Source organism: Chrysemys picta, chromosome 1, assembly GCF_011386835.1.
Source record: "Chrysemys picta bellii isolate R12L10 chromosome 1, ASM1138683v2, whole genome shotgun sequence".
NCBI lineage: Eukaryota > Metazoa > Chordata > Testudines > Emydidae > Chrysemys > Chrysemys picta.
Window position 1 is genome coordinate 52,995,660 of NC_088791.1, and position 72,089 is coordinate 53,067,748.

The window sequence follows — 72,089 nt, forward strand, 5'->3', positions numbered from 1 at the left end:
ATCCATTGAGGTGAGGGATTTTAAAGCCACAGTATAATTAGCTATTAGTATTAGAGTAGCAGTTGACCAACCCTAAAAATAAACTAAATTACCCAGGGGATAGCACACTTCTTAGCTTCTGTAGTCTGAGTGCATTGCACCCATCAGGTGTAATGCTGTATGGAATCGTGAGACACTTTATATTATTATTAATATCAATATTATAAAATTTCAATTAATCTTGCCAGATATACCGTGTAAGGTGTCAGTGAAAATGCTATGATTTGCCAAGTACGGTAATCTTGTTTATATGTTTGTATGACTTTTGTATTGTGAGTTACAGATATATATGATATATTTGTATTTCAAAACTTGTACTGTATTTCTGGGTGACACACCCAGACAGAGTGGCATCAGCATTAAGCTTTCTTGATGGCCCATTAAGGGACATCAGCTGTACAAGGAACCCACTGAAAAAAGCCAGGGGCTACACCTTATGAGTCAGCAAGACATGTAGGGGCATTCCTATGGATAGAACTCTAAGGCTTTTCCATGCCATGTGCTGTGAAGCTTGTGTTTGGGACAAAGGAAGTACAAGCCACATGGCAAAGGATATAAAAAGGTAGCTGCATCATCTCCATTTTGTCTTCAATCTTGCTTCCTACCTCTGGAGCAACTTCTCTACACACTGAAACATTGAACAAAGGACTGAATGATCCATGCAAGGTGTGGATGTGTTCCAGAGGGACTTTCAAGCCAGCAAACTCACCAATACTGCTAAGAACCGGATATATGGACTTTGAAGTCTTATGTATGTATCTGATTGCTGTACCATTTAGCAACTCTTTCTTTTCTTTTGTAATAAACCATTAGTTTAAGATACTAAAGGACTGGCTGGCAGCATGGTATTTTGGGTAAGATCCAAACTAATATTGAGTTGGTAATGTGGCTGGCCTTTGGGGTCAGAAGAACATTATGTATGGTGAGCAGAGTTTTTAAATAACTTCTCACTGTACTGGACCTATGTGCTGATTGGGAACTAGAGAACTGGAATGCAATAAGGGGGCTGTGTGATTTTTTTTTTTTAGCATCTTGATAACCAGAGTGGGGGATCAGGAACACAGCTTGTGACTGGTTGGTGCAGTGATAATCCGCTGGTGGCTGCAAGACAGTTTGTTTACTTTGACCGTCCACTGGCATGGCAGCCCGCAGCTCCCCGTGGCACAGTTCACCATTCCTGGCCAATGGGAGCTGCGGGTGTGGCACATCAGTTGGCAGCTCCCAGGGGGGTTTCTGTGATCCAACCCGTCACAGCGGGAAGCGGCGCGGGCTGCAGGGACGTACTGGCCACTGCTTCCTGCAGCTCCCATTGGCTGGGAATGGCAAACCGTGGCCACTGGGAGCTGCAAGTGGTCATGTCTGTGGCCAGTCAATGTAAACAAACTGTCTTGTGGCATGCGGCCTGCAGGTTGCCCACCACTGGCTTGGTGAGTCTAACTTGAGTGTTAACCACCAGTTTTTGGGAGAATCTGCTTTCCTTTTTGCAGCCTGCCCTCACCTTGGCATTTTCAGTGAGGACTACCCCAAGCACCCTAGGTCACACCAGAGATTCCTTGAATTCCTCCATTTCCCTGACAAGTCCCTATGAGTCACCCTCCTACCCCCTCTCTTTCAGAGACTCTCTGCAACCCCCCCATCTTGTACCTCATGCCACAGGTTCTGGGTACACCGCCATACTCCTGTGCCCCATTCACTCCAGCAGGGGCTCTGTTTGCATCACCATTTGCCCTTTCACCACGTCTGTGTGCCTTCTATTTGCCCCTTTCCCCACCCCATGCCAGGGTCTATATGCCTCCCATTCCCTCCTCTGCATCTCAATTCCCTCCCCCAGGGGCCCATTTCCCCCTTCCTCTCTCCATTCCACATCCCTGCAACTATACCCATGCACCCAGTTTTCCCCTCTGGGTTCCTGTTTGCCTTAGCACCATAATTTCCAATCCTGTGCACGTCCCTGCTTCCTCCACCATCTTTCTCCCTTCCCCCAACTTCTTGCTTCCCCCAGCACTACTGCTCTAGCCCTCCAGTCCCTGCTGATTCTCCCTACCCTCACTCTTGCCCCACTCTGATTCCCACCATGTCCAAGCCTACAGGCACTATCTTTACAGAGCAAGTTTAGCTACTGCCTAAGATATGTTTGCATATCAGCAGCAGAGATTCCTCTGTCTGCAGTCTCAGGTGGTCTATAGCTCTGACTCTTCTGTGAATCAGGCTTTTCTGGTGATTCAGTTTGCACCAAAAATCAATACAGGTGTTCTCATCGATGCCTAGAACATTCCCTGGAATTTTGGAATTGACCAAATGCAGCATTCCAAAGATTATAAATAGATGCTACTGAGTGTCAGACATTGTCATTCTGCGTCAAGTAATTAACAAAGATTAGACCCAGTTCTTGCACTGAGTGGGTAATTACTTACACCTATATAAAGAGAATTCACCAGTGGTAGCATTTTACACAGGTGTGAATACTTAAGTTGCAAGACAGTAAAGAATCAGGCTAGAACATCTTTTAGTGAAAGCTCAGAACTTGCTGCATACAATGAAACCTGTGTCAAGATCCAAAATGAGGACTGATTTTTTTTACCTTTCTCAATTTTCTCCTGTTTGTGATATTAAAACAGTATGTTGTTAAAATATTATGAGGTGCGAAAGTTACACTCTCCTACATGCAGAGTCACCCCAACAGCTGCATTTCCTGTGTTTGCTGACACCTGGCTAAACCAAACTGGTATCAGAGAGCTTCATTCACCTCTGCTTAGAATACTAATCAGGAATGTCTACCAAGCATGCTCAGCAATCTTTTTCAGTTGCTTATAACTTTATGGTTCAATTAAATTTCAGACTTGGTAGAGGCATGGGGCCTGATCAAATGCTCAGTTAAGTCAGCTGAAGTCTCTCTACTGACATTAATAGGGATCGGATCAGGCGCATATTTCTTACATTTAACTATTTACCAGCCAATTTTTTAAATTCAGTCATTCTTGAATCAAAAGTAATAAGATTAACAAAAGTGAAAAAGTACTTTCTCTCAATTTAAACTGAAGTGTGGCTGAAAGATTTTGTATACGGGGGGAAAATAAAATAAAAATTAAATCACGTGGAAAACTACTGCCTAAAAGGTGAACACAAATGATAAGAGACTCTTTTTTCAGTCTTAACTATAATAATAGATTCATAGATATGAGGAGCGGGAAGGGACCGCAAGAGGTTATCTAGTTCTACCCCATGCTGAGACAGGACCAAAGCAACTATTATAGTACTGTTATGCTGAGAGGTACTAGTGGCATGAAACACAAACCCCTTTCAGATTGTGTATGAACACACCCTTTAATTAACATAATTGTGAGGATAAATTATTCACAAAGTGCTCCCTCTCCTGCCCTATGATACAAAAGGATAGTGAACTCACCCAGGACTTTGGACTCAGTGGATGAAGGGGTGTGGCTGAGTATTGTAGGTTGGTAGGATGGCAGAACAGACAGAAACTGAGACCAGACAAGAAGAGGGAGAGGCAGAGGCAAAGGTAAAAGGCAAGAAAGCTAAGCAAAAACTGGTGAGTTCAGTGTGACTCTGGAAAAAGCTAGAGAGTGAGCTTTTGCATGTGTTGGGTAGAGAAGCTTCAGGTAGTAAGCTAAGAAACTGCTGTGACGGGATCCCCAGCCTGGGACTGTGGGATTGCTGTGTCCCTTTAACTCTCTCCAGCCTGGGCTGTCTCTCACAGTGCCTTGCTAGTGACCAGCAGCAAACCCCTTCAGGTGCTGTTATCACGCAGCACAAAAGCATGTGGAGCCCCACACCCAGCTATATTGCATGAATGCTCCTGGAGCCATTCATGAATCACACAGAGAAAGGCACCAGCCAAATCCTCCCAGCACCATACCTCAGGGCTATATCATCTTGCACTGCTTAAAATGGGCAGTGCAGATTTATTAATTGGTTCACCACTTCAACAATGGAAAGTGGCTATACACCAGCCTTTGTCAAACCTGACCAGATTTGCCACACACTTCATACAAACTCACTGGTAAAGATAAACCATTAAACGAATGTATTGACTATAAAAGATTTTAAGTGATAGGCAAAAAGTCAGAGTTAGTTACCAAAAGAAATAAAATATAATCACGCAGTCTTAACTCTCAACCCTATTAGACTGGACAACATCTAGATTAAGTAGTTTTTCTCATCCCACTGGATATTGCAGTCCTTAATATACAGGTTTGGCCCAGGTTTAAGGAACAATCTCCTCTGTTGGAGTTTTGTTTTCCTTTCAGTGTTTTAATTGCTTGCAGAGTAGGTGGGGGCAGAAGAAAAGGCCAAGCCTGGCCCCCATGTTCAGTTTTATACCCTCAGTACATGAGGTTGTAGAACAGAAGTCCAGGCATGTCTGGGGGACGTTGCTGAGTCTCCAGGCAAAGTTGAGCAATCCCCCTGGTGTGGCCTCATGCAGGTGAATCATTGCATTGTAGTTCCCTTGCTGGACAATGGCTGTTAGTGGGTTGTTTCCCACCCCACCCAGGCATTGGTTACTTTCCTTACTGTTGCATCTGGGGAACTAATATCTGGCTGATTCCCCAACTTACAGCATGTTTTAGTGACAACCATACAACGCAATTCTCATAACTTCACATGCATTAATGATATACATATATGGGCAGAGAATATATAAAGCATGCTTTGTAAGGTAATATCACAATTATATACAGATGAGGAATATGGGGGGTTACAGGGTGCTCCCTCAAGATACAGAATGTCACAACTGCTTATTTTGATCATGGTTCTTTCTACATTTGGAGAATGTATGTTCCTTATAAATAAACCAGATTGTATCAAAAGAGATACCAAACTCCAACATTTTCTACTTCTATGTGGAACATCCCCAGACCCCAAACTTTGACTAGCTTATAACAACCAACATATAGCACCTTTCCCCCCTCTGACGAATGCAAGTAGGAAAGGAGGGTAGAACTACTGCAGCATGAAACTGCCACTGTAAGCTACATTCAGAATCTTAACATGTAGGCCCCACCCCTTCCCTACAGTATGTAGGTTGTCCTATTAAAAGGAACTGTCTGTTCCAGTAGCCTGACAACTCTTTTCTTCAGCACTTCACTGAACCACAGGCAATTGCTGATTTTAGTTGCCAGAACTGTATCTCAAATTAATAAGAAAAGATCCAGTTATACAGGCATATTGCATGTCTTGGTTCTGCAGCTCATTATAGTGCATTCATTCTTATTTAGGAATAAGTGTTTCATTATATTGTTGTACAGTGTTTTAGAAACAGTAGTTTCTAAATGGCTGACCTCTCAATTTTCCATCTTTATAGTGTGCAGTTAATGAGGATGGTTGTGGAAGCCCTTACCTAACATCTGCTAGTGGTAATAGAAAATCTTATAGCCACTGTGTTGGCAATTTTTATGGTATCCCTTCATCATTTTAAGTATAAAACTAAATCTCTCCTCTACACTGTGACTGTTTTAAGGAAATGAGTTCCTACAGCAGAATTATGTCCTGGGTGTGTAAAAGAGATCTACAGATTTTGACTCAGTTTACAGATCCACAGGTCAAGATGCAGATGACAGTTTACACTTGCTTCTCCTGGTCTCTGTAATGGAGCCATCTGTGGAGGTTATACCACCTATTAGGCTGGAAACTCTAGCAGGAAGAGAGATGGGGGGCAGATCCAAAGACACCCACACAACATGATGCAAGAGAAACATTGAGACATGACATGAGAATAAGGGGAAGTAGAAGTTAAAAAACAACATATTTAACCAAACAAAATACTTTTACACAGGTCCAAATTAATCAGTGGACCTCACTGCACCAAGATGGGGCAAAGATTGTAGCAGGACATTTTTTAAAAATACTAGTTATTTAGAGGGCTAGGACTATTCACAGTTATGCAAAGCCAAGGTAAAAGGCTCAGGAATATAAACCCTGACACTTCTGGACATTAAGCAACTATTTACTGGCTGGATCAATAAATCGCTTCTTCAGCATGTACCATAGCAGGTCAACATATACAAAAAGGCTTTGACCATGGAATTCTGGAAAAAAAATAAACCCCTCTTCCTCAAGGTTTTGTCCTGCCAAGTGTACCTGCTAAGAATGTAACTTCTTCCCCAAACTGGTAGTGAATCTCACAGCTTATGCCAAAGTTTTCCATCATTTTGGAAAAACCTACCCAAACCCTCTAACTCTCTCCACAGTATTTCCTCTACTGAAGGCAGTTTATATCCTGCCCTCTTTCCCAGGATTCCCTCTGGCTGAGTGAGAGAGAGGAGAGCCTGTCCTTGCTCCTTCTTCAGGGATCTACTTTCAAATCCTAGCTAGAATTAGCAGCCTCAGTCTGCCATCCGCTACCTTGCAACTACTTCCACTGTCTCAGCAGTTGCTTTCCATATTCACATTTGCAGGGAAGCCTCTGGAGACTTTACCCCTTGCTCTTAAAGGGACAGTATATATTTGCAGGCATGTTATTGCATAAGGTTTTCATTAACTTCTGTTGCTCCTTTTAGAGGAGTTTCCCCTTCCCCACCCTGTTTTGCCCATCAGAAGAGGCTCTTTCTCATGGTTTGAAAGAAGAAGGAGCCAAGAGTTGTGTAGAAACCCATTGGCTTCCATGCAACAGAAGGGGCTGAAGGCAGCTGTCCGTCAGGCTGAACAGATTATGGAAAGAAGGATAAATGAATCGTACAGATTATTGTCAGATGGTTCCCTTATGAATTAAGTTCATACAGTTGTGGCCTAATCAGACCACATCCCTTGTGTCTTGTCTTTCTTCCTGCACATCTGGAACAATTTCTGTTATTCCCTTTTCCTTTAGCAACCCTGGCATTTCCACACAGAGAGCTTGTCTCCTGGGAGTTAGCTCACAGCACAGCCCCTATGTGGTCTCCTGGGACTTGTATGCTTCAGAAAGCTCTACATATTTTCAACAGGCTGGACCAATAATGGTGGAAAAAAGCATGCCTTCTTTTGTTGTTCAACCACTTTACTTGTATAATGATGTGAAATGATGAAAAGGGCTTTGGGTATCAGTTTGATTTTTTGTCCACTGAGCTGAATGACTTCATCAGAATACTTTTTAAATGAAGCCCAAAATGGAAAAAAAAAAAAAAAAGGAATATTGAATTCTGAAAAGTAAAAGTTTGAAAACCTGAAAGAAGGTCTCTGACTGTGATTGGGACAGGGTGCACTGATGAGAACAGACGCTCTCAATGACCATGTTCTATGCAATTTCTGACCTCAGACAAGCCCAGCACTGTTATGGAAATAAAGATAAATTATTCTAGCTATCTTTGTTGCAGTCTGATGTGCAACATCAAGGATCATCTTTCATGAGTTTTGATGGCTTTTATGTTTATTACCACTTGATAACTGAGAACTGTAGCACACTAGAACAAGAACATCATAATATTTACAATAATTACCTATATGAAAACGTTTGTTTGAAGCTCAACTTTACTGGGGATTATGACTTTTTGGATTCAGTATTTTATATTGGAGCTAAGTCTATTTCATCTGAAAAATAGCCCAGCTGGCCATCAACTGATGTACAGTAATGTAGAGTAGTAAAGAGCTGAACATTTTACACTGAGAAGAAAACTTGAATATAAGCACTAAAGTAAAATATTGCAAATCTCTGTGGGAGGGAATGTAGTATAGCTGCATCCAAGAATCCCGTAGGGATTGGTGTGACATTGGTATCTGCTATGAAGCAGAGCTGTAGGAGCTTAGAAAAAAACCTTCCTGGTGAGCAAAAGCTCTTTAATAAAATACAATTCTCAAAGCTATTAACTAAAGAGAGTATAATTAAAGATACATGCTGTTAATCTAAAATATATCCAGCCTTTTTATATGCACAGTATGTCAAAGTGGGAACCAGCATATTTTAAAGTGATAGGTTAAAAAAAAAAACACTCAACTTTTCGCCTCATGCACCCCAGCCTAAACTGTAGGATTCCAATACTTAGGCTCACTTTGAAATGTAATAAACACATTTAAAAATGTCTTGCTCTGTCTATGCCCCCTAGCCAGACCTTTTCTCTGTATTCTCCTGTTTGAACCATGGGGATTTGTAAGAGCAAAAATAGTGGGCCTGATTCTCTCTAAATTATACAGCTAAGAATCAAGAGTAACTCTATTGAAACAAGTGTAAAAACAGTGGTAGTGAGAAGAGAAACACGCTCCATCAGATTGTGAATCAATAAATAGTATTTCTAATCATTCAAGTTAAAAGGCAGATGAGCAAAAAAAATGTGTTGACAATTTATTAATGTCAAGTTGATTTGGTGCCAGTGTCCTATCCATATTGCAATTCAGTAGTTATCACTAGAACTACTCCTTTTGTTGTTGTTTACTTTTGAAGTTTATCAGATGTTTGGCAGCAAGGCATATTAACTCTTTAGAGCAGTAAGGAGGAGAGCATGTTGATAAAAACAAAACAGATATGGGGCAAAATTCTCTTCTTGTGTTTACCCAACTCTATTCTACAACCCTCCTATACATGCTCTTTCTGACATACATATGTAGAACCCAACATGTTGCACATTTATGTTAGGGTGCTTAGAGTACTGGAACTGAAATATACTGTGTAGATCTGAGAGAAGAATTTAGCCTGTGGAATGGAAGGCAACACCCATGCTGAAAGAGAATTGTGGAAAGCCACTTGAATAAAAGGGGAAATTGTCCTTGATCACAGGGCCAAGGGTAGACCATTAAGACAGAAAAATTCACCCAGGGGCTCAGCTTTCTATTCTATTCTATTCTACAGAGGTTCTTATGCCATCCTCATCACCATAGTATATGAGCACTTTACAACAGTGCATTAAACAATATGGCTAACATCCATCATATATTTCTCTCACCCTCTCCCTAGGGAGAGAATCGTCTGTGTAGTGGAGTGTTTGGTTTTTGTAGAGATTTTTTGTTTTATTTTGTTATGTCTTGTTTTATTTGCTTGGCAAATGTGTACACTGCTGCATGTTTATGTTAGAGAAGGCAAAACTGAAAAATTGCACTTGGAGTGGAAGGTGGTGAGGTCTGCGGTAATTTTCCATTCTTGTGGGAATTCCACTGTCTTGGGCCAGCCTGTAGATGCCTCTGTCTTCTGCCCACATGAGCTTTATCCTGCTGGTAGAAGGTTCTATTGTGCCAGAGGACTGGAATTGTTGACCACTGACTTCATCCCAAAGCTTTAGTTGATCTTTTTGATATCCTTGGTCCAGGACATTGAGCACTGTTAAGACTGGGACTGAGACCTTGAATTTGACTCAATATTCTATAGGAAGCCAGTGCAGAGAGGGGAGGACAGGTCTGATAGGCTTGGGATAGCCTGCACTGCTGAGAAGAAGCACTGCAACATTCTGTATGAGTTAGAGTTTCCTAAAGGCTTGGATTCATGTCCAGATATACTGTATTGCTGTAGTCCAGCTGGGAGATAACAAAGGTGTGTATAACCAAGGCCATGTCATTGGCCACCAGGATGGGAGACAGTTTGCAAGCAAATCAGAGATGGTAGAAAGTATTACTCATAGATACTGCTGTGTAAGAGCTTAGTGTCAGCAAAGAACCCAAGAGTACTTCTAAACTACAGACAGAATTAACCACTTGTGGGTGTGTACCTTCAACCAAAAGAGACTACACTGTGGGCTGCTTTTTCTTCAAATTCTTCAGAGTGATTTCCTCCGTTCATCAACATAACCTCTATATTGCTTAGATTAAGCATCAAACAGCCATTTTTTTGTCTATGATCTGATCTTTTCCAAGCACTGGGTTATCTGATGGTGGTGATATGGTTTTATGTAATGAAGGATAGGTAGAACTGTGTGACATCTGCATATGACACAACATTCAACTGTGTATCTCATTCTCAACTGATGCAATCATTGTCACTTACTAAAATGTCAGAACACCTACAGGAAATCAGCTGTAGGATGAAGAGCAGCTTGCTCAAGGCAAGACAGAAGGTATGGTGGTTGGAAAAGGGAAACATTTTGAAGTAGTAGCTGCAATGTTAGTTCCATCTTCCATTGAAAGCATACTGTCCCCATTTGTCAGATTGGTGTGTAGCCTCAACGTCCTCTAGGACTCTTTACTAAGCTTTGAGGACCAGGTAGGATCAATATCTAAAAAAATACCTTCTTTCAAATCCAGCTTGCTCGGAAACTTTGTCCCTTCCTCCAAGATCTGGCCAGAGTTATCCATACGTTTTCTTTTCCTAGATGACTACTATCCATCACTGTGTCTAAAGTATATGTGAAGACAATGCATAAGCTCCAGCTGGTTCAGAATGTGGTCGCCCACCTTCTCTATAGCGTAGGCCAGCATGAGCACAATAGGCTCATTCTCAAGTCCACCCACTGACTGTCAGTCAGTTTCTGATGCCAGTGTAAGGCTTTGATCCTCATTTTCAAAGCAATGAATGGATCAAGCCTCATATATGTTCAAGACTGAATTTTGATCTATCAAGCACCATCTGTGCTTCTCTGGGACAACACGGATCTCAAAACCGAAGATAAAGTGTATGGGTGCTGGGAATAGAGCATTCTTGGTCAAGGGAATCCAGCTATAGAAGTAACTTCGAAGAGATTATGTAAATCCAGGGTTGAATCATCTTTAGTAAACACTGCAAAACCTTGCTCTTTGAAAAAGCCTTTCCACCATAAGAATGAGACTCTCAATGTTGACATCCCCGACAATCCAATAAGCTCCTACCAAATAACCCAAAGAGAGAGAGAGAATTAATAGAATTTTAAACATCAAAACCAAAAATTGTACCCAGCAGAGATTTTATTTCTAAAAGGGAGAAGTGTCAGAGACTCTATGAAACCTATTTGTGACTTCGCTATTGCTATTGATTTTACATGGAAGATGCCCAGATACTACGGTGATAGGCAGTAGTATAAAATCATGAAATAGATAAATAGATAGATATTTCTGGCAGCTAAGTCCATGTCATCTTACCATTTTACTTAGTGGCTGCATGTTGATGTTGAATAGGACCAGAGAGAGAATTGATCCTGATGGAGGAGATTCAGTTTTTCATCAATGATCTTTGGGTGCATCCCTGCAGGAAGGACATAAACCATTTTAGCACATTTCCCTGGACACCTTCCACCTTTTCAGACAGGACAGCAGTATATTATGTGCAACAATGTTGAATACTGCAGAGAGGTCCAGGAGGATGAGAATGGATTTTGTTCACTTATTCAGCATAATTTTCTCTGAAAATTTTTGATCAATTTTGCAAACTAAAAAAGAGAAAATGAGTGTGTTGTGGGGTGTACTACTATTTGATACTTATCAGAGTAACCCTACTACGTCCAGACATATGTGGTGATGTCCTCAGTATGTCAGCAAGTATCCATCAATCCCAGTAAAGCCGTTTCCATCCCATGTCCTGGCCTGAATCCTAATTGTGTTGAATCTATGATATTAATTTCAATTACATGAGTTTATATGAGAAATTCTGAGATGCTCTATTCTATTTCCTACGCACAGCACTGAAAATATTGCTTTGCCACCATTAACTGAAAATAGGGGAAGAACTAAAATAAAATGAACTAAATTGGTAAAAACAGGGTGGCAACAGCAGACCTTAACATTAAGATGCATAAATTAACAATTGGATACATATTAAAACAGATGAGGTAATGGTTTATAGTTTAATAGTTTTGGTCATTTGGTATGTGTAAAATGCTGGCACACAGCCAAGGAGAGTGAGCTAGCAGTTTCAGGTTAGCCTATGGCTAGTATGTTGGCAGGCAGACAAATAGACTGGGGCAAAGTAAAGGTCACTCCAACACTGCAGGGAAGGGTCAGTCAGGCATGCTCAGTCCAAAACTAGGTGAGGGTCACCAGACCATAATAGTAAACAGACCATAATACTAAGACTTGTTATGTAATAGCTTTGATTGACAGATTTAGTGGTTGTGATTGGTCTATAAGTATGGACCAATCAGAGAGAGTAATTGGAGGATAGAGTATGCTAATGTCAGGATTAGGAAACATGCCAATCTGAAGGGGTCCAGTGGATGGTAAAACTGAATAAAAGCCAGGCAGTCAGCAGGTAAAGGTCAGTAAGTCAAGAAAATTAGGAGCAGGAGAAGAAGGAGAAGTCAGAAGACAGAATCATAAGAAACAACTCCAGGGTCACAGCAGTAGCAGCAGCGGTGCTGCTGGAACAAAGCATAAAGGGACCCTGTCAAAGCAGAGGGAGAGAAGACTGTGGAGTGTAAGCATGCTAGCTATAGTGCAAAATATAGATAGAAATAGGAGTCTGTGTCTATATTCATGAGTATGTGTATGTATGTTTGGGTTAATAAAGATGTGTGTTTGGGTTGTGAATTTTACATTGCTTCATATGTATAAAGTTTAAAATTTAAGATTGCTGTCAGTGACTGCAAGTGACTGATCAGCGCATAGAGAATACAGCCGCTCAGTATTGCTCGAACTGTATATTTATGGTTTGGGTACTTTTAACCTGTACTCAAGAATTGTGCTAAAGGATTTCTGTTTATGTTTTGATCTATGTTAAAATTAATTGTATCGGAGAAGATTAGTTACACTAACTAAAGAAAATACTTCGTTTTGGAAGAATATGGCCTGGATGTCAATTAATTATGTCGGAGGGCTGTATCTGGGGTCCTCCCAAGGGTGGCAGTTCTAAGTTGTACTGTGAAGTTTTCATGCAAAGCCCTGGCAATTCATCGGGCGGTGGAGGGGGCAGATAAATGAGACAACTGAAGGGAACCGCTGGTAAACCCAAGAAGGCGTAATAGGTGAGTTATTGTGGGGGTGATCTGTTTTGGGGGGTAACATGGCTAGCTTCTCTATGAGCTTGCTAAGGAACAGAAGCTTTGATACCATGTGGCAGCTGGCTAGAACAAACATATCCATACTAATGTATTCTTCAATGTTGGTTGGACTACTTTATGTTTAAAGGAGGAAGGGAAGATTCCTTCCTGAATGAAGCACTGGCTATTTCAGTCATGAGTGGCACCAATTGTTCATGATCATCATCCACCAGTGAGGAAGGACATAGGTTAGATTTACAGGTCTTGAGTGGAGACTCCTGTAGGGTATCCAGTGCTTCCTGAGGAGTGAATGTATTGAACTCTGCGAATACAAAAACTATGTTTGTTGGCCATTGTAGGGGAAACAGATCTATGTTGTTTGAGAAACTTTCATGAATATGCACGATCTTTATAGCAGAGATGATTGATCTTCACAGCATTTGGTGCTTGGTTCAGTTGCAGGCTGTAGATACTCAGGATTGATGTAGTGGTTCATCACCCCAGAAAGCTCCTTAGGGAAAGACTTGGCAGGGCCTCTTCCTCGGGACACCTCCTCCTCCTGGGTTAAAGTGTGGTCAAAGCTTGAGGGTTCCTTCCATGGAGCACCAAATAGTCATATTACTAACAAAAGTTTCAATTTCTCCTTTTTTAGTTTGCAAACTTGCCTGAAAGCTTTTCAGAGTAAAATTCCATCACATTTAATCAAATCTGCAAAATCTGTTATTTTTCCAGTTTTGCAATCAGTTTTTCAGTCAAGTGTAAAAGAAGGCAAAGAAAGGAAACTTTTCCCATCTTTAATGGTGAGACAGTAAGCAGCTGAGTGCTCCTGTTCTCAGTGTAATAGAAAAGAGGATGGCAAACAGCAGAATCTCTAAGAAACACAGATTTTTACTGCAGGGTGAGCCTTGAACCATCACCCTGGAGTGATGAAGTAGGTGGTTTCTTCCTTTATTTTTAATCACATAGAACTTTTAAACAGAGACATGACATTGTAAAAAGGCAGGTGTCAGGCACTGGGAAAAAGAGACAGATTACCAAGTGGAATTGAAAAATGTCGTCCTCAGGCATGGCCAATGAGCAAATGGAATTAAACAATTAATCTTATATCTGCACAACCTGTAGCTGTGCCAGGGGTTGCAAACAAAGTAACATTAACTGACTGGAACAAAAATTGTGGACCCTTCCCCACTCACCATCTGTAACTAACATCCAAAAGGGCCCCCTTCCCCACCCCCAAATACTCAGACAGTTGACACTAAGACTTTAGGTTTTGTTTTGTTGAAAGCACAAAACAGACAGGGCCAAAATGGATCAGATCATCACCTGGTGTAAATAAGAATTGCTCCATTGACTTCAAAGGACAGTGACTAATTGACACCAGCTGAGCTTTGGCACAGTACATTTGCAAGGAGTGGAAATGAGGGCGGAATTTGATCCAGAGATTTTCCTCATACTTCCTTGTCCTTGCCTTGTGATACCTTTCATTTTCTCAGCCACTCTTCCAGAAATCACTGTTTTTTGCAGTTCTGTCAGATACTGCCCAGTCACATAACCACGTCCAAAGTAGTGTATCTGTAAATAATTCATTTCACATTTTCTTTTTAATCTGGGAAATAATGAATAATAAACAATGAATAATGAAACGTGAAAAATACTGAATTGGGCCCACTGTGTACAAGGTTCACTGAATTCATTATATTACATAGTAAGGAGTAGCGCTACAGTTTAAATTTATATAGACAAAATACTGTAAGCTCTAATGGCTTTGATCCTCTAAATAATGATTATGGCTTTTATGAGCCTTCAACTGGGCCCAGTTTTCATGTCTAATCTATATGAATGAGCTGCCATCTCTGTGAATCAGATCATTAGTAGAGATTTATACAGATAATATGATGATTTATTATGGTGCTATATAAGATCTCTAGGTGTAGTTGTTGCCTTGATTTCAGGCATGAGTGGTGTCAATGATTTGGTTGAACTAAATAATTTATCACAAGAAACAAAACAGATTGAGAAGCTGGGAAGTTTATTGTGAGTAAATTAATCTGATAAGAATAGATCAAATAAAGCCTTCATGCAAAGATTCTCCATTGCGGTAAAATAATCTGTTTAAATAAATTCAAGAAATAATACAGAAGATATCATTCAGTATATATGGAAATAAGGCAAGCTTTATCAATGAAAAAAGCTACTAAACATTGCATTGTCAGCTAATATTAAGTATGTTACAGTTGTTTATTGTTACATCAACCTAAGAATAAATACAGACTCAATCCTGCAATTAACTGCACGCGCGTGCATTCCTTTAGCCAATTGCAGGATCACATCCTAAATGCTTACAGTTTGCATCAGTGGTTAGCATCTGTGGGTATAGCTACACTGCATATATACCCAAAATAAAATGACTCAGGCTCACAGTTGTTGTGCTGTGGGGCTATGAAATTGCAGTGTGGATGTTCAGGCTTGGGCTGTAGCCCAGACCCGTGAGTGGGAACGGTGCCAGTGCCCAAGCTCCAGCCCAAGCCCAAATGCCTACATTGCAAATGTATAGTTCCGCAGCCTGAACCCTGCAAGCCCAAGTCAGCTGACATGGACCAGCTGTGGGTGTTTTATTGCAGTGTGGACAAACCTTGAGAGTGCCAGCTGTGGGCCTCAAGCAGTTAATAACGCTGGGCCCAGTACTGCATTACTTCCCAGGCAAAGTTTTCATTGACATCAATGGGAATTGTGTCTGGGTGAGGACAGAAGGACCGAGCCATTGATGCACAAAGGGATTTTCTTCTTTCTACTTTCTTCTTCCTCGAGAGCCCAATGTTGGTACAGGACTGGTCACTTTCCAGTGGGAGCAGGATTCCAGAAATATAAGCCTCATGAATAGAAAAAGCATTAGCACAGCACATTATATACCTTTGTGTTTCTTAAATTATACCTGTGAAATATACCATGGTTTAATGGGGCACATAGTTGGTATGTTACTCATTTTACATTAAAATGGGATGATTTACAGTTCCTGATTATCACTTAAATAATACAAGAGTCTTATAGCTTTGTTTTCTTTAAGCACAAGAATTCTCATGCATATTGGTCACCTAGAGAGAGAGAGAGAGAGAGAGAGAGTGGTAGAACCAGAATTGGTTGAGACTCTGATATACCATGCAGTTTAGGTGGGTAGGGGGCCTGGCTTTGCTTAGGTCAGACAGACATTATTAGTTGCAACTCTACTAAACAAAACAAAGCAAATATTCTGGTTCTGATTTCTTGCATTTCAGCATTATGGCACTACTATACAAAATCCACTTGAGGTATAATTCTCCGCTGTGCAGATGGCCACTGTTGTGATAACTGGGCCGACAAATTTACCCTAATTGTAAACTCAATTGGTGAAAAGTGGCTAAAGGTTCATGAATGGTCATGATAATCTGTTATATAAAACTATTTAAGAAAAAATGCCAGAAGAAGATAGAAAGACCAAATTAAGTTAAGCAGAAAGAGTCTACTGACTCAAGGACTGTGTTACGATTATGACTGGTTAAGAAGAGGAGCACAGTATTGGAAATCAAGCAATCATAATTGGTGTGTTAGAAATTAGGCCTAATTGGTGGACAAAATAACGAGAAGATGGATTATTCCACCCATCACCTGTTTGGGGCCCAAAAAGAGACTTTGGGAAGAACAGTTTAAGAACTATTGCCATCACCATGGCTGCAGGAAGGATTGTTGCCATGACACCAGACCTTGTTGGGGGGCAGATGCTTGACCATCATCACTTAATTGTCCGGGACCCCAAAATGATACATGTGAGATCCTTCCTTCTCCCCCGGGTGCTCATTTCTGCTGCATATCTGCCTCTTGTCCTATCTCTCTCTTTCTCTCGGCTTTTCACCTGACCCTGACATCAACTGTACTGCACAGCACCAGCACAGTGAAATGAGATGACCCGTCCAGCTCTGCACAGCTGGAGAAGGATCAGTGAATAAGAGGTACATGTCCAGACCAATCAGATGATGTCCCTAACCAGGTGAGCTGGGGTCCAGAGCAATAGTTGTTGTGGCCAACCTGCCAGCCCAAAGCATATTTCATGACAGTCCAGCTGTCCTGCATCATGAAAACATCAGCAAAAGCCATATTTCCTCCATCTTTATTATCTTACCACTTGCCTCCCTTTTGTGTTTCTTTGTTTTCTCTAAAGTGGGAAAGTGACTATTGTTTTAGAGTCGTAGACTTTAAGGTCAGAAGGGACCATTATGATCGTCTAGTCTGACCTCCTGCACAATGCAGGACACAGAATCTCATCCATCCACTCCCACAACAAACCCCTAACCTATGTCTGAGCCATTGAAGTCCTCAAATCATGGTTTAAAGACTTCAAGGTGCAGAGAATCGTCCAGCAAGTGACCTGTGCCCCACACTGCAGAGGAAGGCCTTTGTGCATCAAAAAACCCCAGGGCCTCTGCCAATTTGCCCTGGAGGAAAATTCCTTCCTGACCCCAAATATGGCAATCAGCTAAACCCTGAGCATGTGGGCAAGACTCACCATCCAGACACCCAGGAAAGAATTCTCTGTGATAACTCAGATCCCACCCCATCTAACATCCCATCACAGGCCACTGGGCATGTTTACTGCTAATAGTCAAAGATCAATTAATTGCCCAAATTAGCTATCCCATTATACCATCCTCTCCATAAAACTTATCAAGCTTAATCTTGAAGCCAGATATGTCCTTTGCCTTCACTGCTCCCCTTGGAAGAGACTTCAACCAATATTCACTATCTCCAGTAAGGACTTCAATAGATTTTAATTAAGTTTGTTTTGCATAAGCAATCAATTTCAATTGTAATGCTGTTTGCCTCATTTTGATTCCTTTTCTGAATATTAGAAATGTTTCATTGTTTTGTGACCTCTCAGACTAACCTCCTCACCCCCACCATTTTTTTTCCAGCCACACATTTAAAACATTTGCTCATATACAAAGCACTAACATTCTGCATTCCACCAATTTCTGTGTGGTGGGAATATTGGATGAGCTGGTATTCAAATAATCAACATTAAGAAATGGTTTATATCACCTGTAGTAGTGTCCATAAGGATCATTCTAAGCTGAAAGTTGGACAATTGTCCTTCCTGTTTCAATTGGCTCATCTATCATGATAATTACAAAGTACACATTAATCATATCTAACAGATACATTTGGACAAAATACAGTAATAGCTGGCCATATATGCCTTGTTGTAGCAACCTAACTAGATGCTCTATACTCATTCCTTCTCTCACATTCTCATGTCATATTTTAATTTATACTATCACTAATGTAAGCACAAATTTAATTTATATTATCTTTCCAAATGTAGTATACAATAGTATACTACAGTATATAATGTATATACAGTAGTATAATGTAGTATACAATAAAGCATATGTCTTAATATGCCCTATTAAGAAACCTAATAGCCAAATTTATATGCAATATACATTAGACTAACTACAGTGTATATATTCTCTTGCTTGATCTTAATACAGATTTTTTTGTGAAAAACAATACAGAGGTAAAAATAAATGTATTATAGTGATATTTGTTTTAATATATGCATAATTGTTGTGGCATTCAGACAATCAAATGATTACATTAATGAAACCACTTTATTTTAGTGGATGAGAGCATCTGAAAAAAAACATATGGGAATATATGATCAGTGGCAAAAAAGTTACTTCTCTTTGCCTGTATTTAATTGCTGAGTGTGCAGAACTTTATATTTGTCTAAAATCTGCTCCTGTTCAGCAGCTGTGTAATCTTTCATTTTAATTAAATCACTTTGAAAAGGAGCAGAGCAGAAGTCCACAGCACCCACCTGAGTACATGAATCAGGCCCATTATGATGTACAATGTGCTCATACACTCACATGCTCCTTATCTGATTCCATGGGATAACAAGAATTATCTGTAAGCACAAAACTCACTTGGCCCTAAGTCAATATGAATACATGAATTTTTGTAACCATTGCATTTATTTCTAGAGTACTGTGTAGTTTTACATCTCTCCTCAATATAATTATTACATCTATCCAGAGGTGCCTTGTGAAAGCTAAATAGGGCTGTATGGAAAGTGTTATCAAAACCAAATGATTTTTCCTCCACTATTTGTGGAAATATTCTTTAAAAGTACAGAAAGGCTTCTGAAGATCATCTTTTGCTATTAATGGATAAATAATTATGTTCAGGTTTACTGTTTGCTATTTAAAAAAAATGAATTAGCTCATTATGGAAAAAAGAAGTCTTTAAAGTATCACTAGGTAAATGATGCAAACACATTATGGAAATATTCATCTTTATTTTTAAATAAATTTGCTTAGATTGTGATTCCACAATTGTGCACATATTCTAGCAGATACATTTGATGGTAGGAATATTCGTCCAAATAGCCCATTTTAAGCAAATATTATAGAATATTTGCAGAGTGTGAAAAGTGAATTACCAAACCCAAATTACACTCATCCAGACAGGGCAGAGAAATATACCCACATGACCAGCATGTCCAATTAAAACCAACTTACAAAGTCTGATTTTTGACCGTCAAATTCATGTAGAGAAATGCTTATGAACAATCTACAGCCTAAGAATTATTTGGTCAATGATTTCTAATAAAGACTACATTTGAGAAGAATTCAATCTATTCAGGGATGTTTCTCAAAAAGAAAAAGTGGAAAAAATATCAAATTATTCATTTCAAATGACTTTCCCATCACTATTAGAAAGCACATAAAAGGAAGAAAGATATGTGCGCTCTCTTCTGTCTCCTTTTTTTACTAGCAAGCAGTCCACACACTTCTAGACTTCTTGTTTTTTCTTTCGTTACTTGCTATCTTGAATACTTAAAAATAGTCATTAGGTCAGAGAGAGATTGAGAATGGCTCAATAGCCTACTGATTAGCACATTCTCCTGGGAGACCTAGATTCTTCCAGTTCCTGCTTCACTGAATATTTAAGTAATTTATTAAAAAGTGGAACAGCATGAACTGGAGAGATTAAGAGAGCTGTCCTAGAATACCCTATAGCCCAGTGGCACTCACCTAGAAGATAGGAGGCTTCAACTCCCTCCCGCAAATCAGGCAGGGTGAAGATTTGAACCAAGGTCTCCTCCCATCAAGAGTTAATGCACTACCTAGTGCAGTATGGGATGGGTGGGTATGGCCCAGCTACCTCCTCCTGTAATCTATGCAGAACCTGATCTGGTAGGCATGTTCTTAGCTGCCTCCAAACATAGCTGCTGGATTGGTCCCCACAGGGAAAATAAGTGGGAGAACAGCTAGTTTGAGTAAGACTGCACCACACCTTTAAGGGGGTGCGAGGGGGATTTGTCTGCTTGGCCGAATGAAAGTGCTTTATGGCTGGGAGGTGGGAGGATGAGAGGAAAACTGCTGCAAAAAGGAGACTAGGGGCCAGCATGATGACACTGACTCATCCCCAGGGAACTGGATGGGCAGGAGAGTTTAAAAGTGGCACCCCTGTGCCTGATGCCCCCTTTTACATGGTGCAGGCTGAAGCAGCATTCACCCTCCCTCCCTTTAGGTGGTCAAATACCAGATTTGGTCAAGACCTGCTGTGGGCATTGCGCTGGCTGCCCCTTTTGTAGCAGGGTTGTGAAGGAATTTTTCCCTTACCACCAGATTGGCCTAGGTGGAGTTGGGGTATTTTGCCTTCCCCACAGTGTGTTAGGGTAGGGCTTTGTTGAGGTGTGGCATGAAGGGCAGTAGGCTATATGTCACAACTCATTTTGTAAGTTGTGCAGGTACTCCATAGGAAAGGTATATTGTGACCGGATAAACAGTTTGGAAAAGGTCTTTAAAAGGAGGTGTTTGTTAAAGGAACGAATGGGAGGGTGGGGAGATTTGGAGGCTCCTATGAATGGTACATGAGGGAGCCAAACCCCCTTTCTTATAGCCTGTTTTAGCCCTCCTACAATGGGGGGGGGGGGGGGGTGGATGGTAAGGTCCTAGCAATGGATTGGCTGGGGGGACCTGGATGGAAAAAGAGGGGGAGCTGGTGGAATCCTTCCAGGTAATTACGGAATAAACATGGGGTTATCTGCACTGTACACTTTTATCTGCCAGGTAGTCCCAGACATCTAATAATAAAGTTGCAGACTGAGTAAACCCATATCAAATGTCTCCTGTTCTTTCAGTACAGCTGGACAATCATGCCTTGGTTCTGGCACTGAGCAGCTCAGTGGCATTAGGATTTAGGAAGATTTGCACATGACCACTGGAAGAAATATAGGTGCCTAGGGAACTTATACTGGTGTAAATGTAGATGCCTACAGGGTTGGGCGGCAGCTGAGCAGGTGTTTTGAGGATATACATTTTGGACTTAGGTTGCCTAAGGTGGCAGACAGACACCTAAATCCCTTTGTGGATCTAGTCGTAGCAAATTCCATTCTGTAAAAGGAAGAAAAGGTTTAAATCCATAAGAATGTTGCCTTGCATGGAATTGATCCCATGAATATACAGGGTTGCTGCGTCTTTAAAGGTTAGGAGCCAAATCCTTCTATCCTTATACAGGCAAATCATCCACTGATTTCAGTGGGAGTGCTGCCTGAATAAGGACTAATAGGCCCAGTCTGGCTCCTAGCAAAGTCAACAATATACAGGATTAGGGACTAAGTAAAGATTGCACTAACAGGAATGAGATCAGTAATGGTTAATATGTTGTATATTGGGTTTTACATTGGAAAACTTTAAACTTCAAATATAATCAATGTTTTTGGAAAGTTAATTAGCTAGGTAAGGTCATAACTTAAGTGAAAAGGTGTTGCCCACTACACCCTGGCCAAATTCCAAGCTAGATAATTAATTCCTCACTACCAAAATTTTCCCTTGTAGTTTCAGTTGAAGAAGTTATTCTTCTCATCTCTTAATAATGGTAATGTAGCATTGCTGGAATAAAAAGGCTGTTATTTTGCACCCAGAGGTAACCACATTTCAATGATGTGTGAATGATCCCTATATAAAATACAATGTGCAAAGTTCTTTGGTAGCTTTCAAGATAAATGGGGCTATATTAATATGAATTATTTATTGTTATAATTAACTTAGGGTTGTACATTTTGAGATGACATTATAAAATGTTGAGAGATTTTAATAGGATTCTACGTGGATTTGTAGGTGTTTACACTATCTCCAGTAAATTTTCTTCTGGACTAGATTTATGATTTCTTTTTAGATTATCATTTGTAAATCTATAAAATTTATATTAATATTATAATATGCTACACAGTTACAGGAAAATAGTGCTTTAATAAATTACTATTATTTATTCACCATGGGCCAGGCGTTTTGTCTGGGTAAGTACTACAGCCTTTGTCCCTACAAATAAATTAATAATAATAATAATTTATATGTTTTATTTGGGGAAATTATGGCACAGCATCTTTGATGGACTCAAAAGAATGGTATTGGTAAGTAGGGATACCTTTTTTTGTTACTTTTCTTCAGCTTTTTAATTAGTAGTTTCTAAACTTGCCAGATATATTTTAGAGCTATTTGGCCAAATTCTGCCCTCACTATCATTGATAAAACTCCACTGGAGTTGTACAGTCACACAGGTGTAGCAGTGAAAAGTCTCCAATTTTGTCTGTACCTTTCAGATATTTTAAATTTATTGTTATGAGATTCAAACCAAAAACAAACCTGCCATTTCATGCAGTTTATTATACAACTAATTTATTATTTCAGAAAGAACTCAAGATTATTTCACCATCGAGCCTGATCCTGCAGCTCTTATTCAAACAGACATTGATTTCATTAACTGATGTTACTAGGAGATTTGATGGCAAAAACTGACGGGCTTGGAGGTCAACCAGACCTTTTGGTGGCACAGCACAGAATCTCACTCTGTACTAAAAAAGTGGAGTATATTCAGCAAAAGACAATAAAAATAACCAGTGGATTGAAGAGAAAAAATTATGAGGAAAGTACATATCGCTTGTATAAGAAATAGCTAATACTCTTAAAATATTTGAAGATTAATTATTTAATGTGGTATACTGATACATATGGGAGTGATGGTATGAAATTATGGGCTGAAAAAAACCTTATGAAAAATCCTCCTGACTTGTAATGCATTAGGCTAGGGAAAAGTCTCAGTAAGAGAGTGGAGAAAGTCCCCTTGCTTGCGACTTTTGTAAGAATATTGGCCAAAACAATAAACTATGTACTTCCCTGGCCTTGTATATATTTAAGGCACTTATCACCTAAATATATATGTTGAACATTTTATTGTAGTAATAAATAGTGCAGAAGGATGGATTGGATGATCTAAACAGATGTAACCCACACACCTCCTGATGTGGAGTTCTGTCCCATGTAGCGGCACTGAAACCACTTAAAGAGAGAGATAAAATGAGTCTGCTGTACAGCCTTAGCTAACAGCCAGTTGCCTTTTAACTCATTCTGTAAAGAGGCTCATGCATTAGGCTTCAGAGTTCCCAGGTTCAATCCCACCCACTGACAACCGGGGTCTGTCAGTGTTACAAGTGGGGGCTCGCTAGGGATTTCAACTGGGAAGACTCTGAAGCTCGGGACACGCTTCCTCAGCTAGGGAAATTATGTAATCCATACACCTCCTGGGTGTGGTGTTCTGCCCCATCTAATTGCACCCACACCACTTAGAGAGAGAGTTAAATGAGTCTGTTCTACAGCCTTAGCTAGGGTTACCAGATAACAACTGTGAAAAAACAGGACAGGGTTTGGGGGTAATAGGTGCCTCTATAAGAAAAAGTCCCCAAAAACAGGACTGTCTCTTTAAAAACAGGACATCTGGTCACCTACCCTTAGCTAACAGACAGTTGGGTTTTAGCTCATGCTTATGAGGCTCATGCACTAAGGCCCAGAGGTCCCTGGTTTGATCGACTGGGGTCTGTCAGCGTTACATGGGCTTTCCCATGTCTGATACCTATATTTTTCAGATTATTTGCGCTCTTTGCAAGAGCTTTTTGAGATTTTTGCCCAATATCCTGGCAAAATTCCAACTTGGTTAATTACATTGTGTGCACAAATATTCCTCTAATCATGTCAGTTGGAGAAGTTTTTATTTGCTTTCTCTCTTACAATCACTTATTTGTAGCATTTCAAATGCAGGGATGTTATATATCAGGGTAAACTGAAGGTATCCTCATTGACCAACCCTTGACCATTCCTTCATGTACATGGAAGGACATTGACACAGCAGAACTGTCACTGTTTACCTGCAGAGAAAGAGGGTAGATAGGATTTTGGTACTAGTTACATCATAGAGGGGCTTGGAAGCAGGAGTAGTACAGATCCAATGTGTCCATTATTAGATAGGTCCATTGGGCATTTTCCCTTTTGGTGGAGGGATACATTAGCTGTGGAGGATACTGCACTACATCTCCTTCCCTGTCCCCAAACCCTTGAGTAAATCCCCATAACACCCCTCTGCCATTTGGACTATGCTGTAGTTCCAGGATTTAGTCCTGTTTGCACAGTCTGTAGAGAATATTGGTACCATTCTAGGTGAAAGACATTATGTACAAGGGTAGCATTATTATTTTCAAAAGTATTACTTTTTAAAGAAAATGAAACAAAACTCTGAAAATAGAGATCAAGGGGCTGAGGTTATGGGAGAAAATGGAGAACACCATAAAAATAATTTATTTCATTAAAAAAAATATTAGCTGAGCTGTGTAGTGCTGGAGATTGAGCAGCTGTGGGTTGTGTGAAAATAGGATTGCCTGGAATGAAAGTGTAAAATTCAAACCATATCTCTTATTGACATGCAATTCAATCAGTACATATGAAATACAGATGAGTTCTCTGTGGTATCTCCTTTTCTTTTCATATTTCTCAATTTATTTCTTAGTGCCTATTTCTCAAACCTTTCTATCCAAATATGTTTCATACAATATGTCATTGTTTTCTCCATTACCTCTCTTCTATTTCTCATTGGCTTTTTTGATGTTGACTTTTGTTTTCTCTCATCTTAAAAGTGCCTTACTTAAAAAATGCTACTCTAATTTCATGTTTCTCAAAACATTATTATGCTACAAAGGTAAATGAGCATGTGATAGGGAGGGCAAGACAGTACAGTGACCACTTCTATCTGTGGGTACCTAAAATTATTTCTTCTCACTGATAATCTGGCTTGATTATTTGGACCACCAATTGTATTACCTACCAGCTTCTTGGAGTAGCTGGAAGGTTGAAGAGTGAAAGGAGGATGACTCCTGTAAATCTCCACTGGAAAATGCTGACACTTGAATAAAATCAAGTGAATTTTCCTGCTGGCCATAAGCCAAGCTGTAATCTGACCTATTATTCAGGGCTACATCTTATCTCCAAGACTATCCCTGTCTGCCAAATTGCTGAGCTGAGGAGGAATCCTGTAGGTACTGGAGCCTGCTTCTCTCTCTGTCGATGCTCATCTGCCTGCCTGGAATAGCCTGGAGTTTTAAGAGTGTGGAAAGAAGCCTGGTTAGCTGTGTTATCTCACATCACTTGTATTGCTCCCCCACTTGACCTCTATCCCAGGAAAGCAGAGCAAGTATGACCCATTCCCTAAACAACCACCCAGCCACCAGTACAGAGGATATATGCCTCTGAATGACACATAATTTGTGAGGGAGCCCCTGTTAATACCTGAGCAACACGCCACTTTGTGAATCCTGCCTCCATTGGAGTCAATGGGATTTTTGCCATCCACTTCACTGAGGCCAGGATTTCATGGGTTGTCTCCAGCTCTGCTCATCTTGCCACAATTATTCATTTTTGTAGATTAAAATAGCCCTCTTATCTTATCCAAGAGCCATCCCCTGGTTGTCCCTTGCTGCCAGAGGGAGAAGGAGTTCCTACCTTCCCTGCACCTAGGAACCCCAGTCTGGGACCCAGAGTATGGACAACTGACACTCCCAACACCCCTCTACTGCCTTCTCAAGATCACTTTTTCTCCCTCAAGCTCCCTTTCCATTATGCTTTTGCATGTAACATCATTTCATCAGCTTCTCTTTTTAGCAATGCTACTTTAATCTGCAGTACAAACGAAAGGAGACAGAAACTCTTTCCTGAGGCATAGTGTTAGGCGACCTTCCCCTGGAAGAAGCGAGAAGGAAGAATGACATGACCTAAATTACTTTCGTTTTAGATAACGTTGACAACACTTCTGTCCACTGTCTAGCACCTCGTTCTGTCTGGAGTTTGTCACAGGTATCTCTTTTGTTTCCAGTCTCAGATGGGCAAGAAATGTGTTAAAACTCTACACATGGCTGACAAAAATAACTAATATCAAATTGATCAACAGGGCTTGATCCTGCACCACTGAAATCTATAAGAGTTTTTGCTTTTAACTTCCATGGGAACAGGCTAAAGACTTAAATGTCTTTTCTCTTTACTATCATCATACCACATGACAGGATGGTAGGATCTCCTGCCATCCACCTCAGAAAGAGAGGTATTTGATGAGATGGAAGTTAGATTGTCAATCAGGAAGCATGCGAAGGGTGTCCTTTATTTTCTCTAAATGTAGATGGTCACCCTCTCCACCTGCTTCTCTTTAACTGGCAATGGTTGCTTAGTATTCTAGAGTCTTTTAGGCAGGCAACATTACTAGGGACACACAGGTGTGTGTCTGGATCACATATAGTAGTAATCCAAATATTAAAACAGAAGTACCAAAAGAAGTTCACTAAATAATCAGTTAGTTATTTCTATTTACTTATATGGTTCCCATCTTTGTTGCACCTGAGCACCTCACAAGCACTGATTAATTTCTCTTCACCACACTCATCAAGTAGAGTGTAGTAGTATGCCCATTTTACAGATGGGGAACTAAAACACAGAGAGTTTAAATGACTTGTCTAAGGTCACACGGGAATTCTGTGGTCTAAGTGGGCACTGACCTAAGATCTGAGTAGAGCTGGGTGAAAAATTTTCAACAATAATAAATTCACCAGAAAGTCGGAGACACTGAAACTATTTATGAATTTGGGTCATATTCGGTGAATGGTTTTGGCCAAAGGGGAAAAAAATACTCAAAACATACAAAACACTTTGGCCATTTAGAAACATTTTATTTTGACCATTTCAGAATGAAATGTTTCACCTTTTCATTTCAAAATGTTTTGTTTTGAAATTTAGCAATTAAAAACGAAAAGATGAAAAACATCCAAAAGTGATGGGACATGAAGAAAAAACAGAGTTTTGGTTTGAATGAAAAGTTCCAAAATGAAAAGTCAACACTTTTCATTTCAAAATGACTGAAACATTTTGTTCAACCCGATATGACCCTTTTGTTTTGTTTCAGAGATAATTTTTTTTAAAATTCAGTTTTGGTTCAAACTGAACCAATTTTTTTTCTAGATGTTTCACCTCAGCTCTGATTGGAAAAAAATCAATTATTTGCTCAGTTTTAACTGAATCTCAGGCTGCTGTCTTAACCACAAAGCTGTCGACCCTTTCCATTACTTCTTTTAGTTAAAAAAAAAGCCCATATTTTCTGAAGTTAAATTTAGCCTTTCATTCTTAATTTGATTTGTGAATATACAACAAAATACAGTATCCAAACCAGGTCTAAAAGAATAGCAGAACTTTCAGCACTGGTAACATCCATTATATTTTTCACAAATAAAGCTTTTCATAACTGATACGTTCCTTCATTATCATACCCGTTAGTAATTAATTTTAATCACAGAGAAACAGATTCGCTTACCTAAAAAGCAAAATATTCATAACGTAATGCAGGGTTTTATTTGCTGGTCACTACACACTCAAAAATAGGTCCATTTTTGTGGAAAGTTCTGCTCTGGGGCTCATGTTGTTCAAGTGAAACAATTCTTTATTCCAAATAAAAATGGACTCTTATGCCGATGGGCTTCGGAATTAAAAAAAAATCATTAAAAAATCATTAAAAAAAACCCTTTCATTTTTGTATGTTTTTAATGTAAAAACATTGTTGCAAACTGGGAACAAAACAAAATTAGAGGAGTCATAGAATAAGAAATGAAGCAGTGGCCACTCTCATGAGAATGAAAACACGAAAATCGTGGGCCATACTCTCAGATTGGGTAAATCATCATAGCTCAGTTTACAGCAGGTCAGGATCTGGTCGTGTGCATATTGCACAGCTCTACTCATACCACAACACCAAAGCACATATTCCCTTCCCATCTAAGAGCTCCTTTGACTGTCAATATTCCCAGTGGTCTTTCAGTAGCCGTTGCTCTGGTAAGTACAAAAACTAATATTCCTTCTTTTATATAAGCTCTTCAAGCTACTGGAATATCCATTTTCTCATGTCTAGCAGCATCACTATTTACATCCACTTTTTTTCATTTCCCCAGTCTTCCTGCACAAAGTTTCCAGACCGCAATCAGGAAATACTTTCTCCACTACTATACCTTAACCCTTTGCCAGTCCCTATACTCATTCCCAATTTCCCATGACATACCAATGTGCCCTATTATCATAATCACATGGCCCCTTTCACATAATGGCACTTAGCAAGCACTTTACACTAGTTTTAATATGCAGACAAGTATTCCAAACTGCAGTATATGCTGCATTCAGATTGCTGAATGCACCAGGGGACTTCCAATATGAAGTGTGCATAATCCAAATACAAAGTGACAGTACAAAAAATGGTCATGGAAGCCTAATTAGCGAACAAATTAGGTATTGTCAAGACAGTTACTATTAAAATGAATATTTCAATAATATTCTCTTTTTCTACAATTCAAATTCAAACCCATAAATAACTAAAATTAGCATATTGTTCTTTTCATGCTGGTCATTGGAATTCTCTAGTCTTGCCTAAGTGAATACAAAAGCTAGAGAGTTGTTACTCTCTTCCTTTAAGTTATTGGAACTGTTGTGCTTTGCATCAGGTCAGTCAATAAGGGGATGAAGGAGTCAACTCAAGGATCACAGAAGTATAAAACAATTGGCCAAATTCCAGTCTCATTTCCACTGGCGTAAACCCTGCGTAATGCCATCAAGTTCAGTGGAGTTGCTTGGGATTTTCACTGGTGTAACTGATCGGAATTGGGCCCCTTAGCTTTCTGACATATTTTCTAGCCTCTTTATTAAGTATTTCTAATTATATTCTTTTGTAAACAACATTTAGCCATGTGGAAAATCACAGCTTAAGAAGGGAAACTAGAAGAGAATAAATAATATTTAATTCTAGCACACTATTCTAAACAGTATTGTGTAGAAACAAGAGATAATGGACAGTGGGGGAATAGGTTCCAGGCATTTCCAGTTGTTCCTCACCTTCGTACTTATCCTTTTCTGTTAAATATATTTATAACCTTTTCACATGAAGACAATAGATTCCTGTTAAGTGGCATTTTTAGACCAAATTCTCCAGGTGACCTCCTTCCTGCTTGTCTAAAATGTTGCAATAAGTACAGAGATGTTAACCGGCTTTGCTAAGATCAATATATAAATTGCCACATCAAAGAAATGAAGATTCATATAGACTACTATCAATAATCAGGAATACACATACTATTTGGACAGGGGTATATAGCATGTGTTATTTTCAATGTCCAGGTGAGATCCTGGCAATTGTATGATGCTTCAGGTTCAATAAACAACCTTGACATTCAAGAAACAGTTTGGAGGACATTTTATGCTATTAGATAGAACAGTTGGAAATCCGCTATATTAAAACAACATTAAGAGTGAGAAATCAAGCACACAAAAGAAGCCAGCAAATTCAAATACTTCCACTATTGGTGTAAGTGCATTAACTCAGCCACAATGCACATTTTAGATAGTGCATGGTATTTGCTAATCAACAATAGCAGGCCAGATTCACTTGGAATCTACACTGCCTTCCACCTGGATAGCCGTACTGTAGTGACCCTGACAGGGGCAAGTCCTGTATTGGGGGACGTATGTGTTGAAAGGTGAGACTCAGAATGACTTTGGTTAAGGATGCAGAATCAGGCACTCAGCAATTCAGTAATAATAATAAAAAAATTGTAGGCTGTAATTTTTGTAGCATAACAAAGGATATTTTTCAAACAGGAACCGATACAACTTAGTCAATAGATCTTTAAAGCAGTCTGGAAACAACTAGTAGATCAGAGCCTCTGTAATGTACAAAGACAGAAAATTCAATACAAGAGTTGTGCAATCTTCCTGCCTCCAAAGACAAGCTGTCTTAAAGTTCTTGATCTAAGATATGGGGCAGCTAACAATCTTCCATCTGAGGAGCCCAAAGAGAAGTGGGGTTCATACAGAATAAGTAATTCTGTTAGATTACTGGGGCAAAGACAATGTCATACATCAGAACAAACAATTCAAGTTTAAATACCAATATGCTGTCTGACAGGATGTCAGTTTACTGATTTTAAAAACAAAGGTATAAAACCTCATCACAGAATCAAAGAATCATAGGACTGGAAGGGGCCTTGAGAGTTCATCTAGTCCAGTCTCCTGCACTCAAGGCAGAACTAAGTATTATCTAGATCATCCCTGAAATGTGTTTGTCCAACCTGCTCTTAAAAAACTCCAATGATGGAGATTCCACAACCTCCCTAGGCAATTTATTCCAGTGCTTAACCACCCTGACAGCTAGGAAGTTTTTCCTAATGTTCAAACTAAACTGCCCTTGCTACAATTTAAGCCCATTGCTTCTTGTCCTTTCCTCACAGGTTAACAAGAAAAATTTACCTTCCTTGTCCTTGTAACAACCTTTTATGTATTTGAAAACTGTTATCATGATGACCCCTCAGTCTATTCTTCTACAGACTAAACAAACCCAATTTTTCAATCTTCCCTCATAGGTCATGTTTTCTAGATCTTTAATCATTTTTGTTGCTCTTCTCTGGACTTTCTCCAATTTGTCCACATCTTCCCAGAAATGTGATGCCCAGAACTGGACACAATACTCCACTTGAGACCCAATCAGATCGGAGTAGAGCGGAAGAATTACTTCTTGTGTCTTGCTCACAACATTCCTGCTAATACATCCCGGAATGATGTTTGCTTTTTTTGAAACAGTGTTACACTGTTGACTCATATTTAGCTTGTGATCCACTATGACCCCCAGGCAGTCATTTCCCATCTTGTATGTGTGCAACTGATCATTCCTTCCTAAGTGGAGTACTTTGCATTTGTCCTTATTGAATTTCATCCTATTTACTTCAGACCATTTCTCCAGTTTGTCCAGATCATTTTGAATTTTTATCTTATCCTTCAAAGTACTTGCAACTGCCAGGTTAGTATCATCTTCAAACTTTATAAATGACTCTCTATGCCATTATCTAAATCATTGATGAAGATATTGAATAGAACCAGACCCACAATTGATCCCTGTGGGAAGCCTCGATATGCCCTTCCAGCTTGACTGGAACTACTCTCTGAGAATGGTTTTCTAACCAGTTATGCATCCATCTTATAGTAGTCCATCTAGGTTGTATTTCCCTAGTTCGTTCATGAGAAGGTCATGCGAGACAGTATCAAAAGCCTTACAAAAGTCAAGATATACCACATTTACCACTTCCCCCCCATCCACAACACTTGTTACTTTGTCAAAGAAGACTATTAAGTTGGTTTGACATAATTTGTTCTTGACAACTCCATGCTTATTATTTTCTAGGAATTTGCAGATTCATTGCTTAATTATTTGCTCCATTATCTTTCCAGTTACTTGAGATCAAGCTGATAGGTCTGTAATTCCCTCGGTTGTCCTTATTCCCTTTTTTATAGATAGGCACTATATTTGCCCTTTTCCAGTCCTTTGGAATCTCTCCAGTCTTCCATGACTTTTCAAAGATAATCATTAATGGCTCAGATAGCTCCTCAGTCAGTTCCTTGAGTATTCTAGGATGTGTTTCATCAGGCCGTAATGATTTGAAGACATATCATTTGGAGCATGATAAAGCTTATCAGCAAAGTTATGATCCATTTAGATTTGGGTTTTAAGAGTCACTGGAAACTACTAAACAATGGGTAGTGATCAATGGCTCAATGTCTAGTTGGCAGCCGGTATCAAGTGGTATGCCCCAGGGTCAGTCGTGGGGCCAGTTTTGTTCAACATCTTCATTAATGATTTGGATAATGGGATGAATTGCACCCTCAGCAAGTTCGCAGATGACACTAAGCTGGGAGGAGTGGTAGATACACTGGAGGATAGGGATAGGGTCCAGAGTGACCTAGACAAATTGGAGGATTGGGACAAAAGAAATGTGATGAGGTTCAACAAGGACAAGTACAGAGTTCTGCACTTAGGACAGAAAAATCCCATGCACTGCTACAGGCTGGGGACCGACTGGCTAAGCAGCAGTTCTGCAGAAAAGGACTTGTGGATTACAGTGGATGAGAAACTGGATATGAGTCAGCAGTGTGCCCTTGTTGCAGCCCACTATGATGTTAGCCTTCTTGGCATTAGTAGGAGCATTGCCAGCAGATCAAGGAAAGTGATTATTCCCCTCTATTTGGCACTGGTGAGGCCATGTCTGGAGTATTGCATCCAGTTTTGGGCCCCCCACTACAGAAGGGATGTGGACAAACTGGAGAGAGTCCAGCAGAGGGCAACGCAAATGATTAGGAGGCTGGAGAACATGACTTATGAGGAGAAGCTGAGGGAAGTGGGCTTATTTAGTCTACAGAAGAGAAAATTGAGAGGGGATTTGATAGCAGCCTTCAACTACCTGAAGGGAGGTTCCAAAGAGGATGGAGCTTGGCTGTTCTCAATGGTTGGCAGATGATAGAACAAGGAGAAATGGTCTCAAGTTGCAGTGGGGAGGTCTAGGTTGGATATTAGGAAAAACTATTTCACTAGGAGGATGGTGAAGCTCTGAAATGGGTTACCTAGGGAGGTGGTGGAATCTCCATCCATAGAGGTTTTTAAGGCCCAGCTTGACAAAGCCCTGGCTGGGATGATTTAGTTGGAGGTGGTCCTACTTTGAGCAGCGGGCTTAACTAGATGACCTCCTCAGGTCTCTTCCAACCCTAAACTTCTATGATTCTATGAAAAAATGACAATGACATCTGGGGCAGGTTATTATACAAATTCAAGTCTGCAAGGTACAGAGCACACTCAATTTTCAGTTAAGACCAACATTTGTGGATATATTCTCCACATTGCAGGATCAGGCCTTGAGGCTTTGCTGTTGCTATGGCAGGAATGAATCAGTTCTAGCAACATTTGAGAAATGGAAACAGGCCATGTTTAAAATGATATCCTCATCTACTAACGACGAAAAGTTATTTCTAGAAAAACAGATATAAATAAAGAGTTTTTCTCTAACTGATGCTTTCAGCATGAGCAGAGGCCTATTTTGCCCAGAATTAAAAGAGAACACATTTTTTGAAATTCCATTTTTATCCTGACAAGGGAGAAGTGCCAAAGATTCCATGAAGTCCACTAGAGACTTTGCTACTGCTGCCAATTTTACATGGAAAGCACTTAGACACTGCAGTGATGAGTAGCAGCATGGACATAGTTAAATGTCCAAAAGACAATAGCAGTAAAACCTGTAGGCCCAATTCATCTTTGCCCTAATGCCCCTTTGCCCAAGGAGCAAGGGGCCCATGGCAAATAACCTAGGATAGACGGCCCTTCTGCCAGGATCAGTACATTAGACAGATGAATCATTTGAGACAAATTAACCAATGACTGAGCAGTCACAGGGTGCTGTAGGACCCAAAAGGAATTGCCTTCAGTCAACTCATGAATAAAACAGATTTTTCCAAGACAAACGGAACCACTTGAACACACAAGGAGGAAAATGCTGAACCTGATTCTCTTTCACTTGCATGGGTTTTACATTGGTGTAATTCCACTGATTTAAATGCAATTGTTCCTGGTTTACACTGCTATAAGGGAGACGAGAGTCACGCCCAATACAAGTAATGATTCGTAATGATGAATACTAAACCAATAAGACAGTCCAAACAAGTTTAGCTGCCATGGGATGTAGGCAGATCTGGCTCTAGGCATAAGCAGACTAAGTAATTGCTTACAACCCCAAGCAGTTCCACCCCCCCCCACCCCATTAATTATTAATATGTGTTTTGTGGGACTAGGGCAAAAATATTTCTGCTTAGGGTCCCCTAATGAGCTAGCACACACTCGAAGTAGTGGAACTCAATGGTACAAACAAATCACAGGATTCAACAACAGACAGTAAAGACAGATTTTTCTAGTAAATGTTACTGAAATGTCACTTATAGGCATAGGCACTGAGTTCTGCCGGTGTTGGTGGGTGCTCGACTTCACTCTGCCCCCGGCCCCACCCCAACTCCACCCCTGCCCCGCCCCCTCCTGCCTCTGCCCCACCCCCATTCCAACCCCTTCCCAACTCTGCCTCCTCCCTGCCCCTATTCGACTCCTTCCCCAAATCCCTGCCTCGGCCCCGCTTCTTCCCCGCCTCCTCCCCTGAGCGTGCCCGTGTTCCCGCTCCTCCCCCTCCCTCCCAGAGTGTGTTACACCACAAAACAGCTGGTTTTGCAACTGCAAGCGCTGGGAGGTAGGTGGAGGAGCGGGGACGCGGGCGCGCTCAGGGGAGGAGGTGGAGGCGAGGCGAGGTGAGATGAGGTGAGGTGGGGCGGGGAGGGGAGCTTGGCTGCCGGTGGGTGCAGAGCACCCACTAATTTTTCCCTGTGGGTGCTCCAGCCCCAGAGCACCCACGGAGTCGGCGCCTATGCTTATAGGTAGGATCATTCCACATATAATCAGATAAAGTGAAGGCAGAAGGGCTAAGCTTGCCTTTAGACACATTTTTATATTTCAAAATTCATCAGTTTGTAACTAAGGCAAGTGTAGTGTAAAATAATTGGGAATCTCAGTCGGACAACCAGGTTACTACCATTCTGGAATTCAAAATCCATGTAAAGTACAGGGACACATGACACCCTTGCTGGGGAATAACAACATGGAAGGTTAAACCCTGGGGACTGGAACTAAAAGAGTTAAAGTTATATTTGTCCCTGAAATATTTAGGCCAGCACAGAGTGGGAAGAGGTGTGGTGTTGGTAAAACCCAGCTGGTACAATATATATCAGCTGAGGAGTACAAACAAAAGCAGCTAGACCCCAGCCTATCTCCACAAAAGACCATTCCCTCCACTTTGAGTCTCTGGCCCAACCTCTCCCCTGGCAGCACAGCTCCCTTTGGCACTCTGGATTCTGTTTCTGCTCCCTATATCAGAGGGATGTCAAATAGGGGATAATACTAATGCTACTAACTACCTTGCATGAAGACAGTCTGCAGCTAAAATCTGGGAGTGAGCTTAGAAAATTGCAGTGCTATTACTGCCTCAGACACAGGCTTCTCTGTAACGTTGCACAGGTCACTTAACCACAGTTTTCCCATCTATAAAAACGGGGTTAATATTTACTATAACTCAGAAGGATGTTATGAAGGTTACTTGCAGCATAGCAGGTGCAGCATCAATCACTAAAGTTTAGGTTGCATAATGGTTTCCAGTTTAAGCAAGCATTTTTAGTTGCTTATAATACGTTCAAATGTTGATATTTTGATCTAAAATTTTCCAATGTTGTCTCTGCCCAAATGGTTTTGTTTAAGCCAATATATAATTTTTTATGGAAATTTTTGAAATATTTTCTGGTTTGGGTTTTGTTTTTTAATAATTTCATGCCAAAAGAACCCCGCAATTTTTCTTTAAATAGTAAGTGAGTAGAAGAGGAAAAAAAGGGAGAGAGAGGCTGAAAACTGAAAGAAGGTTGGCTGTTAAAAATCAAACCCTTTTTGTTGTATAGTTTTTCATAAAAAAATTAAAATGTCCAAGGTGTGTGTAACAATATATTTGATTACCTTGTACATGTGTTTCCACTAAGTGTGTAAAGTTTGCCACTAAGTGCATGTCTTCATTGGGGATCTTTGCAACTCTCTGGTGTAAAAAGTGAGTTGTGCCACTGCAATTTACCCCAGATAAAAAAGGGTACATTGGCATAGGAGGTGCAAGTCACTTTTTATACCAGTGCATAACATCTACACTAGGGGGTTGCACTGGTGTAGTTACATTACTTTAAAAATAATAGTGTAGATAAGCCCCGAGGCAGACTGTGGTGTGCCTGCAGTGTGGGTTTCCTTAGCTTTGAAGCAAAAAGAGTAAAGTGAACCTTGTACAGTGTGAAAGTTATGGGTGGGCTACTGTATAGTTTGTAAGGGGCTTCAAAGAATGGCTCCCTACCATAGACCTGAGGAACTATGAAAAGCAGCAAAGCTACAGTATCCTGGAGAGTGAAACTCCCTTTTATGTTTTTTTCTTTTTTCCCATCTTTTACTTTTTAAAGTCATGTAGAAAATCCATAGAAAATCCACATTAAGAGAGTTATTGTTTCATGCACAACCTTAGCTCCATCCTCTATGTACATGGAAGAAAGATGGTCCAGTGGTCACGGCAACAGCCTGGCACTTGAGGGGGCCACTGGTTCAATTGCATGGTTCCAATGTCATCGCGGGCAAATCTTTTACTGTCTCCATGCCTCAGTTCCCTATTTTCAGTTCCTCCTCCTTGTCATCCTCCCCAAATGCCCCAGGAACCCAAGGCACTCCAACCCCAGAGAAGCCTGCACTGCTAGCCCAGTGGAACCAGAACCCTTTTGGATCCTATGTTAGTACTTGTAATTAAAGGGCAAATCTTCTGTCTCTGCATGTAGCTGGGCTTCTCTTGAGATCTTTCATAGACATTGGCAGGAGATCCACTCCATCATGGCTAATATAGCCTGAAAGCTGCAGTAATGTCTGGTTGTCACTGCAACTTGAGGATAATGTCTGTAGATTAGTGGAATGGTAGTATCATTTTCTCACCGCTCTGATTATACTTCATTGGGATGTAAGGAGGTTAAATTGATGGAGATATTCTATCTCCTAGAACTGGAAGGGACCTTGAAAGGTCATCAAGTCCAGCCCCCTGCCTTTACTAGCAGGACCAAGTACTGATTTTGCCCCAGATCCCTAAGTGGCCCCCTCAAGGATTGAACCCCCAACCCTGGGTTTAGCAGGCCAATGCTCAAACCACCGAGCTATCCCTCTCCCCCTTACAAGAGCACTGGGCTCCATGATGCTCCATGGGTAGGAACGTCCATGATGCATCCCAGATATCTTGTGTTTACCCGCAGCAGAATCCAGCCATTCCCACTGGGTCTGGAAAACCCTTTGAAGGACAGGAAGGTTTTGTCTTAAAAGTTTCTTTAGGTCTATCTGTTTTTAGCCATTGATGACTCATATTTTGATAGTATCTCATACAAATTTAAAGTATTTATGCTAAGAAAAGATTTAGCTCTCCTTGGAAATGAAAAGATAAAGCAATTTTAGGACAGTTGACTCTCCATCTTACATAGAATGGTGGGTTTATACTGACAAGTTCAGGTAGTTGGCACTAACTCTTGTGTTATTAAATGGTTAAAAATTACACATAATTTCCACAAGAACATTTTGAAATTATTCTTTGCACATTTTGTCAACACATTACCAATTACTACTTCTAGTACAAGAGGCAACACATTGAATGGCATATGCCAAAGGGACCTTATCTGTCATAACATGCATAATCCACTCTCTTTACCAGGCTTTATAGCTGCTTCATGTTTTTGCAATGCCAGACATTTAATTTTATGGCTACAGCATCCTCTGTTAACTTTCTATGCGCTAGAAACTCAAGGAAAGAATGGGGGCAAATTCCTTGCTATATTTACCTTGATTGCTTCTGGAGGACCCAGGAAAATGTTGTTGACATTTTTACTGTCAATTTGTGCATGGCTATAAAGTTTAATGGTTGATTTACTGAAGAGAGTGTTCTCATCAAGAATCAGAGTATGAGAGAGAGAGAGAGCTTGTGAGAGTGCATGAGAGACAGAAAGTGTGAAAGTCCACATTGTACAAATGTGCTGCTAATTTCTTTTCCATCTCACTAACAATGTGCTCTATAATATTGCTGCAGCTGTAATGAGAAAAATGGATGTTCTCAATCTCTGCTCCATTTAACTCCTGCAACTTAGAAAGGTCACAACGTGTGGGAAAAGACTTTATTAGTACAAACTATATTTTATCCTGAAGCAGCATTCAGTTTCTGCGACTGCAGTAGCTTGCAGCCCATTTCACGCACAAAATCTGCCAAAATTATTTTCTCCTTTCCTCTATCACTTTCCCCACTGAACAGAATGTGCCTTTGAGTCATCGTATTCATGTATCTTCTCTCTTAGAGCTCTGGAGATTTTTAACTGTTACACTTACCTTCAGATAGTCCAGGTTAATAATCAATGTACCATTGACTTCAGTGGAGATATTCCAGTTTGTACCAGCTGAGATGTAGCCCACTGTGTTGTACTCTGACATGATTACAAAGGAAAATAATGTGAGGTACTGCATGTAAGGTTAGAGACATTTTAACTCACCTATGCATGGCATAGTTAAGGCATCACTGGAATACAATGTACAGTCCTGGCCAATTCACAATTAAAGTGATGGTAAAGTAAAGAGAAGGAAGAGTAAAAGTCTGATGAGAGTGGAAAGCTTCGGAAAGGTTAAAAAATTTAAAATATTGTATACAGAAATAAAGAAAGAGGTAATGCGTAGTACCATAGTTTTGTCCTAGAGGGAAAATAATATAAGAAGGGAAGAGATATTCCAGGACGACCAAGGATGTCTGGCAGGAAGTATGTCTTTAAAGTGGAGGAGGGCAAGTTTAAATTAGATAGGAGGTTACTGACAGCAAGAGCAATATGACAATGGAAGAGCTGCCAAGAGAGGTTTCTGAGGTACCATCAATAGAAGTGTTCATCAAACGATTCAGTTAACACTTTGGGGAGCAGTGTAGGGGATAATCTGCTCTAGGTATAGCGATTTGGACTTGATGACCTCTGAAGTCTGTTCCAATCCTAACTTTGATATATCTATTGTATAGGTGAACTACCCTTAAAACCCCCAAGCAGGGGGGTAGCAGGCTTTAGAATTATTCCTTTTGTTATAAAACCAAATCAAGAACATTAAATAACTTGCGGCTTACTTTTTAAGTAAAGATTTTGGTGTCCAGGACTATGGTGAAGCGCTACTGAAATCCTGAACTACACGGGCCAGCTGCGAGGATAAAATCTCCTGCTTTAAAATTGAATTGTTCACATGATTGTAGTTTTCATGTGAGTTTTATTCATTACCAGATCCTCTTCACTACAATATTATATCTCATTATAACAGATTCTGATTTTGGATTTTAACGATAGGTGGAAATATAAAAAAAATCCTTCTGCAAATGGACTATAGATATTCATCGTCAGTCTGATGATGAAAAAAAGTAGCAGCTATAAAACCAAGACAGATGGTAGAATGGGGAAGAAAGAGAGGAATGTATTGGCTGGTATCAGTCTCCAAGCTGGATTCCTTAATGATGTTGTTTGAGCTTAGCTTTTTCTCTTTTTTTAATTGAATTTAGTGCTGGCGAAAGATGGCAGATCAACAGCCATGGAGAATTAAATTCTCTGTTTGGTCCTGATCCAAAGCCCACTAACGTCAATGGAAAGACTCTACTGCCTCCAATAGGTTTTGGATAAGGTTACTTATCCATAGAGCAGGAACAAGCAGCTGCTTCCTTTCTGTGCCAGTGCAGAGGGACTCAACTCTGACTAGAAGGGAACCATCTCTAAGGAGGAAAGTATAGTTCACACTCTAGGCCCATTGAATCATTTGCTTCTCTTCTAAAGGTGCTGCTTAGTGCTAATTGTCATGGAATATTTTAGTGAAGTGGACATGTCTCCACTAAGAACTGGATTAAAACCAACAACTCATTCACATAGCCCTCTGGACAGATATCATCGATAACTTTTGCTCTCTACCAGATATGGCTAAGCAAACACTGAAGAGTGCAATTTCTAAAACAGACTCTGCAAGGGCCATTCACAGAAATAGGCAGTGAGTCAGTAAATTCTAATTCACTAGGAAACTCAAGGACTACAGAGCCGGAATCTCCAACTTTTTTTACCAATATCCTCCAGGAGCTACTACCCCAACTGGTTCCCACTTATTCCATTTAAGACACTTAATACCCTTTCCACCCTCACCACATAAGAACATAAGAACAGACATACTGGGTCAGACCAAAGGTCCATTTAGCCCAGCATTCTGTCTTCTGATAGTGGCCAATGCCAGGCGCTCCAGAGGGAATGAACAGAACAGGTAAACATCAAGTGATCCATCCCCTGTCGCCCATTTCCAGCTTATGGCAAACAGAGGCTAGGGACACCATCCCTGCCCATCCTGGCTGATAGCCACTGATGGACCTATCCTCCATGAATTTATCTAGTTCTTTTTTGAATCCTCTTATAGTCTTGGCTTTCACAACATCCTCTGGCAAAGAGTTCCACAGGTTAGCTGTGCGTTGTGTGAAGAAATACTTCCTTTTGTTTGTTTTAAACTTGCTCCCTATTAATTTCATTTGGCGACCTCATGTGCAGTGGGGGAAATGCACAGGCTGGCTCCTCTTCCTCTCTGCCCCTTTATGGTACTAGACACCCCTGCATGCATGGAGGAAGCAGTCCATGAGTTTCACTTTCCCTACTGTGATTGTGACTGACCCTAAATAGTTACATAGGGCAGAAACTGAGAGCCCAATTTTGCCACCTTTTCTCACATGGTAATCAATTGGAAGGTACTATTCAGTGAGTAATGCTAGCAAGATTGGGCACTGAATTGTCAGCGTGAGCAAAGATAGCAAGATTGGGCCTGCATTAATGAATAAGCTTAGCTCTAAATAACTGCATGCTGCAGCAATTACAATGCAATTCAACAATAAACAGTAACTTCCTACCAATCTCATTTTCTATAATTTTTGGCATGAAAAATATAGTCACACTGCATTAACACTTCACACACCTTAATTAAATCTATAGTTTATGAAATGGTACAATCAGTAGGGCAATTGTTAAGAAAGGATCAGTATAGCAACAATATATTATTGTCAGGTGGAAGGCAGCACAGCAGATATTTGTTTTCCACAGAGCTTTATAAAAATGGGCTAAAACTAAATCTATGGGCTAAAACTAAACCCTTCTTATTCCCATAAAACTGTTTACAGAAAAATGCTATCTTTTGCTGTATCTCGGCCTGTGTAGCTTGAAACATCTTGCACACATCTACAATTTCTGCTTTCTGTTTTGCATTTTCAACTGTCTTCTCTGATGTGCTTATGGTAACCTTTTAAATGCCAATGTGAAAATATGTAGTCTACAAAGAGATCAAGCAGCACTGCAAAAGCATGTACTCCCTTGGTTTCAGTACAGTGGGTAGTTAACTATGATTGCTCTTTATTTATTCTGCACCTGGAAATAGGCCCAAATATTTGTTTAAAAAATCTGAAATAGTATGTAATTAGAAGACTGTCTAATTTTAATGTCATACTAAAGGGATTGTATTTAATTTGTATAATGCCTCAAAATAAAACATTCATACATATCTTTGAGTTCTCTGAATGCAGCATTTTTAAAATTTAATGGTAATTATGTGGGCAGAATCTGGCCCTGTGTATTGGCAATCTGAACATATACATTTGCAATATTAGAAGATGCAATAAGATAACAGAAAAGAAGTTCAACAAATGTGGATGAGAGAAACCCATCCACCAGAGTCTAAGCAGCTTGCTGAACCTAAGAGAAGCCTCTGTTGAGGATGGACAGAGATGGAATCAGACATATCCCCAAAAAACAAAATTTGTGGTCCTGAGTACATTGAAGGTAGTGAGAGTTTTGCCATTGACTTCAATGGGAGCATCAGTGGGTCCCCAACTTAATTGCACTGTCTGAAGGCATTTGAAAATTTAAATGCAACTTTTTGCTCTGTTTATGCTCACTGGGGCAGAGACAATATCTTTGCTATGTGCGTGCATACAGTGTGTGAAGGACAATGGGGCTCATCGGTACTAGCACAATACGACAAATAATAACAGAACACTCTATATCAGAAGATAACAAAACAAAGCAAGCAGGTGCATTGCCTGCCTTGGGCTACTGCACCTGCCTTGCATGTAATATCACAAATCTGGCACGTATCTAACAAAGCTCTTTCTAGGAGGCCTCAGCAGAACATCTTGAAATTTGAGTGGTGTCAAAATCTGGTCCTGTTCTGAATGAGCAATTAATCTCAGAGTAGTTCCACTATGTCATAAGCACATTTGGAAAATATTATGCTGGGCTTTCTCCATAGGACACTGTTGTGATTGTCGGCGTAGTCAAATATTGTACTTACCTTAGCAACTTTACTGAACATTGTGGGGTTAATATTCAGAAGCCTCATGTCCCTTCTGCAGGCACAATGAGCTCTTGTGAAGCAAGCACCTTTTAGCTAAATTACAATAGTACATCTAAGTACTTGAACCTCTGCTTACTGACTGCAAGCACAAATTGAGACACAAGACTGCAATTTTTATTATCTTTTTAATATTGAATGTCTATCCTAGTTGGGTGCAAAAATGATGGCTCAAGTTGTGCATATACAAATTCTGGGCTAGATTCTCTGAGTGTCAATCATTGTAATATCATTGACTCTGACCCTCTGCCTTTAAAAGTAAAGCATGAGCCTTGTGAAATTGAGATATGTTACTTGAATCTGATTCTCCCCTGCCTTGGACCTTGCTTAGCAACTCTGCAAAGTAGGTATCGGATGAAAATGATAATATCTTACACTCCCCTTATACACACTAGCCTGGCTTTAAATGACTACATAGACTGCAAGGCCATGCAGAATCATGCTTTTTCCTCTTACACTGTCTTGATTTATAAACAATATGGGGTAGAGTTACACTGATTTACATCAGCAAGGATCTGCCTCCCCATCCACCTTTTTTTTAAAGTACGGGCTTTAATTACTTGTATATTTACATTACCAAATGAGTGTGGGGCAAGCATGCAACTGCAAACTCAAAGATTTTCTTTTGCAACAATTATGGATTCTGATGCATAGGAGGGAAAGCTGTGTGTGAGTTTGCATATTGCTCTCTAATCCCTGTCCTAGTGTACTCCATTTATGTTAAAGAGCAGCATGAAAGCAGGATTTTTAAAATGTCAATGTACATTGTTAAATGCTAATATGATGGAGCAGTAAGGAACAGGGTGTGAAAAAGGAAAAGAGTGAAGATTGCACATACCTACTTCAAAACACAGATGGGAGTTCAAATGTGCGATGTTTTAAAATATCTTTCTAAAGTGCATAATTTTTCCTTTTAAAGGAAAAGTCATCTGATGCCTAATGTCACCCATTCTTCTATAAATTCAAAGTGACACTAAGAAAAAAAATCTGTCCATCACAGATGTCTTATTGTACTTATTGAATCCCATATTGGCCTTTTTTAGTTATGAAGGCAATCTGTCAGAAGGAAAGGAATAGAAACAGTCCTGGGTATTCAGGACACTTGAAAAAATTCAACTTTCCATTTGTGTTATGAGTTGTGTAATAGTAGAATGCTGTGGCCATGTGATTTGCTGAGAATGCTGCTCTGTTATTTGTGGCCCTACTGCATATGCATTCATGTCTCTTGCGCATGGATCACACATCTGCCACTACCCACTGGGGACATATGCTTAGGGCCATTGCGCCTACAGCTTTTTCATGCCTCTTTTTTAAAGGAATGAGGCAGTTTTGAGTATGTTTATAATATCATGTTTTTCTACTCTGTTCCTTTGCATTTGATTTCATGGCTAACTTAACACCAGCAATAACGTGATACTATGATTAATCTTCCTGGGTGAAATCCTGGCCCCAATGCCTTCACTAGGGCCAGAATTTCATCCATTGTTTTAAATTTTCTTTGTCAGATGTGTGGATGGAAATGTTTGATACATGAAAGTTGCATATATCTCTCTGTTCTTTACTCATCACAAGTTAGGAACAGCTTTATTTCATAGTATACTATAGCTTAAATTGAAATATGAACAGATTTAAGACAATATAGCATGCCATTTAGCCATCTGTTCACCTTAACCACACCTTATTTCTGCAGTAACTTGCTAACATGGTTCTATTGCAGTTCTCATCTCACAACCTTTTTCCTGGAAGTGGCATCTTACCCCATAGATACTGTATTTTCCCATACATGCTTTTCCCTGTCTTTTTTAAATGTTGGATGAAATCATGGCCACATAGTATAGCATAGTATAATATAGTGCAGTACAGTGTTAGTGTGTGTATGTGTACGCTGGTATGTGTGTTGATTGTAGGGGGAAAGAACATTTTACCTTTTAAAAATTGCCCTCAGCTACCTGTGAATGACTGATCATTGTAAGCAGGGATCATCCAATTAGTATACCTGTAAGGCAATATAGTATAGTGTGCTCTTTAGCTTGTTATAAGGGGTCTGTGTTTTATAACATCAATGAGGGATTTGTGTTAGGGATTTATGTTATTTGTGTTTTATATTATTATTGCATGAGGGATTATTATTTGCACCAATGAAAAGGGTAATCCTTGTGTCAATCATTTATCGGAATGCTGTAATCGTGTCCTCTAGGAGTAACAAGTCTGAGCTGTTCTTCGGAGTTTCTAAAACATGAACTCCCTGGCAAGCCCGAGATATTCCTCAGTCATCCTGGAGACCCATCCCTTAGGAGAACAGATTGGTGGACAAGTGGGCTGTTTTTGAGGGAACCCTTAGTAAGCCCAGGAGGGGGCAATAGGTGAGCTATTCTGGGGGGTATCCTAATTCTGTTTTTAGGGTAACAGTTGAAGCCCTTTGTCTGAAACTCCCATTGAAGACTATGGGGGATCCATGCATGGAGGTCTAACAAGATCAGTGCAAAACACCTAAACTACTACTCAGGTTCTTGTGCAAAACCCAAAGTATATGGGGTGCCTGGGGCTTACGGGAGGGAGATGAGGACAGAGTGCTCTGTTATGCTCCAAATATTCTTGGCTGTTAGACCAGCACTTTGTAGCCATAGTCAAGTGGACTGCTCTATTTTTTCTGGGGGCTTGGCCCCTTGTATCTCCCCAAAAATAAGATAACAAAGCTGGTGTAAAGCCATCTTTGCTCATTACTCTTCAGATCCTGTTACACATGGAGTTTGTAAAGACCAGATAATCGAGCCCGTTTTTTTTTCCTGTGATGCAAAGAAGGACCCATAAAGGATTTGGGAGATTGAGACTACCAAGTATTGTACAATGTTAACTTCTATCTAAAGAAGCAAAATGGCACACATGAGCCATTACATTAACCCACTGTGTCGTCTAGTTCTATTCACCACATTGTACCAGTGCTTTTTTACAGCCCTTTTCAAAACTTCTACAATTTACAGACTTACCAGTGTGGTAGGGGTATCCCTTGCTAGCAGTGAGTTCCAAACTCCCACCCCTTGCCTTGGGTGGAGATCCCTCCTACTGTCTTTGGGGAGGCAGAAATTCACCCAGAAATTTCTCCAACACCGTTATAAGCAACAAACACTCAGAAATGGTTACCTTGTTCAGAAACAAATATTCCCAGTGCCCTCAGTCACCAATCAGGGGCCTCCTTCTCTTTTGCCCCTGGCTGACCATCACATACAACATTATACAGGTTCCTTGGGGTCACATGCTCAGGCTATTCTCTGGGGCCATGCCCCAACCGTGAGCTTATTCTCAACCTGTCATGTCCCCCTGCAGCAACCACCTGGTGCTCTCGGTGCTACATCCTGCCCCTCCTTCCTAGGAGTATTGCAACAGTAAGTTGGGGTAGGATTTCTTTTCATCTCTCCACCCAACCAGGGCTCTGCACATGTGGGGAGACCAGTTTCTCCTCTTTGCTCATTCCCTTACCAGCCAGCGCCCTGAACATAAGAACATAAGAATGGCCATACAAGGCCAGACCAATGGTCCATCTAGCCCAGTATCATGTCAATACCAGGTGCCCCAGAGGGAATGAACAGAACAGGTAATCAGCAAGTGATCCATCCCCTGTTTCCCTTCCTTAGGAGAAGACCAGATTTCACAGCACTGCTGCTGTTCTGTGGAACGGAGCTTTACACCTCCACATTTGCGTTTTGTTTTCTTGATGAAACAGTTGCCATTCTGTTTGACAGGGTACTTGTTAGTCTAGATACAGGGGACAAATTACAAACATAATATAATTTAAAAGTGGCCCTTTCCCCTCATTTTGTATATATGTTATTGACAAAGGCAAATAGGACAATGTGGGCACTTCTCTGGCAGAGTCTTGCAAAAAAAAAATCAACAAAACAAACAAAAACACATCCTAGCACTCAATAGCTTGTTTATGTGTCTGTCATTCTGAATCATCAGCTGCTCTGCCACATGCTCTGCCATTCTTTTTTGTATCAAGTTGTGCTTGTGAGGGATAAAAGAAAACAGAGCTGAAAAGCAAGCTGATGGACAGAATGTTCACAGTTAGTATGGACAGAGTCAACAGACACTTGCAGACTAGTTCTCTGAAATGTGGAGGCAAATGAATTAATTAAGTGAAGTGTAAATCAAAAAGGCAGGCTCTAGTAGCACATTACTAGCAAAAAAATAGTCTAATTTTCCTGTAGATGCGGGATTTAAAATTTTAATATTATTACAGCAACACTCTATTTTCCATCATGTATTTCATATAAATTATCATAAAAAGCTTTACTCGGTGAAATAACATAATTACAGAAATAGAAAGTATCAGAGAGTGAGAAATTAAGTATAGACAAGGGAAAATGTATCTTTCCAGTTCACACTTGAAATAAAATAAGAGTAAATAAAGTACAGAAATACTGGAGAGCTTATTCCAGATGGTAGGAGTTGCAGAGAAGAAGGCACTCAGAGCAGCAGTGGAGAGAACCTGCAGAAGTATAAAAATGAAGGCAATGACAAATAATGGTGGGTAGAGAGAGGTAAGAAGTAGGCTGGAGGAAATCCAGGGAGGGTATGTCCAGTCAAACATAGTTGAACCTATATATTATATAGATACTTAAAAACAGTAGCACTTGTAAGAGGAATTATATACACTTCTACAATGAATAGATGTGTGTGGCAAAGTCTCACCCATAAAGTATGCAAAAAGGTAGATAGTAGTAGTCATGAACCAGAACTTGAATACAATTTCTACAGTTAAAAAAAAATAAAGAACACAGGATTAAACTACATTACAGAGAGTATGGGAAATGATACAATGATACTGTTGCAATAGACTTCTTGAAAATGAAAAAAGTAACAGGAGGATAAAGTAAATATTACCTGTTGGTTTTGTTATCATGTATTGAGACTATGCATTTATCGTGCACTGTAATTTTCAAATCTACAACTTTTTTGTAGCTTCATTATAGGAGGAGCTGCTAGAACTGCCTATTAAGGTTGCCTGAGATAAAGTAGGGGAGGTAATACTTTTATTTGGACCAGCTTCTGTTGATGAAAGCTTTCAAGGTTCACAGAGCTCTTCTTTAGCTGTGGGGCAGGTAATCAGAGTGTCTAAGCTAAATACAAATTGGGACAGATTGTTTATCATAAGGGGTTCACATATGCTGTAGGATATCACTTAAAATGAAGTGGGCAATTAAGAGTTAGCAGGCAACGGGGGAGGGGAATTACAAATTGTTGTAATGAGCCAGAAAAACAGTGCCTCTGTTAAATACATGGTTTTTAATGTCTTGCAGAGTTATGAATTTAAGTTCCCCAGCTCAACTGTTGAAGGTGTTGTGCAGATTTCGTTTGAGGATGAGGACTGAGATGTCAGATATGGAGTGATCCCTTCAGAAGTGTTCACCCACCAATGACAGGGTGTTTTTGTCTTTTGCCATTTTTCTGTGTGAGTTCATTCAAGGGCCTAATGCATGTCTTGTTTCACCCACACAATTGTTGTTGGGGCATTTAGTGAGCTGGATGAGATATACCACATATTGTGATAGTCAAGTATAGGACCATGAATCTTGCAAGATATGTTGTGGGGGGTGTTGACCATTGTCCTCAGGGTTTGCATCTGCTATTCTGGCAGGGTCTTGTGCCATTTTGAGTTGGTGTGTCCTGGTCTGTGGGATACTTGCTTCAGATGATGAGATTGAGGGAGTTATTTGAAGGCCAGAAGAGGGGGTTCAGGAAAGATTTCATTCAAGATGTGGTCCCCATCAAGTATGGGTTTTAACAGTTTGACGATACTCCATAAGGGTCCCAGTGTGGTGTGCTAGTGACAACTAGGGGTGTGCAATCAGTGGGTTTTTTCTTCTCTCTGTCTCTTTTTTCTGTATGGAAGCAAATTCTCCCAGGATATTTGGGTGACCCATCCATTATGTGATCTACATATCTGGTGGTGTGTCAGTTTTAAGTGTGCTTAGCTGTGTATCCCAGACTTTCTCTTTTGAGCCAATTCTGTATTATCTGAGTGCCTGGCTGTAGCTAACAGATTTCTTGGTGTGTCAGGTGTGGTTTCTGGATCTGTGGAGGTAAGGGTGGAAACCATGGGTTTCTTGTATATAGTCATTCGTAGGGTTTCATTGTTGAAACTGATTTGATGTCCAGGAATTTGATACTGGTCTGGGAGTGTTCTAGAGAGACTTTGATGGATGGGTGGTGGCTGTTGAAGTTGTGGTGGAAATCTATGAGGGAGTTTATGTTGCCTGTTCAGAGAATGAAGATATCATTGACATATCTCAGGTATGTATCATTGGTTTTGTGGTGCATTTTTCCAGAAATACTTCCACAAGGTGGCACATAAAGAAATTGGCATATTGGGGATCCATCCTAGTGCCCATAGCTGTTGATAGGGTTTGGACATAGTGTTTGTTGTTAAATGTGAAGTTGTTGTGGGTGAGATTGCAATGGATGAGTTTGATGATGCCTTTAGGGTGGATTTCCAAATGTTGAACATTATCTTGGAAATATTTGATGCAGGCAGAGATCCATCATTGTTAGGGATGTTGGTGTACAGGGAAGTGACATCCATGGTGGCAAGGATGGTGTTCTGGGGGAGGTCAATATTGAAGTTTCTGGAGGAAGTCAATAGTTCTTGGAGGAAGCTGCCTGACATGGGATTCTCTACATCCCGATGGGATGCCTCTTCATGGCTGTGTCTGGGGAATAGTTCTGCCTGGTCTGATGCCCCTTCTGTATCTCATTTGCCCTGCATCCCCTCCCATGCTCCAGGAGTTACAATGCTTCCTCTTTATAAGTCAGGATGCTCCCTCTTCATGACCTGGCACTCTGGCCAGGTCACTATAGCTTTCCCCGTCCAGGGTACCAAAGTCTCATCTGCACTGGCTGACTGGGTAACGTTCCCAGTCCTCCAATTCAAGGCCATGCCACTTCCCCAGTGACTGGTAAGAGAACCCAGGTCCACCCACTACTCTGGGTTCCAGCCCGTGGCCAACCTCTGTGCGGTCCCAAACATTGCTGATGTTTCCCTGGGCCTTTCCTTGTCTATCTCTATCAGACTTCTGCTCCACGATCCCTCTGAGTAAACCATTCCTTCAGGGCCAGGATCCCAGGGCTTCTACTCTCCTCTGGGTTTCTTCCTTACCTTCTCCAAGCTCAGAGAATGACTGCAGGTTTCCACTCTTCAATCCTTTTCTTCCCTCTCTTTCTGCCCTTATTCCAAGTCCACTTGTTCCTGCTCAACTAGGCTCCATCCTCAATAAGGGATTGCCTATCAAGCCTAACTCTCCCTCAGGTATGTCTTATCAGGTTTCTTAAGCCCCCTCTGAGCTGCATTAACCCTTTTCAGGCTTGTGTGAGGTGAACTTCCCATCACACTGGCCCTTTGTGTGGTGAGTGGTTTGAACATAGATTTTATGAGTCCTGATATTCGTTCAGTAAGAATTGCATGACCAGATATGATGGGTCTGCCTGAGTTCCCTTGTTTGTGTATCTTCATGTAGAAGGTCCCTAGGGTTGGCTCATGGGAGATGAAGTTATAGGGTTTTTCTTGAGTTGTTTGAGGAAGAATTTGACGGCATCTTTAAATTCTTGTGTGAATTGTGGTGTGGAGTCTTCTTTGAGTTCTTTATAGTAGGTGATATCAGAGAGCTATCTGTTGGCCTCATTGATGTAGTCATCATGATTAAGGACTACAATGACACCCCCATTGCCTGCTCATTTGATCACTATCTAGTGGTTGGATTTCAAAGACTGTATAGCTGTTTTTTCGGTGATAGAGAGATTGTGGTGAAGTGTAATATTTGTTGACGATTTCACAGTGATTTTTTTCCTGAAGAAATCAACATAATGATCCAGTGTGTGGTTTCATCTACTGGGGGGGGGTGTCCAGTCAGATTATTCTATTTTCTTATGACAGTTGACGAGTCTGTGGTAGTTGTGGAATAGTCTCATCTTTGTTGTGAAAGAATTCCTTGAGGCAAAGGTGGTGGGAAAATTCTCTAGTTCTCCACGTTAGTATGGAGGTGGTAGGGCAGAAATTTAGTGCCTTGGAGAGTAAAGATTTTTCAGGTCCGGTTAGGGGAGTCTTGACAGGTTGATAATGTTGTGGTGTCCTGTAGTGTCCATGCGGTGGGTCCTGGAGTTGTGCTTTCTCCTGGGAGTGGTGTTCTGTTGGTTGTCCTCCTTCATGTTTGAAGTTTCCATTTTACATAGCTAAATTCAATATCTTCCATAGTTGTTTGCCATCTAGGATACATTATATAGGAGTGTTGTTCTTAGTTATTTGTATTATAGTACAGCATACAGGACTCAAATGATCAGGGCTTTACTGTTCTGGGAGCTGTATGAATAAGTAAAAGGAAGACTGCCTCTGCTCCCAGAATCTAGGTATCAACTGCTTTAGAATCTGAGAATATCTGAACAATAAAAGGTTCATTACTGTACCTCAAAGTAACAAAATATATACATATATACAGATTTTAAAAACTTCACTAGTTTCTAGTGATCAGTTATATATAGTTGGTCAGTGTATTCCTCTACAAACTGTGTCTAAATCCATTCTGGAATAAACAAGTAGGTCTGGGTGAAATTTTTCAATGGAAACGTTTTTTCAGCCAACACTTTAGATTCAGTGACACATGAATTCGCAAAATGTTTATGTCAATTTCACTTAATTGTTGTGGTTGAAACCCCCCCAAGCCAACTACCTCCCAAAAATCCAAAAAAGTTAAACTTTTTATTTTGTCATTTTTTGAAATGAAATGTTTAGATTTTTCAATTCGAAATGACTTTTCATTCCAAAATTGTCTTTAATTTTATTTTACATTTTTTAAAAAAATAATTAAGAAATGCTGAAAAGCCAAATGAAATGGGACAAATGAAATGTTTAGTTTAACCAAAATGATTTTGTTTTTGATTTTTCAGAATTGTCAATGAACCAATAAAAAACTCTTATTATTATAGCTTTATGGCATTCTGGATGCAATGTTAATGTAGTGGGGAACAAACTAGACTCAAATACTTTGGATGTATGCTAAAGCAGTAAACTGCACAAAAGCTGCAGGACAAAGCAAAGGCTGAGAAAGCCAAGTTAAACAGTATAGAGTGCAGAAGGATCAAGGAGGATAAAGCAAAAGGAAATGCAGTGTTGGGCAAGCTCGTATTGAAATACATATAGCTGAAAAAATAGCATTGGCAAAGTAAAATCAATCTGTAAAAATATTCCCATTTATTTAAAGCCGACACAGTATGGAAACCCCATTCTAATCCCATTTTTTCCATTTAGTGTCATGAAGTGTCACACAAGCAAGAATCTATAATACTGGTTTTAATTTAGCATGCACTTTCCTTGATGCTGCTTACAAAAGGAAAAGTGTCAGGAAGGATTCAATGTCTTACTATAATCTACTAATCCCTGCTTTTTATCAAATTAGTAGTACCTCTTTAAAGGAGATCCTATGAAAATTGAGTTTACTTCACAATGGAGTGAGTACTGACATGCTGTATGCTCCAGTCTCAGCAAATCCTGCCCTTCTTCCATGGCAGCAGAGGCTCTAGATACAGTGGAACAGGTATAGTTGTGATACACAAGGGACAGAATCTGGAATTCCCACATGGGGGTTATGGACACTTTACAGACAGCAGAGCCCAGCTCTGCAGCAGCTAGATGTGTGTCCCTGTGACACCAGCTTCGTGGAATGAGGGAGAACCAGGGCTAGATTAGTGGATCCACTCCTACAAGTATCACCAAGCATTGCCTCTCATGGAGGAGGAGTGCAGCGCAGACTCAGATACTGCATCCTCAGGAGTGAAATACCAGACATGGATTATCTCTGTGAACAATGGGAATGAAGTATTCCTTTCCCCTGGCCCTGTACAAAGCATGGCTCCTCAGCTTTGGCACATAAAGAAGGATTTAGCCAGGACCGATTACCATATCTTCCGCCACATACTACACAACAATTTAAAGCATTCTCCTGGCATGAGGACATTTTATTTTTCCTTCTTTCTCCCCCTCATTAAATATCTTACTTTTGTTATTTTTAAAAGGGAGCAAAAGATAGATGTGGTAGATACATAAACAGAAACAAGGCTATTCGCATTAGGTGGAGCTGTGCCAAAATGGAACCATACTGGAATACTGCTAGGGAAATGATCTACTGAGGGACAATTTACATCATATAGCCACCTGCCTGTGTAGGGGAGACGTGAAAGTGCTACTCTAGGGGAGCTGCACAAAGCCAGGTCTGGTGAGCAGAGGAAATGCACACGCTTTACGGTCCCTGAGGAGGCTGCTACACAGGTCTGTTAAACTAGTCATGCTGACTGGCCCCACCTTCTCACCCTTCCCCTTCTATGAGGGGAGTGCACTGAGGAGGCAGTTCCAGTATTCCCCTAACCACAAGGGGATTATAAGTCGCCTTTGGATTAGGTTTGCAGGAAATCATTGGAGGAGGCCTCTGAAGGGCCAATTTGTTTGGCTGAAAATGGTGGACATTGTCCCTGTGATTACTGATAATACAGTGCTGCCAACTCTTGCAATTTTATTGCGAGTCTTGTGATATTTGGTGTTTTTCTTAAAGTCTTAAGTCCAGGAGCCCTGTGATTACAAAAGAATCTCAGCGTTCATTTTTTAAGTAAATTGATAGCCCTCAGTTGTGGAGAAAATCTTCAAAACGTTGCTCCAAAAGCTCCAAAACTAGAAATTAAAAAAATCACAACTTTTTTTCTAAATCTCATGATTTCTAAACCAATCTCATGATTTTGGGGCCCTGACTCGGGATTTTGGAATGCTTGAGGGTGAGCAATAATGTAACTATACCAGGAAGATATTACAGGACTGAATAGAAGCTTATACTTTTTAAATTGCCCACTTCATTTTAAGCAGTCTCTTAACATGTTTGAACCTCTTATGCAATTTGTCCCACCTTGCATTTAGCTTGGGCACTCTAGTTTCCTTCTGCATATCTGAGAAAGAGCTCTGTGAAGCTGAAAAGCTGGTCCTTTTTCCCAACAGAAGTTTGCCCAATTATATATATTAGCTCACCTACCTTGTCTCACTTATATCCTGGGACCAATGCAGCTACAACAACAGTGCAAACAGCTTATGAAATAAAGCATTTGAATTAGTTCTCCTACAGCATTTTCTCTGAGGACATGAGAGTCCTCCAGGTATCACTGAACCACAGATACTTTCACTCCTTCTCTCCTGGGTACTGCTTCTGGAGACTTGAGACTTAAGGGATGACAGTTCCATTGTGAATTAAGAGGATGGCAAGATAAAAATGACAATATAAAAAATATTTCCTATTAAAATATATTCCATTGTATTTTTTTCAATTTTTTGCTTGTTCTTTATCTTGCCATTCACCTGTATGTCTGTTAGTTAATCATTAACATTTTCTCAGCTTGCCCAGAATATAATAGCTTGCCTTGTTTTGAGTTTTGCTTCCATTGATTTTATTTTATAAATGCTTTGCTATAAAATGTCAGTCATACAGCTGATTTTATGTTGCTTAAAAATATCCTCCTGCCAGCAGCTAATAAAATTACATTCTCTCAACATTGCAGAAGTTAACTCTTCCAGTTTTAATTATTTTGTACAGAAACAATTATCTTCTGAGGGTTGGGAAAATGTCACACAAGCATTAGATAATTGGTGTTAGTTGAGCCTCCACTTTCTTCAGACCTGCTTAACAGAGGAAAAGGGCAAGAGGACCCCAGTGAACCATGATAATCAACAAATAATTAAATAGACCTTGTTGAATTTTTTTATGGAAAGATTTCTTGGTGAAAAATACAGTTATGTCAAAATTAATATTGTTCAAGGTAAGGTGTTAATGCCAAAAAAAAAAAAAAAAACTTTTGCACAGGAAATGTCAAAATGAAAATTTGAAACAAAATACAGTTTTTCATTGTGTTTCAACTTAAAATTTAGTGCAGTTTCTTAGTTTAATAACTCCAAATGAAGTGTCAATTCAAAACAAACATTTGTTTTGAAGTTCAAAGAAATTCAAAAGAAGTTCAAAACCTTCTGTGAGAAAACCAAATTTTTTCAACTGAAAATTTTTATATTTTAAATTTTATGTTTTAAATAGATATTATGTTTTAAATTTTTCATGGGAAAAAACCACTTTTGTGTAATGCTCTTATATTAAAGAAGTTCTTATAAACATTGGATTTACTTTGTAACTGAAGAAAGGCTAACAAATTGTGTGCATTTTTATGGTGGGTACATTGGGCTAGAAATATGCTACAGGAATTGTGATGAGGTAGATTCCTATTATTTGAAACTGGGGGTCTTGTTTCTAATCAACACATATCTAAAATATTTTTAAAATCTTATTTAATAACTGAAAATATTATGCTTTTAAAACATATTTCTTGTTTTTTTTAAGTACATACTGAAGCATGTCCTCTCTTCTCTTTAGATGATGCTCAGAACTCTGTAGCAATGGAACTTGAAGAGTTGATTTTTTTTTCTTTATTGCTATAGGAGACAAAATATGAGGAAAAATAAGGAGAAGGGGAGAATATTCACAGGATTCTTTGTAGAAGTGTCATCAACTCTTCAATGAATGGAAGGTTTTGAAAACTATATTTCAAAGGTAACCCAGCCTCAGGTGAAGAGTAAGTTATTTAGAAACTTGTGAGGTATAATGAGAGCCAAAGCTGACACTGAGCTTAAATGTAATAATGGTAAAAGATCTTTGAAATATGAAGTTCCAAAAAATATCAAACAACATCATTTTATGTACTGAGGAACTGTTTTTGCAATAAGAATAATTTTTTTAAGCGATAATAAAACACACTTCTAATTTTCCATAGAGGAATAAAAATTGCAGGAATTTGACCATAAAATGTTTCCTTTTATGATGGTGTCCTTTCTATATAGAAAAATAAAATGTTTATATACCAGAAAACATAATGGTCAATTTTGTTTACCTCAAAAGCTTCTTAAATGGAGTTGCCTTTGCTGCAGTACCTGCAGTAGAAGCAATGTGTTGTAATGGAGGTTTCAGTCCAACCTACTACAGCAAATTTAGCACAACAACTCACTGAAGCAGTCAGAGACCCTAAAGTTAATCAGACTGCATGCAGGAATAAGGATCTGAGCTTGCAGATCCATTTGCAGGATTAGGCTTTAACTCGTGACCTGAAGTAGAATGAAATCAATGGAATGACTCCTGTTGATTTCAAGAGGCCTTGGTTTGGCTGTTTAGTTGGTGATTCCATTGAGTAGTAGAAATGGGTACTGACATATAATATAATAAGGAGGAAATCCTGTCACCTATCACTCCAAAGCTAAATAGGACAATTAAAATGCTAACATCCTTAAGCACAGGAAATTTCTGTTCTCTTTTTCTCTTCTAAAAAATCCAAGGAGATTAACTGAAGTAAAAAAATGCTACGATTAATGCAACATTGAAATGCATAATTAAAAGAAATAAAAATATTCAAAAGCTAAGGGACCAGAGCCTCAACTGGTGTAAATGGGTGTAGCTCCATTGACTTTGACAGTTGCATCAGCCAAGGTGTTGACTCAAGGGTCCCACAGGAAAGTTAACTTCTCCGTGTTGCAAATCCTGTATATTTTATAATTTAAACAGCAATACACTGAATTGTGCATTTATAAAGACAAAAAGTAATAGGAAAATGACAATAGTGAACAACTGATACTGGCAGGCAGCAGCCTGTAGTCAGGGCTTGGCCCCATTCAGGCTTCTCTCCCAGCCACCTCCCAACTGAGCTGGGCTCTCACCTTTATCCCCTCCCTCCAAGCCTGACACCTCGTCCAGGTGTGTTGGGGCAGGGCTGACTGAGCCCATGGCAGCTGGTTAACCCTTTTCTGGCCAGTGTGAGGTTTTAGTGAAATCTTATGTTTCAATTTGGGGGGTTATCTACCAAAAAGATATAGAGGATCAATTCTCCTCCCCCTGTGTTAGGACAGCTTTGCATCAATCCGCCAGCTGTCCTAAAGCTGTCTGAGCTGCCCATGGTTTAGGGGGAACCTTGGCATTAGAAACCCAATGTAACAGCTCCTATGCCATATATCCCCTTAGTGGCACAGTGGGCATAGCCAGGAAAAAAGGTGAATGGTTGTGGTGTTCTTGTGCCTATCAGTCCCTGCTTGCCATTACAGCACTTGCAAACACTGGGGAACTAAGCTAGTATTGGGTGGGCCCAGGTTGGGGAGAATACAAAGGTAGCTTTAAACTACTTTTGCACATATATTCCCCACCCAAAAAAAACCTTGAGATGCCCAAGTGCCCCCTAGACAGAGGAGAGGGTCAGGGTCAATATCTCTAATAGAAAACAATGTGATATTATTATTAGAAAACTTGTTTTTCTTTGGTTCTGTGTTAAACAGTAAAACACCTAGGTCCATATTCTCCCCCATCCTTCCTCCATTGTGTAAAGGGAAGCAAAATCACAGAACTGCCCTAGATGGTCTATGCTGAACGTCAAAAGTCTACACAAAATATTCTTCTCTTTATGCAGTCTTCACTTGCCCCTCCTTAAAACAATTCATTTGGTTAATTGGCCTCATATGATAAAGGAGAAGTAGCAAGGAAATGGTTGCAGTAGGAAAAGTCAAGTAACAGCTGCTCGACATATCATGTCTCAGTCTTCAACATTATGAACTTTCTACCCATATAATAGGGGAAATGAATATTCTATGCTGCGAGACCACCATCAGAGGAGCCACAAACTGTAAGCAACTAAAGGCAACATGGCCACTAAGCAGCTATTCTGATAGTGCTTGAGGCAGCCCTTGAATGAGAATAATGGTGAAGGGGATCTCCCGATTGTAGCATAGTTACATGGTATATTCAATGTATATTCTCACACATGTTGGTTCTATACTGTTCATGTTATGGAGATAGCACACTTTATCCACTGTGCCAGTCCATTGGGCTATCCTCTTTGCATGGAATATCCAGTAAATCTGTGGGACAATTAAATTCATTTAGGTTTCTGGGTAACTTTCCCCATTCCGTGGCTTTCTGTCTGGGAGGGGAACATATGGGCCACATAAATTTAACTAGCAGAACTATCTATTACCAGGTCAGTCACTCACTTTCACACAATTGGCCATTAAATCTAGGCAGCTAACTCTTGGAAACAAGTCATTAAAAAAGATCTTAAGGAAATTAAGTATAGTACTGGTAAATCAAATAAAAAAGTAATTTAGCTTATGTAAAGTGATTTATTGGCTCTTCTTTTATACTGCAGTCATTATGAATGTGAAATTTTCACACAGCTTTGCTCACCAAGGACACTGACAGTACAAAACATCATAAATATTCTTGTAATATCTTCTGCAGTGAAACATGTCTCCCAACTGTAGGTGCCACAAAAGCACACAAGATGCTGATAGGCAATGATTACTATTCCTCGAATATGTGCAACATAAGATAAATTATTTATCAAAAGGAAAATGGATATGATTATGCATTCCTAAAATGTGTTTTCTCTTCATCTAAATAGCAAATTGAATTTAAAATAAGGCTAACAGCACATAGAACAGCATATATGAATACAGCACGGTGGACAGAGTAGATGTGTAGGTACAGTATATATTTAAAATTACATGTCTGGTTGTGTTTCCAGTATTAACTGTGTTTTATAGAGTTAAAGGGTTATAACTTGACGGTCAACATTTGCTCTGAGCTAAAAACTCACTCAACAGAGTTTTAGACAGGCACAACATTTCAAATGAAAATTGTACAGGGAAAAAAGATACTTGGGGTTATAAAAGTTAACAAAAATATGTTTTAAAACTACAGTCATTACATACCTAAGATTAATATATGTGTATCAGTCCTGCATATAAGTTATATTTCTCAATAAGCAGAAAAAGTTCTACAGTAAATAAAGCTGCAGAAAAATCTTGTTTATTACAGTAGTTATTCAACTGGTAAGCCAACAAATGGGAAAAACCTTAATATGCATTTTAGCCTTTTTCCTTTACATTTCCTATTGCCATTTGTTTTTCATCTTAAACTACCACTACTTTGAATCACAGATCCAGTACCAACATGACATTCCTTAACAGATAATATATTGAACATGTACTGTCCCATGTGGAACAGTCAGCTAAGGTAATTTCATAAACAGACGTTGGTACTTAAAATACTGCTTCATGTTTTCAAATGAAAAGTCTGAATAATGATTCATAACTTCTCCAAGTGATTTTTTCCTGTGTTACAGTAAGATACTATTCATTATACAGGCAGCTGTTGAAAATAAATAAATATAAAACAAATGGAAGAAACAGGTAGTTGATAACAATGAATATAAATCAGAAGTTAAGAATTGTAGAAAATTCATAAGGGAAGCCAAGAGACACAAGGACAATAAGAAGGAACTTTTTAAAAATAAATTCAGGACAAAAAGAATCCTGAAAATGGTATTGGTACATTACTAGATGGAAATGGTAAAATTATTAGTAATAATGCAAAAAAGGCAGAGGTATTCAATAAATATTTCTGTTCTGTATTTGTGGAAAAAACAGATGACATAGTCTCATCATTTGGTGATGATAACATTCTTTTCATTCCACTAGTATCTCAGGGGTGTTAAACAGAAGCTACTGAAGTCAGACATTTTTAACTCAGTAAGTCCAGATAACGTGCATCTAAGAGTTTTAAGGGAGCAGGCTGAGGAACTTGCTGGACAGTTAGTGTTGATTTTCAATAAACATTGGAGCACTGGGGAAGTTCCAGAAGACTGGAAGAAAGCTAATGTTGAGCCAGAAAGATGACCCGCGTAACTCTAGGCCTGTCAGGCTGACATCTCCTGAGCAAGATAATGGAGCAGTTGATATGGGACTTGATTATTAAAGAACTAAAGGAGGGTAATGTAATAAATGCAAATCAACATGGGTTAATGGAAAATATTGATAAAGTTTGCAGATGACCCCAAAATTGAGGGAGCAGTAAATGATGAAGAGCACAATTCACTGATTCCGAGCAATCTGTATCACTTGGAAAACTGGAACAAGCAAATAACATACATTTTAATGCAGCTAAATGTAAATGTATACATCTCAGAACAAAGAATGTAGGATGGGGGACTCTCTCCTAAGAAGCAATAACTCTGAAAATGATTTGGGGATCGTGAAGGATAATGAGCTAAACATGAGCTCTCAGAGTAAAGCTGCAGCCAAAACAACTAATGAAATCCATGGATGCATAAACAAGGTAATCTCAAACAGAAGTAGAGAGGTTATTTTACCTCTGTATTTGGCAGTAGGGTGACCATTGTTGGAATACTGTGCCCAGTTCTGGGCCCCATAATTCAAGAAGGATGTTGAGAACTTGGAGGGGGTTCAGAGAAGAGCTAAGAGAATGATTAAAGGATTAGAAAACATGCCTTCTAGAGATAGCTTCAAGAAGCTCAATCTATTTAGCTGAAAAGTACCTACAGGGGGAACAAATATTTAATAACAGGTTCTTCAATCTATCAGAGGTATAAGAGCTATCACATGATCCAATTACTGGAAGTTGAAGTTAGACAAATTCAGAGTGGAAATGCATACATTTTTAACAGTGAAAGAAATTAACCATTGAAAGAATTTACCCAATGTAGTGGTAGATTCTCCATCAATGACCATTTTTAAATCAAGATTGTTTGTTTTTGTAAAAGATATGAACAAGGAATTATTTTGGAGAAGTTCTCAGGCCTGTGTTATACCAGAGGTCAGACTAGATGATCATAATGGTCCCTTCTGGCCTATGAATCTATGTATTATTTTTATTATTTTATTATTTTATTGTTGTTGTTGTAGGACCAGAGAGCCCTTTGACTTCAATGTGAATACAGCCTAAGCAAGGACTGAGTATTTGGCCCATTATTATTGTTACACACATTTCTAAATCATCATTATAGCTCATTTTAAATTATTATTAGCAATGTGTGAAATATAAAGGTTTAGTTATGGCTGAAAACATGTATTTAAATATATATTCATTTAATAAGTGACAAAGAATCCTGTGGCACCTTATAGACTAACAGACGTATTGGAGCATAAACTTTCGTGGGTGAATATGCATGCATCTGAAAAAGTGGGTATTCACCCACGAAAGCTTATGCTCCAATATGTCTGTTAGTCTATAAGGTGCACAGAACTCTTCATCGCTTTTTACAGATCCAGACTAACACGGCTACCCCTCTGATTCATTTAATATATATCCTTAAATACTGTTTTGGTTTTATTTCCCCCTTAAACAAGGGTTAGTTAAAAAAAAAAGGGGGGGGATGCATAGGGTTTTTCTTAACGTTTTATGCATCACTGATTTCTTACTGATTGCTGGTATATTTTATTGGTTTGCTTTTTAGTAAAAAACAACATCTGAAAGAAAAAAACCTACAGTCCTCCTATATGCAAAATTCCTATTGATGCTAATGGGAGTTTTACGTACATAAGACTGCAGAATCAAGTCTTTTCTGTTAAAAAAGCTTTTTTCAAATTAAAATTAATTCAGTCTCTCAAAAGCTATTGTAGCTACAATCTTGCTATTTAATAAAACATCTGTCTCATGGGTCAATATAAGAAACAATTATGGGCTGAACTCACTTGAAAAGTCAGGCACCTCTGAAAATAAGGACTAATGATGCCGTAGGGATAAATTAGGTACTTTGCCTACCTGACAGTGGCTTCGGACAAGTTGGATTGTTATTTTCAAAACTGCAAGACCCAGTGTGAGTCTTCATGACTAACATCTCACTGTTGACCAGCTTTGTAATGAGACAGCCAGAAGTGTCAGCATTCTCAACAAGCACTTCAGGACATGACATAAACACATTGCAACCTCCTGGCCAAAAAAATCAAGACCAAACTCAGAGGTAGGTTGAGTATTTGGGGAAAGGAAGGAATCCTGGATTGGAGGTTCAGTTACAGTCTTGAATAACTGTTTAAATTGGCAGCTGTACCACAAATAGAAATAAATACTGGAATGTGTATTTAAAGGAAAAAGGCAACAGCCAACCAGCAGAAGGATGAGATACCAAACAAAGAGGTGGCCCAGTCACTGTAATCTGCCTCTGGGCTACTTTCTGAAGTAGAGAACGAAGATGATTTTATGACTCAGGGTACATCTATACTTACCCGCTGGTTTGGCGGCCAGCAATCGAGCTTCTGGGATCGATTTATCGCATCTTGTATAGACACGATAAATCGATCCCGGAAGTGCTTGCCGTCGACACCGGTAATCCCACTCTGCGAGAGGAGTACGCGGAGTCGACGGGGGAGCCTGCCTGCCGCGTGTGGACCCGCGCTAAGTATCTTGTAGTTCGAACTAAGGTACTTCGACTTCAGCTACGTTATTTACGTAGCTGAAGTTGCGTATCTTAGTTCGAACTGGGGGCTTAGTGTGGACCAGTTATGAGGAAAGATTAAAGGAGTTCTGAGGGGAAAGAGGAGAGTCTGAAGTACAATCAAGCCTGCACGTGAGACCACCCTCTCATTTGATGTTACTGGCACAAAATAGCGCAGAATAATACAACTCAGATCCCCCTTTAAACAAAACCCACCTCTGTTAATTAATCATTATATTTATTACACTGGAATCTATAAACTCCAACAGAGTTGGGGCTTCATTGTGCTAGGCACTGTACATATAAAGAGTCACTATCATGTAGAGCTTTATAGTCAAGAGAGACAAAAGGAAGGAGCTAACCACACTTCCTATCTCCTTTCTATAGTGGGAAGACTGAGGCACAGAGACATTAAGTGACTTTCCTAACTTCACACTGAGTACGTGTACCAGAGTTAGGAAATAAATTCAGATCTCTTGAGTCAGGGCTTCAACCATAAACCTAGCCTTCCATTCTAAGCAATTGATTTTTGACAGTCCTTTTAGTGGTCACTTAGGACAGGGTTCACTGTAGACATTTTCAAATGAAGAAAGGGGTGGATGAAAATAGAGATTCTTGTTCCTTCTAGCAAGTTGTTCAGAAACAGGCCTAATGAAAAAATCAGAAAGCAAGAAAAAATAGAGTACTCAAGCAGAATTAGTTCTTGAAAGAGATACTGAAGTAAGGCCAAATTCTCTCTTCAGATGTGTGCTTGGCTCTCAGTGCGTTCAGTAAAAATATGATAAATGTACAGGAAAGTAGGATTCAGGCTCAGTAATAAAAAAATAAATATATGTTGTCCCAGTAGGTTCAGAACATCCCAAACATTTATAATTACCAAAAATCTGAGATGGTTTTGAGTAATCGACAGCCAGGCTTCTGGGGGCCCTCCTTCCACCCAGCTACTGGGGAGTTTAGTGTCAGCTCCTTGCCTGAAAAGAAAAGCTTCCTTGGACTGCTCCAGAGTATATTCTTTTGCTTAATCTTTTATAGCTAACTTAAACAAAGCACATAACTCATAGTGTCTCTTAGAGGGTCACCATAGTAACCCCTAATAGGTCACCAATTCTCCTAATTTCAGCAAATTACTCATTATCAAAACATTTCTGGTATTTTTCATCATAACCAGAATAAAACTCATATGTCAGGGCTCTTAAAACCAAGGTCGGCTGTCCAAACCTTCCTTCCATTCTCATGATACATTAACTCGCTGTCCCATCTGCCCATTCTGATTAGCAAAATTGAAATCATGCAGCTGTTTAGCCTTGCCTCTCAGAGCCCTAACAATATTGCTAGCTATGTGGTATTTGGTTTTCAGCTAGCAGTGGCTGGACAAACAAAATGGCTGACTGCAGTAATGTCAAGTTCTGTGGTTACATACCCAGGGTCGTGAGGCATCTTGCTACCACCTGCCCTTAGTGTGAGAAAGCCTTGTCTGTGCCTACCAGAAACCATCCCCATGACTCCACCAGCCGCAGGGAATACAACCACTCCTCTATGCAGGCCATAGAGGCTCTCTACAGGTTTACGATAGGCACACTCCAACCCTTGAGCCCTCCAACCATCTCCCTGAGTGTCCAGTCCTGATCCACTAGACCCATATAGTATTCACAGATTTACTGCGTCCAAAGAAACAGTAAACCCCACCGTACTAGTTCCACTTCAAATCACTGCTCTGCTTAACACACAGTACTTAGATACGTTTATAGTAAAATCATATATAAGTTTATTTAACAAAGATTCAAGTAATAGCACGTTAATGTATTGGAAACTTATATAAAATGAAATCATAACCCATTGTAGAACCTAGACTTAATTAACTAGATGTTCTCATTCTTGTACAATAATGCTCACCCAAAATCCTTGCAGCATTTTACAAGCAGGCTTGGCTGTGATTCTTCATTCATGAGACAGTCAGGCTGCCAGCTTGTCTCCTACGTCAAGGATCCAGTGTGTTCCTTTGCCTCACAAGCTACACAAAAGTCCCATCAGGATATACCTCCTGATGTTTTGTTTCTTCCTGTAGCTTTTCTCTCTTGTAGATTTTGCAGCCTTTTGACTGTCCCCTGCTTCAATATGCAAATAGGCTTTCATTGTGAGGCAGACAATACAGATATGACCAGACAGGGAGATAAGTGTCTGTTACCTCCTGTCTGAAGAGAACATGTCTGAGGCATGTCACCTACTGGTGACCTGCCTTAACTCCAAGATCTTAAGAACATAATTTTCAGCATAGATACATAACTCCTTAAATATTATCTGTACATAAATATCACAATGGTTATGATGACCAGTGGGGTACTGGTTCTTGGTAAGGACCTTACATGCCATACTTCAAGCATATATCTGACACATGGGATCTCTGTAAAACCTTATGCAATCCCTGTGCCATCTGCCAGTTGGCAATAAGAAGACCCTGGACCATAGGAGAAATGTAGAATATTTACTTTCTTTGTATTAAAAATGGTTTATAAAATCTATACCAGCTATGAGCTAAAAGCATTTCCTGGGTAATTAGTAACATCTTGGGAAATCCAATGATTCAGCTGGAGCCCATTAATCCTCAGGAAATTAATGTCCTATGCCAAGGTCATTATTGCATTAAAATACTTTCAGATCAAAAATAAGAAATCTTTTAAAACTAATTTACTATGCTTATTGCTTACATTGTAGAACTGAGGACATATTCTCAAATTACATTGATGTAGTGGGCATCCATGTAGTCCTTGGTGTTGCACCGACGTAGGTGAGAGAATTTGAACCCTGAGCTCCTCTTAGTTAATTCACAGTGTTTACCTGTAAAGCAAATGTGTTGTTCAGCTTCCCATATTTAGGACCTGTAGATAACTGCATGACTGGGAAATGGAGCACTTGATGGACTGGAAGAAAGCAGGGATAATCCTGCACCAGCAATTTAAGTTGTTAGAGTTGCTGTTCTGTAAAATAAAAGCAATGGGGAAAAATCTCTGCTGATGTGAACTCCGGAGCTTTGGTGACTTCAGTGAGTCTTCTTCAGAGGAGCTGCATCAGTTTACCCCAGCAGGGTGCTTGCCTCATTAAGTATAGTATGTCATTATTTTGTTTTCAATTAAATGAAATCCCATAACCTTGTAGAGTGTTCTGTGGTACTGCACATTTTAAACCAAATCAGCAAGTGCACAGTAGAGGCTCTATTGCAGCCCATGGCAGGATCAGTGCAGACTGCTGCTCTTCCCTAAGAGCCATTTTGCCTCAGGCAGGCACAGGGCCTCCTGGAGAGAAGGGATAGCATAGCTCCTTGTCACTGCCTCTATTGCAGCTTGCAATTGACCCCTAACATATAAAGACTTGATATAAAATGTACACTACTATCGACAATCTATATCTATGGTTCTGATTTCAATTAATTAAATATAAAATGTAGATTGTCCCTACCATCTACTTTCATGTAGGGTGTCTACCATCAACATTCTCATCTCCCAATTTCAGAAGGGTTAGCAATGAAAGTGGCACGATTCTGGGACTTTAAAGAAGCTTGAGGGAGTTAAGAGCCCAATTCCCATTGACTCTTAATAAGTGCTAGCTTCCTTAGGCTCTTTTGAAAAACCTAGCCAAGTAGAGCAAAGGGTTCACATAGGCTAATCCGATGTGCTGAGGGGCAAAGAGACAGCGAGGGAAGGTTCTTGTCGCTATGCACCCCTTATCTCCTGCAACATCTGTTCATGCCTCAGCATAATTTAGCCTTAGATGTTCAATGAAATTCAGTCAAATTACAATAAAGGTTATCTTTTAACTAAATGGGAAATGACCTAAAGCATACAAAATGGATCCGATGCATCTCTAGAGTAATTTAATTGATTTCAGTAGAGTTATTTTAGGGATTACTTTGGCGCAATATGTTTAATAATGAAGGTTTTGTGCAACTGTTCATAACTTTTTATGAAGATTATGCTCACATACTTAACAGTACAATACCCTCCATTTCTTGGGAGGGTAACAGATCTCTCAGTGCTCCTTGGCTCCTTCTAGTGTAGTTTTGAAAGAAGAGCATTAAAATTAATTCATTCATAGGCTGGTGAGATATTCTAAATAAACCTATGTTGAACGTTAAATTTAAATATATGTTCTCTAAGATAAAAAGAAAATATGTTGGAAAATAAGGAAAATAAAAAGATCCCAGAAAAAAGTGGAAAAACAACAACATTTGGTTTTAATATGAAATGTCCCCAAAATGGGAGCCAGAAGGTCCTTCTGAGTTCTGTTCCCAGCTATTCTGTGATATTAATTGGCCTTAAGTATGCTGCAGTGAACTAGCTAGTGTTTATGAGAAGAAAATTAAGGAGTTAGACTTACTTTCAATGGGAAGAGAGAAAAACTTAAGATAACCTAGTAGAAACTTTCTAAAACATAAAAGGGATTGATAAAATTGATTGGATGCGTTTTTCACACTGGTAAGGATTTCAAGGACAAGGGCACAAAATATGCAGAGTCATGCTCAGATGTGGTAAGTACACTTGACCCGACATGAGGTATAGACGTATTAGACTGTACAAACAGAGCTCTCTCTGGAGCTCAACTCAGAAGAGTACTCTATTTCATGGACACTGTACAGTAATGAAACAGCTGCCACACACTAGTTACCCAATAAGATTATAGTCTTTCACAGTACTTTACAGTGTATTTCTTACCCAATGCCTGATACTATTTTTAATCTATTGTCTTTTTTCGGGTTTTATAGCATTCAGTGTTGTAAAAGCTAACGTTTTCCAAGAACATGTATCTGTAATAGAGAAAAACTTCACAAAATAATTCCCTTTAAAAGGAGGCTAAACTGAATTCTGGTTGAGGAGTCCAGGACAACTTTTAGAGCTAGATTATGAGCAGTTAATCAATCACACAGGGCCTGCACATGCAAGTAATGGCTTGCTAAGGCCACATTCTAGCCCTTCTGCACTATGCTTTTCATTACATTCTTTCAGCACCACCTTTAGAATAGTTTAGGGCATTTTCAAATACAAGCGCTAAGGTGTGCCCTGTTTTGTTTACACATACACAGGGCCGGCTCTAGGATTTTTGCCGCCCAAAGCAAAAACAATTTTGGCTGCCCCCGGTTCTTTAGTTACCCCACCCCCGGCCCTGCCTCAACTCCGCCCCTTCCCCAAATCCCCAGCCCTGCCTCCTCCCCCCAGGCTCTCAAGCCTAGGAGGGAGGGAGGGAGGGGGAGAAGCAGCGCCCGCGCCACAGCCACTTGGAGTCTCCCTCTCCCTCCCAGGTTTGAGAGCCTGGGAGGGAGGGGGAGACTCCAAGTGGCCGCAGTGCGGGCGCCGCTTCTCCCCCTCCCTCCCAGGCTCTCAAGTCTGGGAGGGAGGGGGAGCAGCGGCGCGCGAATCAGCTGTTTTGCGTGCCATGGCAGCAGCAGCGGAGGTGAGCTAGGGCGGCCGGGGCACATTTTTCGGGGCGGCATTCTGGCGATGGCCATGCCGCCCCTAAAAATGTGCCGCCCCAAGCACCAGCTTGTTTTGCTGGTGCCTAGAGCCGGCCCTGCACATACACTTTCCAATGTGTGTGCACAGTTTTGCTTGCACATATTGACATATCCACAAGCAAATCAGGGTTTACATGCATGTTTTGTTACTGACCCACATTTTGTTACTTTTTCTTATTTTATTTCCACCTTCATTTCTGAATGTTAGGTTCTGAAAGAAATCAGGTTGTAAACTTTGTTTCCTCCCTGCCTCCACACCCACTATATTGTGTAGCAGATGGTTTATTGATTTAATTAATTAAATTTACTATATGCTTAGAATTATTTTAGCTTATTTAGCAAATGTTTTTTTCTCCCTCTCCATGAAACCTGTAGCAAATGTATGCATTGTCTCTGGTTGTCAAATGTGTGCCTGGATCTTCAGGATGAGCTTTAGTTTCTAAGGCTACATCTACACTACGGGGTGGGGGTGTCGATTTCAGATACACAAATTCAGCTACGGGAATAGAGTAGCTGAATTTAACGTACCTGATTCGACTTACCCCGCTGTGAGGACGGCGGCAAATCGACCACCGCGGCTGCCCCGTCGACGGCGCTTACTCCTACCCGGGCTGGTGGAGTACGTGCGTCAATTCGGGGATTGAATATCGCATCCCAACGAGACGCAATAAATCGATCCCTGAAAGATCGATTTCTACCCACCGATCCAGGTGGGTAGTGAAGACAAGCCCTTAAACACGCTGGGGAAAAACTTTCAAGAAGACACAAATGAGATGACATTTTGTATATGAATGAATTTCAAAATGCATTTGAAATAGGATGTAGAGGAGCTTCTAATCAAATTGCATGAAAAACTTTACACATCTAATGTAGATGCAAGGAGATACTTTACATCATCATAAAATTCAGTGTTGGCCCTTTGTGCCAATAAAAGCCTGATATAGAGAATGTTAGTTACAACTTAAAGTCTACGAGGGTATAGCTATAAAATGCACCCCATTGTCCCTCAGATAAAAAACAAATTCATCACAAAGGCAACTAATCTCCTTATAAATATAGATATGAAATGTAAAATAGTATTGGGTGAAGTTCTTCATAAGGAAACTACAATAAAAATAGGGATATTGACATGGCCATTTTGCAGCAGATAACAACAACAAAACACTGGAAAACAAAAGCACTTAAAATTGGGCAATAAAGATTACAGGAAAGTTAAGAGAAACTAGAAAAATTCATCAGAAAAACCTTTCCACATCTTATGATTAGTAGTGACTGACTGCATATTTCACTGTGGGCCATCGTACAGGGGAACAAACAAAATAGCAAGTCACATCACATGAAATGTTGTGCACATGCGTAATTAATACGGAATCAGAGCCAGAATGGAAAAACAGAAGAGTCTGCAATTTGGGGTCTTCCTTACAGTCAGAAAGCTTTTATTTAATATAATAACCTTGGATATCTCAGTGGAAATAAAATAGGTACAGTGCTGTCACAGGTTAATAGATGCATTGTCATGAATTCATCTCAACATGTTACTATGAATTATCATTGCTTTCAATGGAATCATCATGTAGTTACTGTTTTTTTCCTTTTATGTGTCAATTTTAAAAATCAGTCAATATATAAATAATGAAAAATTGAAGAAAAATTTAAATTTTCCACTAATTAATGTCTAATTCCTTGTCAGGACAGAATATTAAAAAGAAAGAAAATACACAAAGTAAGTGAGCAGAATTTAATATGTTGTTTGATCTTAATTATGTTTCAGTCAGTGTAATTTATAGTCAGGGGGTCACTAGTATTGTTTTGGAGAATGCAAAACCCCAGAGAACCAACTGATAAGTATGAGACTGCAGAACAGGCCTATTCTTGATCCCACTGAAGTCAATGGGAATTTGGCCAGTGACTTCACTAGGATAAGAGTTTGGAATATTATTGTGAATTATTCTCTATAAGCAAGTTTTTGTGGTCTAAGTGATTAAATTATTTGAAATCAAATAAATGAGAAAGCAAATAATTCCTGATTAGAGGAGGCCTACTAATAGTAGTCAATTTATTTCTTGTTTAAAACATTGATAACAGATGTTTCAAGAATTGAAACAGTTATTAAAGGTGCAAACTCCTTATCTGATATACAATCAAGTGACACTCCAGAGTCATAATGTCAATGTAGTAAACTGCACTGAAGTGAAGGGAAACTGCACAGATTAGCATGTGAGAAAAAACTGAAGTAATTTTACAAAAAGAAATATTTTTTAGATGAAGTGATGTCAATTTTATGGCTGACGTTCCAAAATTCTCTTTAAAAAGGAGAATTACAAACTATGGCACAATAAAGGACATTTTACTGAAATGTGCATCTTATGTAAATCAGATGGAGCAACTAAAAGTAGAAAGTTCTGTGAACTGTCTGTGACCTTGGCAATTGATTAAAATTCTAAATTCAATCTTATTCTCAGCGGCAATCAAGTAGGCTTTGTACTATATTTATGCACAGGAAGTGACTCTGAGACTGGCTTTCTCTGAGTGTTTGTGTGCTTTTGCTGTGCTGCTGAGATGAGATTGTGTATCTGAAAGCCTTGTAAATAAAGCCTGGTTAGTGTACCCTATCCTGTGTGGATCTCATTCCTATGAGCAGTCTAAATGAGGATACTATATGGTGTCAGAATTAAAAGCAAGTTAACTATGGCTTTCATACAGAATAATACAAGAAATGTGCTGCCTATGGACTTTGAAACTGGAAGGACTGCAGAGAAATGGACTAGATTGAAGGAGTTACTGGAGCTGATCTTCACAGGATCTGAGGCAGTCAAGTGGTCTGCAGCCCAGAAAGCTGCTAACTTTATAACATAAAGGCAGGTATAGCTGCAGAGCATGAGTCTCTAAATGCAGCAGTTTGCAAACTTTTTGAGCTGAGCTCGCAATTTTTGTGTCCACCCCCTCCCCCAACCCAGACAAAAATAGACACATGCAAAAGTATGCTTGATAGCCTACTCAGAAACCTAACAGAGACCTTAACACAACTTTAATTACATTACCTACACCTGTAAGTTTCAAATACACAGATACTTACCAATGGCATGGCCAAGGCTTCCTCAGCAGCCGGCTGCTTCTACCTTGCAGCCAGGCTGCACTGCCAGGGCCAATACCTGCCCCTCTGCCCCTCCCCACTTGGGTTTCCAGGGTAGGGGAAGGCAGGTATGACAGTCTCAGGGGACAGAGCCAGTGCTGGACACAGAGGCTGCTGGAAGTGGAAATCGGTGCAGCTGCAGCGGATGTTGACTCTGACCCATAGGCTGGATGGCCTGCTGAGGAGAGTCAGGGGGTGGAGTTGGCGCTCCCTTCCAGCCCCCTGTGGGGGTTAGCCTGGGTCATGCCGCACAGGGTTGGCACGAGCTGCCTAGCATCACTGCTTGCCCCCCCAAATGTTCCTTCATGCCCCCCTATGGGGCCTGCCCTACAATTTGAAAACCTCTGCTCTAATAGCAAGCTCTCTGAAGCAGACAGCTCAAACAGCTTGTCTGGATTTCTCTTAGATGAGGCCTATTGCTTTTCATACAATGGAAAATTTTCTACGAGAGAAATCAGAGACCTACTCAACAAATTTATAAGTGCTTAACCCAGCTATAGTTGATAACAGAAGATTGTGCTTTCACAGATAGTGCTAATATGCTGAAGGATAGGATCTTAATGGGATCAAACACAGAAGAAATACCAAAAAAATTACTAATGGAGGACACTAACATTAGCAAAAAGCATTAGAATAGCCTGAGCACTACAGGCATTGAAAGAACAAATGAAAGTACTTCCTAACAGCTGTCACAATGTGCAACCAGCAGTCAGACATGCACATAGCAAAAAGATAAGGGTTCAACAGCAGGGCACCAGCCTTATGCAGCACTGAAAAAAATAGCATGTAACAAAGACACAGACACAGCGAGTTTGCTACAGATGGGGATGAGGATTACATCATGCCAAGCAAGAGGAATGACCAGCACTTGGGAAGATATGCATGAAGTGCCACAAAGCAAACCATTTTGCACGAGTATGCCATGCAAGCACAGAAAAATACAGGGCATACAGTACATGCAACTGGAAAAGGAGAGGAGTTTCACAACAAAGACACAGCATTCTTTTAGGCTATAATACAGAATAAGGAAAAGGATAGTGATGAAGCATATATAACTATTTTAATCCGTCCATGAAATTCAAAATTGACTCTCTCTGTTGCTTTTTAAAAAATTGACACTGGGGCACAAGTAAACTGCATCCCTGAGACAGAATGTAGGAAAAATCCAGCCCACACCATAATACTAACATCATCTGTATCAGTGAGACTGGAAGGATATGGAGACCCTATACTCCTCATAGAGGGGACATGCAATGTTAAATGCACATACAAGAGAAAAATGTTAAAATCTAGATTTCTATGTATTAAATATGCCAGCAAAAGCAGCATTAGGACTGATAGTTTTAATAGGGTTACCATATTTCAGCAAGCAAAAAAGAGGACGGGAGGAGCCCTGCCCCTGTCCTGCCCTAGCCCCGCCCCTGCCCCTCCCACTTCCCGCCCCCCTCAGAACCCCCAACCCTCCCCCCGTTCCTTGTCCCCTGACTGCCCCCTCCTGGGACCCCTGCCCCTAACTGCCCCCCAGGACTCCACCCCCTACCTAAGCCTCCCTGCCTCTTGTCCCCTGACTGCCCTCTCCTGAGACCCTCCCCCATCCTAACTGGCCCCCTAGGACCCTACCCCCTACCTGTACCCTGATTGCCCCAACCCTTATCCACACCCCCACCCCCAGACAGACCCCTGGGACTCCCACGCCCCATCCAACCACTCCCCACCCCCTGACAGCCCCCCCCCAGAACTCCAGACCCATCTAAACCCCTCTGCTCCCTGTCCCCTGACTGCTCCGATCCCTCTCCCCACTCCTGCCCCCTGACAGCCCCCCCCAGAACTCCCAAACACCCCCACCCCCGGTCCTTGTCCCCTGACTGCCCCCTCCTGGGACCCCTGCTCCTAACTGCCCTCCAGAACCCCACCCCCTACCTAAGCCTCCCTGTTCCTTGGTCCCCTAACTGCCCCCTCCTAAGACCCCTCCCCACCCTAACTGCCCCCCAGGACC

General features: G+C 40.1%; 1 long non-coding RNA gene across 1 annotated transcript; it reads left to right on the forward strand.

Moving 5' to 3' along the window:
• The first annotated feature begins 3,431 nt into the window (after positions 1-3,431).
• Positions 3,432-23,025, forward strand: LOC135983779 (uncharacterized). Its single transcript, XR_010601581.1, has 3 exons — positions 3,432-3,589; positions 16,755-16,860; positions 22,571-23,025. It is a non-coding gene; the product is annotated as an uncharacterized LOC135983779 (long non-coding RNA).
• The last annotated feature ends 49,064 nt before the right edge of the window (positions 23,026-72,089 follow it).